The sequence below is a fragment of the Chlorocebus sabaeus genome, chromosome 17 (genome assembly GCF_047675955.1).
Source record: "Chlorocebus sabaeus isolate Y175 chromosome 17, mChlSab1.0.hap1, whole genome shotgun sequence".
Lineage (NCBI taxonomy): Eukaryota > Metazoa > Chordata > Mammalia > Primates > Cercopithecidae > Chlorocebus > Chlorocebus sabaeus.
The window spans coordinates 25888922-25960193 of record NC_132920.1 but is presented as its reverse complement, the minus strand read 5'-3'; the positions used below and the strand labels follow the sequence as shown (position 1 = coordinate 25960193).

Genomic DNA, 71272 nt, shown 5'->3' with positions numbered 1-71272 from the left:
CTAAAGGAACTTAACAGTGCAGCGCGAGTCCGATAATGAGTCGTTCAGCTTTTTAGTTTTAAAAACATTGCATTATTTGTACGGGAGTCTTAAGATGCCAGCCGGCTGCAGGTGATTAAGTGGATTAAAACAGATGTCAGGTGTTTCCCAGGCGTTTGACTTAAGCAACGTCAGCAAGTTCTATACATTTAGCCTCCCTGGTAACACCTGCCCTCAACCGCCCCCCTCCCCGTAGCGCCAGAAGCCCTTACTTCCATTTTTAGTTGAGCTTGGCGTCGTGCTGAGTGATGTCACCTACCCTCTCCCCCGAGCAAGACTGGCAGTTAAAGCTGCTTTGCTATTTTCAGTCCTCAGGCTGGAGGCTGTCCTAGGCAGGCTGCCTACGCAGTTTGTAAATTCCCACTTAGTAGACTAAGGGAGTCTGTTTTATAAATACTCACATTTCCTCTGACTCCGAGGTCCGTGGCAGTAGCTATAAAATGGAAGCCGCTTCTGATACAGGATTCTTCGATGACTCTTCCATATTCACTGTACCTGTCAACCCAACGGTCTTCTATTCCTGCCTTAAATTGGAAATTCCAAAACTGATTTTTTTAATTGTGCAAGTTTCAAACTGTACGACCTAGGAAGTGTTTCAAAGTTAGGTGACCAAATTTAGAAGTCAGCCAAATATTCAGCATCTTCGATTTAATAAATACATAGAGGGCTACTTCAGCAAAAAAACAACTTTGTTGTCTGGTTACTTTGCTAACAAGCCTCTCCCCACAGGAGGACATAGTGAATAGATAGTTGAGTAAGTGAGTTCGGGTGAGAGGTCTGAGCTGGAGATAAAAATGTGGCAGACATCAGCAGATAAATGCTGAGACCGGATGAGACGGCTAAAAACTGAAACAATGTAGTACAGCATTGTTTGCAGTAGTAAATGAGTGGGAACTGTAAAGTTTTCATCAGAAGGGACTAGAGTGTGATCTGTATATCCATAAAATAGAGTATCTCTACATAGCCCTACTAAAGAATGAGAAAACTGTACTCCACTACATACTCTGGTGTATTCTGGCTCAGTTCTTGGACTCCTTTTCTCGGCTAACTCAACTAGCCTCACCACTTACAAGCTCTGTGTTCTGTGAAATAGTTTATGTTCAACAGAACACCAAGGCCTAGCTGTAAGTGCCACGTTAACTTCTAGCAATGCCAAAGCCTGTGATAGTGGCAGCTTCCGGCTGTTTCTCATTCCCAGGTTGCCTAACCACCTCTCCAAATTCTGTTTGCTTCCACCCACTTCAAGTTTCAGAACGAAACATAGAGCTTAAGAAAAATAGGCCTGGCACGGTGGCTCACGCCTGTAATTCCAGTACTTTGCAAAGCTGAGGCTGAATGAGATCTCATCTCATTCAAGCCTCTCCTCAAATACCAACCTTAAGAAAGAGACCTCCCATAATCATCCTTTGTAAAATAATATGCTTTTCTGCTCATTTAGCATATGGTATATAACTGACTATCCTCAATAGCATATATATATATAAAATTTCCCCACCTATAACTATATATGTAACAATATATTTAACAGAACAGGGCTGACATTTAACAGGTAGTTTATAGAGGTTTGTTGAATGAATGAATGCTTGAATCTTCTATGTAAGTCTCCAAGCTCCCCACTAAGCCCACTAGAATGCTAACACAATCAATTCCCCATCTCTCATTCCTTGACCTGCCACTGCCTGAAGCAATCAGTGTGCAGTTTCTCTTTAGAAAATCTGGGGGTTAGTCTAGGGGCTGCGAATTAAGCAACATTATCTTCGTTCTGAACAAGGACTGCATGAGTGTTAGGATTGAAGAAGGCCCAAGGTGGTGGCGAGTATGCCTAAGATGAGTATGACCTATCAGCAATGCTATGAGCTAAAAAGGCCAGGCAAAACATAACAGGAGCTAGTCATGGCTATTGTTACAGTGGCTGTAGCTCCCACATGGGTAATCTATATCCACACACCCCTCTACATTGACTCTGGAATTCAGGAAAGGGAATTAAAATTTGCTAACTTATGTACCCCAATGTCTACAACAATATCTGGCATACGAGATCAATAAATATCTTTAAAATACCAGCTAAGAAAGGCATAAAATGATCCACACTCCATACTAGGCTCATTTTTGCTCCTCTGATTCCAGGATGCAGCTATGAATTCTCTCCATTGTCAGTTTTAAATTAAACCAAGCTGGGTACTCAAGAAATGCTGGATGAAAACTGTCAGGTGGAAAACAGGACCTCAAAATACAGAGGAATCCATCACTGAAGCTAACGTAGTGAGGCCGAAATCAGTCCTCTATAACAATGAGCACAATGAGAGGCATTTGTGAATATTTACTCAGATGAGAGTAAGATATTTCCCTATTAGCTAATCTCAAGTTCACATCTGTTTTCCAGCTGAGTTCTGAAGCTAGACGTACTACTGAACACATAATTGCATCAGGAACATCCTTTAAAACTGTGGCTACAATGACTTGACTGGACAAACCCCAGGCTTCCAGGTTTAGCACAGGTGGCCCTTCACAGACCAACATTGCCTATGCTACCAACCTCATGTCCTGCCACCCTGCCTGCATCATTTCTCTCTGCATATATAAAAATATGTAAGTGTATATATATAAAGAAATCAGCTTTATTGATATTTAATATACCATAAAATTTGCCCACTTTAGGTACAATTCAATGAATTTTACCATGTTTACTTAGTTGTACAACCATCATCACAATTTAATTTCAGAATATTTCTATCACCCAAATTTCAATTTCTACGTAAAGGGGGAAAAAAAAAGGCTAACTGCTGAAGGCCCGGTAACACTGAAAAAGGTGACTTTTCTCTATAAAACAGATTTTCATCGCCCCTGAATTTAGTGTCCTGGGTATTCCAGGAGTCTAAATGGGGTTTCAATTTTCAGGATCTTTTAAATCGAGGCAAATTGTATTGGTGGCAATAAATTGAGTATTGCTCTCAGTACTGATTGAGGGATACTTAAAAGTCTCTGTGATTTTATTTCCTAATCGCTAAAAAATAAAAATTAGTAAAAAAAAAAAATTTTTTTTTTTACTAAAACAGGGTTTTGTCCTTTCTCAATAAGCTTTTTAGCTTCTCCTCCGACTCTCCGGCTTGCCTCAGGAAACATTAGCTTATCAGTTCTGATTGGTTGACAGCTACGAATGGCGCTCACTGATTGGGCAGCGCTTCTCTTTGTCCCTTGGAAACTAACACAAATTTTAAACTCAATGTTTTTCCCACTCACTCTATTCAGAGTTGGAATGTCTTTGCTCCCCTACCCACATCTAGTGAGTGAAGGGCAAACTTGCATTTCCAGTAATCTTTCCTTTCTAGTATGTCAGCTCATTATCATTCACATTAACCATACATTGAGCTTCTTGGCTTAATGGATACAGCTCTTCTTTTGTTTAGTTGGGCGGCCCTGAAAAGGGCCTTTGGTTCAGAAATGCAAGCTGGGGAGAAAGCAGCAACCTTAGCCGCCAAAGCCATAAAGGGTGCGTCCCTGGCGCTTGAGCGCGTAGACCACGTCCATAGCAGTGACTGTCTTGCGCTTGGCGTGTTCCGTATAGGTGACAGCGTCACGGATCACGTTCTCCAAGAACACCTTGAGCACCCCGCGAGTCTCCTCGTAGATCAGACCAGAGATCCTCTTGACACCGCCACGCCGGGCCAGACGCCGGATGGCCGGCTTGGTGATGCCCTGGATGTTGTCGCGCAACACCTTGCGGTGGCGCTTGGCACCCCCCTTACCCAAACCCTTCCCGCCCTTACCACGTCCAGACATGATTTCCTAAGAAGTGAACCAAGAGCAAGTGAGAGAGAACAGGGGAACCGATCTTTATATAATCTACGTTACCCCTCCCCCACCCCCAGCGGACACAGAATGAAAAGCGCGCAGGCGGGAAATGTGACGCCTACAGTCCCCTCCCTCAACCCCTCCTCCAAGCCCCAGGAAGTGGCGGGAGCAGCGGTTGGGGGAGGGTGGGGAGAAGGGGGTGGGACCAAGCTGGCTTGACCAATGACTTTTATTTTCTTAACAGAACTACAGGCTTTGAGGAGCTGGGTTAAGAATTAACCAGAGAGAGAGAGAATAGGGGAACCGATCTTTACGTTTAGGGGTAACCGAACATTACCCCTTCCCCCACCCCCAGCGGACACAGAATGAAAAGCGCGCAGGCGGGAAATGTGACGCCTACAGTCCCCTCCCTTACTCCTCCTCCAAGCCCCAGGAAGTGGCGGGAGCGGCGGTTGGGGGAGGGTGGGGAGACGGGGGTGGGACCAAGCTGGCTTGACCAATGACTTTTATTTTCTTAACAGAACTACAGGCTTTGAGGAGCTGGGTTAAGAATTAACCAGAGAGAGAGAGAATAGGGGAACCGATCTTTACGTTTAGGGGTAACCGAACATTACCCCTTCCCCCACCCCCAGCGGACACAGAATGAAAAGCGCGCAGGCGGGAAATGTGACGCCTACAGTCCCCTCCCTTACTCCTCCTCCAAGCCCCAGGAAGTGGCGGGAGCGGCGGTTGGGGGAGGGTGGGGAGACGGGGGTGGGACCAAGCTGGCTTGACCAATGGCTTTTGTTTTCTTAACAGAGCTACAGGCTTTGAGGAACTGGGTTAAGAAATACAAACCCATTCAGACTCCAGAACTATTTTAAGTCGAATGTTTTTCTTTTGAGACTGAGTCTCGCTGTCGCCCAGGCTGGAGTACATTACCGCGATCTCGACTCCCTGAAACTTGTGCCTCCCAGGTTCAAGCGGTTCTCCTGCCTCAGCCTCCCGAGTGTAGTTGGGATTACAGGCGCTCGCCATCACGCCCATCGTGTTATTGTATTTTTCGTAGAGACTGGGTTCGGCCATATTGGCCAGGCTGATCCCAAACTCCTGACCTCTGGTGATCTGCCCGCCTCAGCCTCCCAAAGTGCTCGAATCACAGGCGCGTCACAGTGACCAGCCAAAATCGAATGGTTTTGAAGCCTTCAGTGGCAAACATTAAAATGAAAAGTGCTCCCAATGGATTCCCTTTCGTCTGTAGATTGGCTTCTTACAGCTACCTTACTTGAAAAGGTGGTGGCTCTGAAAAGAGCCTTTGATTGGACCGTCAGAGCTGCCGGAGTAATCATGCCCGCTCTCCGCGGATGCGGCGAGCGAGCTGGATGTCCTTGGGCATGATAGTGACACGCTTGGCGTGGATGGCGCACAGGTTAGTGTCCTCAAACAGCCCAACTAAGTAGGCCTCGCACGCCTCCTGCAAAGCCATCACAGCAGAGCTCTGGAAGCGCAGGTCTGTTTTAAAGTCCTGCGCAATCTCGCGCACTAGGCGCTGGAAAGGTAGTTTACGAATCAGCAGTTCGGTGGATTTCTGATAACGGCGGATCTCGCGCAGAGCCACAGTACCGGGCCGGTAGCGGTGGGGCTTTTTCACACCGCCGGTGGCCGGAGCACTCTTGCGGGCTGCCTTAGTGGCCAACTGTTTGCGTGGCGCCTTGCCACCAGTAGACTTCCGAGCAGTTTGCTTAGTACGAGCCATAATAGGAAAACAGCACAATGTAACACCCAACACCAGCGCAAATACGTTCGCCAGCTTCTCTGCTATTTATAGTGAGTAAAGTGCAGTGATTGGATGATAGAAGACGCTAAATATGACGTTACGAGTTCTGATTGGTCTATCTTTAAGCCTCAACAATCGTGCAGTTTCACTGGCTACTATATTCTATTCCAACTCTACAGATTATTATTTTTAAAGTGGTATTATTATTACTATTATTATTATTTTATTTCACTTTTGCTTTGTTCCCCAAGCTGGCTTTAACTTGGGCTCAAAGGATCTTCCCGCCTCAGCGTCCGGACTAGCTGGGATTACAGGGGAGCGCCACCGCGCCGGCTTGTACTTTAATTTTTTAATCTGTTGTCCTCTTATACATCTGGTTTTCATAACCTGAAGGCTGTGTTTATTTTCCATAAAACAAGGCATTGATTCCAAAGGTATTATAATTCTCCAATTCTGTATAGCCTTCAGCTCTTTAGGAGAAAAAAAAAAAAGAGGGAATCCTCCTCTCCGGAAATGTACCCTTAACGGGAATTTCTGAAACCTTTCACAATAATTGCATTCCTTTGTAATGCTTTAATTGACTTAGTAGCGCTATTGAAATCTACAAAGCCTCTCAAACATAGTAGGATTACACTATTCCTCATAGAAATATTTTCTATGAGACGTCTTTCTCTTGATTATGCTCTTTGAATCCTAAACTTGCAGTGTTCTGCAGCTCTTGTTTTCTAAGTCTAGGTGTACTCTGCCAGTCAATAAATGGCGTTTCTCCAGCACTGCCGCCAGGTACCACCAGCTGGGAATTGTTGCTCTTGCGGAGCAGGAGGTGGACTTGGCCCAAGAGAAACTGGATGGTAGTCCGCAAGGAACATAATTTAGCACTGCCAAGCGCTAATGTAATCCTTTTAAAAGTCTCAAAATGCTAAAAAGTGGATTGTGACCTTTTTAAATTCACAGGAGACAGGCCACTTTCTATCTTTTGATTGGTTTAGGCTATTTTCTTGAACAGCCATTTAGAAAGCAGATCTATCATCCTTTATTTGCATGGAGCGTTCCCATTTTATTTGAAGCCAGTTTAACCCAAAGGAAACAAGGGAGGCAGAACCCATTATTTAAAGTGGAAGCTCCTGAATCAGATAATTCGGAGTATTTCCTTTTTAAAAGTTGCGTTTTTTTCAGATACCTCGCTTATTACATTAAGAAAGGTTTATATCTTTCATAAAGGGTTTACTTACAAAAACCTTCCAATTTTGTATACCTGTGTTTCATAACTAACCGTCAAACCAAGATGTATAGTTTCCAAATGTTATTTTCCAAATTTTAAGAAATTACGTGAAATATTTGAATGCGTGGCTTCTCAATAAAATAGACGTAGGAAACACTGGTAAAGAAGATGGGTACAATAGTTATCTGGGACTACTACATTATTTGGTTGGCACGTTGTTTGAAGAAAAAGGGAAAAAGCTCAGGTTACTTAGCACAGTTCGGACTCATTTAAAAACTACAACAGTACGAACGGAAATAGACCGCATTCCCTCACTCTCCGCTGTGTTAGGGGGTTATCCAGAATAGGATTGTAGAAGTGGATGTCTATTTAATAGTTTTTTTGTTCTCCCGTTAGCTGAGTCTCTGATTGGCAATGTGAGATCGTTTTAGCTTATTGATAATTTGAAATGCTCTTAACAGCCACAAACAAGCTAAAGAGAGGTTACCATAAAATCTTATCCCCAGGGTGTGCTTACACTTACCGTTTGTTTTCACACTAAGGAGACTTAACTCCCAGCAGAATGCCTGTCGGGGAACCAGTTTCTTGGACCCAGCATTTTACGCCTTTCGCAGGTTTGTTAGGCCCATAAATCTTTGTTGAATAAAACAATGAGTTGACCATGTCATGGTGCGCTCATTGCATGTGCTGACATGGAACACAGGTTGTAAACCTTAACACCCATTTGGGGCATGTTGTATGGATGAAAAGGGCATTGGAAATTCCTGAAGTGCATCCCACATTGGACTGTGGAAGTAAGTTGCAAGTGCAGAAACGTTTCCACACTTGCAGTTTGAGTATTAATTGCGGCGTTAGTGAATTCCGGTGTTGTCTACGATTCATTCTTCTTTGACGTGAAAGGTATTCGCGAGACACATTGCTCTAAAACATTGCCAGAAAATGTAAGAGTTGATGACTACTAGCCCTAACACGGCCTAAAACCCGCACTTTCCTCTTTCTCCCCAACTATTCAAAACACTGTATTTTACATTTCTTGCAAATTAAAAACTAACATCTCTGGCAACGGACCTCTAAAAATTTCTAATAAAACTCCTTGGATGCTTGTGGGGCTGCATTTGCAAACCGCTCCCCATCAACCTACTCCCTAAAAAAGAGCTGCTTTTTGGGAGACAAGCGGCACCCTCTGATGTTACTGGGCGGCAGTCGGCCTACAATTTCCTTCACAATGAGGCAATCGGAGCGGCTTTTTCGGTGTGTTTGCTTGCGTTAAGGGGAGCAGGACCATAGGCCCTAGAGGCCCCCAGGTGCTCTCTGAGACTGGGGGAAACCCTCTGCAGCGCGCAGGGGGCGCTAGGGTGCGAGGGGCGGGCACTGACGGGCACCAATCACTGCGCAGTCCCACCCTATAAATAGGCTGAGTCGGGGCCTTTTTTTCCCGCATCCTGCTTGGTCAGGTTTATACCAGTTTACTTGGTGTGCTGTATTAGTCACCATGTCCGAAACGGCGCCTCCGGCTCCCGCCGCTTCTGCTGCTCCTGAGAAACCTTCTGCTAGCAGGAAGGGAAAGAGACCTGCTAAGGTTGCAGCGGCCACTAAGAAAAAGCCCGCTGGCCCTTCCGTGTCAGAGCTGATCGTGCAGGCTGCCTCCTCCTCCAAGGAGCGTGGTGGTGTGTCGTTGGCTGCTCTTAAAAAGGCGCTGGCGGCCGCGGGCTACGATGTGGAGAAGAACAACAGCCGCATTAAGCTGGGTATTAAGAGCCTGGTAAGCAAGGGAACGTTGGTGCAGACGAAGGGCACCGGCGCCTCGGGTTCCTTCAAACTCAACAAGAAGGCATCCTCCGTGGAAACCAAGCCCGGCGCTTCAAGGGTGGCTGCAAAAACCAAGGCAACGGGTGCATCTAAAAAGCCCAAAAAGGCCACGGGGGTTAGCAAAAAGAACGTCAAGACTCCGAAAAATGCTAAAAAGCCTGCGGCAACAAAGAAATCCTCTAAGAGTCCCAAAAAACCCAAAGCTGTAAAACCCAAGAAAGTAGCTAAAAGCCCTGCTAAAACTAAGGCCATAAAACCCAAGGCGGCCAAGGCTAAGGTGACGAAGCCAAAGACTGCCAAACCCAAGAAAGCGGCACCCAAGAAAAAGTAAATTCGGTTGGAAACTTCTACTAACCCAACGGCTCTTTTAAGAGCCACCTACACACTTCGGGAAAAGAGCTCTAATACACAGATGAAATTCCCCAAGCAAATGCAATACGCCCTCATTTATATTAGAATCACTTGGAGAGTCAATAGGAACTTTAACATAGGTTGAGTAGTAAATTCTTGCCAGATGAGGCTATCAAAGATAGCAAGGTGAATTCAAATGCACCGAGTTAAAGTCGAATTTTAGATCACCTGTTTGTTGCTTTTTTTTTTTTTTTTAAAGTAGCCCGAAGTCCCGCATCTCACGACCCCAAGCTAATTAGTCATAACTGTAACAAACCAAGGTTGAAGCCTAGTCCCAGGCTTGAGGCTTTTTTATTATGCAAGGTTAAAGTGCGGACATTGCGTTCTTGGGTCAATATTGCTAAAGTAGCCTTTTCCGAAATTGGGTGGTCCTAAGAAATGCTTCTGGGATAGTTGGCAAAATTCATGGCTTAATCACGCTCTCTCCGCAGGAGTGGCTAGAGAGGTGTCTGTCCTTGGGAATGACGGTGACCCTGCTGGCGTGACTGGCGCCCACGTTGGCGTCCTCTGAAATCCCCACCAGGTAGGCCTAGCTCGCTCGCTTTCTGCAGCGCCATCATGACAAAGCTTTGAAACGCAAAATGCTCTTGCTTTGCGCAGCGCTTTACCATGGGTGCACTTACAGGCTGTCGACTTGGTTTAGGCCCTCATCAGGACAAAGGAGCTTAGTTGCAATGGAGTTTTAGAGCTGCAACTCTAAAGCCCTCGCTCGGTTTCTCTGTTTTTAGAAACAGTAGCGACCTGATTGGATAATATTTGAAAATTACTGTGCTTAACTGGATCGTGTTTCATCAATCGTGCAGGATTTTCAACCCTGGTGGAGCCCACACATTCAATACTGAAGATCCTTTTCTCAGAACTGCCCCTTTAAGCTTTTGCAATTTTAATTCTGGGGTTCAGATTTTAATAACTGAACTTTTTTGTTTACATCTGACAAAAAGAGTATATGATGAGCCAAGTTTACTCACTTAGTGCAGCTCAATTCTAAAAGTTTATTTTTGCGTGTGTGCATATGAGTTAATAATTAGTTGTATTTTTCAAACGGTCGGTCTTTTTTCAATTGTTTTGCTTAGCTCCTTCCATCGTCTAAAGTCAGGGATACAGGCACATCACATCCCTGTTCCCCCTTCCTCAAACTAATATGTAGCTACCTGTTTTTCTTTAAAAAAAAAAATAAATTATCACCTATTTCTGTGAGAAATATACATGTTTTTCTTTGAACTAAGTATTTTACATACACCTATCTATATACATGCATAGTTTTTTGTTTTTTTTAAAAAAAAAAAAGTTATCTTTTGAGACTGGGTCTCAGTCTGTTGCCCAGGCTGGACTGCAGTGGCATAATCACAGCCCACTGTAACCTCCAACTCCTGGATTCAAGCTATCCTGCAGCCTCAGCATCCAGAGTAACTGGGATTGCATGGACACACCACCATGCTGGGCTAATTTTTTATTTTTATTTTTTGTGGAGATAGTCCCACCATACTGTCCAGGCTGGTCTAGAAATGGCCTCAAGCGATCATCGGCCTCCCAAAGTGTTGGGACTACAGTCACTGTGCCTGGCTCCGTATGCATAATTGTTTTGTCTTTTGATTAGGGTTATTAATTTAAAAAACAAAAAAAGGCTGGGCGCAGTGGCTCACGCCTGTAATCCCAGCACTTTGGGAAGCCGAGTAGGCAGATTGCTTGAGCTCAGGAGTTCAAGACCAGCCTGCGCAACATGGTGAAATCCCGTCTTGACAAAAAATACAAAAAATTAGGCCCGGTGGCACGCACCTGTAGTCCCAGCTACTTGGGAGGCTGGGGTGGGAGGATGACTGGAACCTGGGAGGTAGAGGCTGCAGTGAGCAGAGATCGTGCTGCCATGCACTCAAGCCTGGGTGACAGAATGAGACCCAGTCTCAAAACAAAAATAATAAAAATTTTGTACAATGATGTTATATACACTTCTGCATGTTGCTTTTCTCTTAACCAAACATTTCTAAAACCCTGTCATGAAAAAAGAGATCCTTCACATGGAGTAGCATAAGTTATTCATCCATTTCTTATTGATAAGCATTGATGTTTCCAGTTACCACTGCTGAACATGGTGCAATTGAATAGAATTCCAGGGCTGAGATTGTTAGGTTGTATTTTATTATTTTATTTATTTATTTATTTATTTAGACAGAGTCTCGCTCTGTCGCCCATGATGGAGTACAGTGGCATGACCTCAGCTGCAACCTTCGCTTCCTGAGTTCAAGCCATTCTCATGCCTCCGGTCTCCCGAGAAGCTGGGATTACAGGTGCCTGCCACCATGCCTGGCTAATTTTTATATTTTTAGTAGAGATGGGGTTTCACCATGTTGTCCAGACTGGTCTCAAACTCCTGACCTCAAGTGATCTGGCCACCTCGGCCTCCCAAAGTGCTGGGATTACAGGTGTGAGCCATGGCGCCAGACCTGAACTTTGTCTTCTGTTTCATCAGTCCTTCTGTCGGTTCAAGCACCAATATCACACTGAAGACTGATGATTCTATATAAATATGGTAAAGACTGTACACCCTTACTGTTCTTATTTTTTAATTTTAAGGCAATTTTAGATTCCAGCTTTCCAAAGAATTGTGGAATGCTTAGAGCTACAGAAGCCTCGGAAGTCATTTAGTTTTTGTTTTATCAGAGAAAATTCTGTAGAGACCACCTCTGTCCTACTCTCACTGAGTACCATCCATAGTACCCCCCATCAGCTTTAAAGGGCAATAATACCTTATGGACATGATGCTTTTCCTCAAATATATTCTAAGCCATGGTCAATGCAAAAAAGTGAGAAGGAAAGTGGAATAAGTTGTTATCTAAGAATCACTGGGTGCTATCTTTAAACTGATTTATCACTCCCTCTTCCAAACTCTCCTGAAGGTCACTCTGCTTCCCTTACTACATAAGAACTCCTAACTCCAAGGGAGGAGGATAAGTTATTCTTATTCTATGCTTAGAAAAAGAGAAAATGGGTTTGGTAAGCGTCCACTTTCTGCTACTATTCTCTATGTTTCTGTGTTTTTTATAGGATCATTCACTTATTGGTTGGCTCTTGAGAGGGAATGCAAGGTTCAAGGAGAGAAGCCTAGATCCTGCCTGTATAGAACCTCATGATGGTATGCTTCTCTAAAATGAGGCCTGAAGGAGACATGTTGAAAGTGACCCATAAATCTGCAGTATCTCATGTCTCTCAATGGGGAGAAGGAGTACTATGGGAAATAGCATTAGGTCAATGACAGTAACAACTCCCAGGTGAGTTGATTTATTCTTTTATTTATAAAGTTGTTAATATGCCACATAGTCCCTAATTTTGCCACAAATAGTCATTATTTTAATTTCATATTTCAATATTGATAAATGAAGGAAAAATGAGTAGCAGTTAAGCAGTCCATAAACCTACATATAGCAAATTGGAGATTTTAAAATTGATTCTGGGTGCTTAAAATCCTTCTTGTGGAAAAACATTTTTCTTATTACAAGATTTCAACATTCTTTAAACTGAGAAGCATAACATATAAACAGAAAATCATAGCAAAACAAAAATTCAAAGCTCAATGAGTGAACACCATAATAATTGCCACACAAGTAAAAAGAAACAGAGAATCAGCCAATCCTCCCAGAGCCGCTGATGCTTGCTTCCAGTCACATATCACTCCATCTGCCCTAAACATAACCCCTATTTTGATTTCTAATGCTGTAATTTAGTATGCCTGTTTTTGAAACATATAAAATGGAAATAAAACATATGTAATCCTATGTACCTGACATCTTTCACTCCAGAACATTAGGTTTGAACAGATTCATCTGTGTTGCTGTGTATAACTTCAATTCATTTTTATTGTTATATAATATTCCATTTTATGAGTGTGCAACAATTTAGGTGTCTACTGTTGATGCATATTTGCTTCCTTTTTTTCAGCTAACATAAACAATACTGTGAATATTCCTGTGTATGTGTCTTAGTATATATAGGAATACATACTTTGTATATCTAGGAGAGGAATTGTTGGGTCAAATGCTAAACTCTTTTTGAAAGTGGTGATTTAGGTTTACATGCGATGAAATGAAAATTAAAACCACAGTTATAAATAGACATGGATGAACCTCACAAACCTAATGTTGATGGAATCTAGCTGGGAATTCTTATTCTTCCATATACTTTCCAATATTTTTTTTCCAATTAAAATTTTTAGTCTTTTGAAGATGTTATCCATTGTGGCAGATAGATGTGCAGTAGTATCTCATTATGGTTTTATTTTACATCTTTTGCCCATTTTTCTTATTTGGATTGTGTATCAGTCTACTTGGGCTGCCATAACAAAAATACCAGACTAGGTAGCTTAAACAAAAGGAATTTATTATCTCACAGTTCTAGAGGCCAGGCCAGAAATCCTAAATCGAGGTGCCAAGAGATTCAGTTTCTAGTGAGGGCTCTCTTATTGACCTGATGATAGTTGCTGTCTTAGATTGTTTGGTGCTGAACAGAATACTGGAGACCAAGTAATTTATAAAGAATACAGATTTATTTCTTACAATTCTGGTGGCTATAAAGCCCGTGGTCAAGGGGCCCACCTCTGGCAAGGGCCTTCTTACTGTGTCATCTCATGGCAGATGTGAGATGTCATCTCATATTCAAACCACAGCAGTCACCTTTTGTGTCCTCATGTGGCCTCTTCATATGCCCATAAAATGATCTCATGTCTTGTCTTTTTCTTATAAGGACACCAGATCTATCAGACCACTGGTCCACACTTATGACCTCATTTAGCCTTAATTATCTCCATAAAGTCCCAAAATCCCTATCTCCAAATATAGTCACATTGGGTATTAGAGTTTCAACATCAATTTTGGGGGAACACAATTTAGTCCAAACAGATTGTGATTTTTCTTGCTGGTTTAAGATAGCCGTCTTTTTGTCTTTTTTTTTTTTTTTTTTTTTTTTGAGATGGAGTCTTGCTGTGTCACCCAGGCTGGAGTGCAGTGGCACTGTCTCAGCTCACTGCAACCTCCACCTCATGGGTTCAAGAAATTCTCCTCCTCCCAAGTAGCTGGGACTACAGGTGTATACCACCATGCCCTGCTAATTTTTGTATTTTTGGTAGAGACAGGGTTTCACCATGTTGGCCAGGCTGGTCTCTAACTCCTGACCTCAAGTGATCCACCCGCCTTGGCCTCCCAAAATGCTGAAATTACTGGTGTGAGCCACTGAACCTGGCCTGTCTTTCCTGTTTTAAGTTTTTAAATTTTGCTCACGAGCCCTTTGTCCATTTTATGTGTTGCAGGTGTTTCCTCTGTAACTTGTCTTCTCTCTGTCACTGAGGCTGGCGTGCAGTGGCACAATCACAGCTCACTGCAGCCTCCACCTCCCAGAATCAAGCGATCCTCCCACTTCATCCTCCCTAGTAGATGGGACTATATGTGCAGGCCACCATGCCCAGCTAATCTTTGTATTTTTTTTGTAGAGATGATGCTGTTGCCCAACCTGGTCTCAAACTCCTGGGCTCAAGCAATCCATCAACCTTGGCCTCCCAAAGTGCTAGGAGCCAGGAGCCACCACTGCATCCAACCAATGATATCTCATGATGCATCAGAGTCATTAATTTAATGTACTCGAATTAATCACAGTGCCCTTTTAAGCCCAAGCTTTTTTGTATCTTGTTTAAAAAATCATTTTCTATTTCAAGGTCATGAAGATCTTATTTTATAATACCTTCTTGTGAAATTAGTTCTCAAGACTACCCTCACTTCTAATACCAATTGTAAGTTGGGAGGTCTGTGGTTCCCATCAACCTTAGGTTACTAATTTGCTAAAAGGACTCACAGAACTTGCTGAAGCTGTTAGCCTCATGCTTACAATTTATTATAGGATATATAGCTTATTATATGTCATTCCAATGCATGTAAAATTATACAACTACCTTTAAAAAGATTTTAGCATTTGACCCAACAATTCCACTCTTAGGTATACAAACAGCCAAACAGCAGATATGTGTGCACCTATATACCAAGACACATACACAGCAAAATTCATTGTTTGTAATAGTTGAAAAGGGGAAACAAGGAATACAAATTAAAATCAGCTGAGGAAAGAAACACACAGGGCAGTATTATGGATCGAATTGTATGCAGACCTCCCTTGTCCCCAGAAGATATGTTTAAAGTCCCAACTCCCAGTACCTCAGAATTGTGGCCTTATTTGGAAATAGGATAGTTGCAGATATAATTAGTTAAGATGAGGTTATATTATAGTATGATGGGCTGGTGACTTATAAGAAGTAGTGTGTGTGTGTGTATATATATATATATTTAAATAGAACTAGTATTCTTCTAAGGTGGTCATGTGAAGACAGACACACACAGGCAGAGACTGCAGTTACGCAGCTGCAGGCCAAGGAATGTCAAAGGTTGCCAGCAAGTACGAGAAGCTAGGAAGAGTCAAGGAAGGATTTTCCTACAGACTTCAGAGGAAGCAGAGATCTAATGATACCTTCATGTCAGATTTCTAGCTTCCAGAACTGCAAGAGAATGTATTTGTTGTTTTAAGCCACCCTAGCTTCTGGCTCTTTGTTACAGCAGCCCTAGGAAACTAATATAGGCACAATCCAGGCAAGTTCCAAATATGAGCTTCCAGTTGTCCTCTCCCAGTAATATCATGAACAGTATTACTTTCCCAGCATTAATGTGTGACAATACACATGAAGGACAGAGCAGTCCCCACTTATGCACAAAAGATATGTTCCAGGATCCCCAGTGGATACCTGAAACCATGGATAGTACTGAACTCTATATAACTTTTTTTTTCCTACACATACATAGCTATGATAAAGCTTAATTTATAAATTAGGCACAGTAAGAGATTAATAACAATAAAATAGAATTGTTAATAATATACTTTATAAAAGTTAGGTGAATGTTTATTTCTGAAATTTACCATTTATTATTTTTGGACTGCAGTAGACCACAAGGAACTAAAACCATGTAGAGACTAGATACAGGATAACTGTATCTGCCAGTCAAGGAAGCTCACCCACCCGAGCCTCAGTGTGCAGTTTTAGTGGCCTGCCATGGTTGACTGCTCACATGGCTGATCTTTTAGTCTACCTCCACAGGTAGAGCTGATACTGTGTGGCTGAAAGTTCCTATTATAAATCACATTGTTGACTGTGTGGTAGTCAAAACCTCCAGGTAAACAAAGACACACTTATCAGGGAGGACATTTCAAGGGTCTAAAATTCATCTCCCAGTAGCTGAGGGCAAAGGCTAGACCTCTTTTTGGGTAAGATTAATTTTTTACCATATACTGTTATAAGCTTTATTTTGCTTTTCATGTTTAGTTCCCCTGGAATTTTTTTTTGTGTATAGTGTGAAGTAGGGGGTCAAGTTTCTTTGGTTTTTTCCTTTTTGTTCTTTTTCTGTTTAAAAGGATATACAATTGTCCCATGCCATTTATTTACAAGAGTCCTTTCACCACGGTTGTATGGTGCCACTTTAGATGTAAATCAGTGTCCATATTTGTTTAAGCCTGTTCCATTCATTTGTTTGTCTATTTTTGGACAACAAAATCCTGATTATTGTCATTTTATCGGTTTTGATATTTAATAGAGCAGCAGCTCTGTCTTGTTATTTTTAAAGAATGCACTGATTATTCTTGGGTCCTTGGATTTGTATATTAAATTTGAACCCTGTTTGTCAATTTCTATCATAAAGCTTATTGGGAATCTGATTAGGATTACAATGGATTTGTAGATCAGTTTGGGGACAATTAATACCTTTAAAATATTGACCACTTCAACTGTAAATATATTCCTCCATTAGTTTTCCTGTTTAATTTCTCTGAGTAATACATTATAGTTTTCTTCGTAGAAGTCATATATGTAGAAAATTCAAAGGCCAAGTGCGGTAGCTCACGTCTGTAATACCAGCACTTTGGGAGGCTGAGGTGGGTGGATAACCTGAGGTCAGGAGTTTGAGACCAGCCTCGCCAACATGGCGAAACCTCGTCTCTAGTAAAAATACAAAAATTAGCTGGGTGTGGTGGCGGGTGCCTGTAATCCCAGCTAATCAGGAGGCTGAGGCAGGAGAATGGCTTGAACCCAGGAGGCAGAGGTTGCAGTGAGCCAAGTTCCTGTTACTACACCCCACCCTGGGCAACAGAGCAAGACTTCGTCTCAAAAAAAAACAAACAAAAAAAAAGAACATTTAAATAATCGATGTAGATAATTCAAATAACTAAAAAATGAATAGTTATTAAAGTATCAGGACATAAAAGCAAAAAAATCAATAACCTTCATATATACAAAGTGGCCAGTTAGAGAAAAAAAAAAAGAATAGACAAGACTTAAAAAGGCTGGGAATCTCCCTGAAAATCTTTGAGAGCCTTGGCCCTGCCCTCAGGGATTTCTCTGGCTTCATGCCCAGATATAGGTACAGTTCCTTGTTTAAAAAATATTACCCCATCAATCAAGAAGGGGCTCCTTCCCCAGAGCATAAGGACCTCCTTAACACAGGACACTAGATATCTAAGGGACACCTCTCAAGGAAGTTAGACTTCCAAGGAATGGTGTTTCCTCTGTCCCCAAACCCTGGAACTCACAGCACAACTGCTCCTTGGAGTTCAGTTTCAAATCTACAAGGCCGTCATGAAGGTTGCAGACCAAGTCCATGGCCTCAGTGTCTGGATGTACAGTGGCTTTGGCACCTGAATGTGAGAACATGATCTCCCTGAAACCACCACAAATATTGTTTCATGTTATATATGTTTTTGCTTATCTGAAATTCCTTTTCTTTAAAAGTTCAATTTACATATTTTTCAAGCCCCTGAACAAGCTTCATGAGCATTTATTGAACCCACAACTTTTAAAACCTACTGAACACTTTGCTATATGTTGTCATTCACTATCCACCAATTATTTAATTATTGATCAATATTCTTTCCTTAGTGTTGGGATCATTTATACATGTATTTCTTTTATATTGCATATTTTATATTTCTGCATTACAGTTATTACATATTACTTTTGCTACAGTAATAGTTCAGAAGTGTACATCCAAAATTTAGCTGTGGAGTGAATGGACTGAGTGAGGCAGAACTGGAGGCAAGAAAATGTCACAGTAATTGTAAAAAAGATAATGTACAATTAGAGCAAGAAAGTAGCAGTGAAATTGAAGAAATATAGATGTGTTTGAGAGAAAATTGGGAGGTAGAATCAACAGCTTAGATGTAAGGATGAGAAGGGTCAAGGATGACACTAGGGTTTTTAACTGGACCAAGTAGGTAGATGGAACATTTCTTCCCGAAAGGGCAGATCAGATCATCTGTTGTCTCAAACGGCATGAAGAGTAGAAAGCCTGGGACAGATCCTGAGATGACCAATACCCATGGTGCAGGGAGAGGGAGAGAGATCTGCTAAAAAGACTGCAAATGTCAGGATAGTAGAAAATCATGAGTGTGTGATGTCCTGGAAGTTCATGTTTGAGAACATTTAAATGGTAAGTCTGACAAAAAGCTGGAGGCCAACTGTGGACTCCCATGAGAGTGAGGAGCTCCCACACTTTTGTGGGCATCGGAAAGCCCACCAGGTACTTACAGTGAAGATCTGAGAAGGATCCTCTTGTGGCTTTGGCAGGGAGAGAAGAATCATTATGAAATACACCCAGAACATTCTTCAAAACAAAGGCCTACTCTCAAGGGGAAAAACCCTTTGCCAGAGTCTTATCCCAGTTGGGAGAAGGTAATTCTTCCCACTGCAGCCTCCTCTAGGCTTTCTGTCTCAGTTAAGGGAGGAAAAATAGTCAACAGGGGTCAGAGCTTCATGAAAATAAATTGGAAATGGTGCAGCCAGGAAAGGAGCAAAGGTCTGAGGAGGAGGAGGAGGAAGAGGAGTTGTTGTACCATTATAAACACTTGTGAAGGTCCCAGCCCCAAGATACAGGTGTGCTAATAAACTGAGGCTTAACATTTTGAGTACAGAATGCTTCCTCTCCCTAACACCATCAAGACTCCAATTGAATAACAATGAATTATGAATGAAAGAGCTGTAAGGAGAGACAAAAATGAGAATGAGACAAGTGTTGATATCTAGAGATGCCAAAAAGGCAAGGAAGATAACTAAAAAGGCACTCTGGATTTAGAAATAGGAAGTCATTAGTGACCTTGTAAATAATGGAGCCAGAGGAATACCAGGGGCAGAAGCCTCACTATAGTGTGTTGCACCTGTCAGAACAGAGGCAGGAGGTGTAACTGACTCTCCCACAGTGTGGCTTTGGAAGAGAGAAGTCAGCAGCTGGATGGAGATTTGGGAGAGGGAAAGCTTTTTTTTTCCCATTGGAAAAGACTGAGCTATGTGTAAATAGAATAAGACGTTAATAGAGGGGAAGGGTGTAGTCACAGGAAAGAGGGCAGACAAAAACAAGTGCACAGTTATCTGAGGAGGGAAACAATGGGATCAAGCTGTAAGTATATAAATTTGTCTTGATAGAAGAATCCTTGATCTGGTTTATTCAGTGTTTGGTTCAAACCCAGATCCCTGTTCTGCCTGTCTCTGACTTGCTCTGTGCCCCAGAAGCCCAGCTTCTATAGATGGCATTAACTGGGCAGCCCTGCCCTCTGGCACCAGCTGGTTTTGGCCAGTGATCAGCCCAGCAGGAAAGTAGATGGCAAAGGAGAGAGAGGTCAGTGTACTTATTCCCTGCATCACCCCCCTGCTCGGTGCCCACCAAGCTCTTCCTCCACAGTCCCAGCTCTGGCCTGGCTCTGGTTACAGGATTCCCTCCCATTGCCTCTTCAGATTTAAAGGTGTGTCTGTCAGGGTGTAACTGGGAGCTAGAAATTGCACTGAAATTGAACAAATAATTTTATGGGAATGGTCGTTAATTGGTTATAAGAGGACTGAAAATGGAAAAGTGGAACTAAAGTATCAGAGACAGTAACGACAGAAAGCAACTACCACCTCCAGGGTTAGGAGAACAAGGAAAAGATTCTTTGAAGACATCCCCAGAACTAGGACCTCTGAGGAGTGGATGCTGGACCACTGATGTTGATGTGTCTGTAGACAGAGGCATGATGAAGCTGATTTTAGGAGCATGGAAGATCTCCAAACTGAAGCCAACTGCTGTTACTGGATTCAACTGCCACTGCCAGGTCGAAGAACCCATTCTGTGAGGATGTCAACAAACAAAGTGGGACATCTTTTCACATTCTTCCAGTCCTCTAGCCTTCCTCCAGTGCTTCCTATTGGTAGTTTGGGGAGGCGCCTAGCAAAGCGGGATTGGAAAAGATAGAAAGGACTAAATCTTCATAATCAGCACAGGGTGACATTGGATCACCACTGTTGCTGATCTTGGGCTGCCTCATACCCCTTGTTCTTCCCATTAGCCCTGTCACAACTCTGTAGATAACCCTTAATTATATGCCCTTCATATATTCTTTTGGTTTAACTTTTTCTGTTGGAATCCTAATATGGCACTCCTCCATTTTTCAGGACTGAAAGAGTATAAGATTATCTTTTACTAAAAAAAAAGAGACAAAACTGATCTAATTCCTGATCATTACATAATCTATACATGTATCAAAATATCACATAGTACCCCATAAATATGTACAACTGTGTCATTAAAAATTAAAATTAAAAGATGGTAAATATAGCTCTGTCAGGCAGTTGGCATTTTACCACGATGGCTTTTATTTCCCCCATTAAGTGGGGAGTGAGGAAGCAGCTGAAAATAGGTGCTTATAGGGGTTTAGAGGGGCTCAAAGCTTTGAGAGAGGAGAATGTCTGAAAGAGCTGCCAAATAGCATGCAGGTCCCATGAGGGCAGAGCCTCTACTCATTCACCAGTGCCTCCTCAATACCTACACTTAAGCCTCACACAAAGTGTGTGCTTAATAAGTATTTGCTGAGTATGTAAAGTGGAGACAGAACCAATCTGGCAAACTTTGTAGGACTGGTGGGCGATGATCAGTCAGGTAAAATCTGTGGATATAAATTTATATTGATCAAAAAATTCAAGGTTAGGTGTTTTTCTTCAGTCACGCTCAGCCATGCTTCAGCCATGCTTAACTCTTCCTGTAGCCACAGAAAAAGGTTTACCCATAATTGAGCTGTGGCTGTGTCTGTAAAGACCATGGTGCAAGGGAGTTGGAGACATAGAAACATTTTTGAAGTAATGGGTAATGGAAGCATGCTACCAGGGAAAGGAAAGAATTGGCAATAGGAAGGAACAGAGATCTGTGGTCCTATGTCCCCTGAGCATATTCCCATGTTAAAGCTAATTCAGTTTTCAATCATCATTAAAATTTTCTTCCTAAATGTATGGCCATTCTTTTCCACAACCACACTAAAACTTTATTACCTCTGGCAAGTGACTATGCAAGTAACTAAGAGCAAAAAATCCACAACTACCATTTGAGCTATAAATTTAGGGAAGTCATCTGGATATTATCTAAGTGACCCTCCACTGAATGTCAATATCTTTGCATATGTGATTTAAATCTGGGCCTTCACAACACCATAAACTGTTCTTGTCTTGAATATCCAGATTGAAGGGAATAAACTGAGTAGTTACGAGTCCTGAAGCTAGAAAGATGGAAATCCCATTTGCTCATCAGAAAGCCTTAGAGCTTGGGGGCTGGAGGGTCCTGTCTCACTGGGACAGAGGGGTTCTTTCCTCCCTGTCTGACACAGTCTGATAACTAGAGAAGCCGGCCAACTTATTCTCCAGGAAGGAGCCATCTTAGTTCCTCCTGAAATGTTCATATTTAGAAATTATTGTTTGTCAGTAATTTAACCCCTTATGGGCTTGCCTTGTGGTCCATATCACTGAATGCAGAGCTTGCCTGGAAGAATTGTGAGGGCCATTCCATCTTCCAAGCTGTAGAGTTTAGTACTTCTTTAAAATTGCTGCTGGACTCTATATTTGAACACAAAGAATCATTTGGGTGTGGTAGCTCATGCCTGTAATCCTATCGCTTTGGGAGACTGAGGTAGGAGGATCATTTGATGCCAGGAGGACCACTTGAGACCACCCTGGGCAACATAGCAAGACCCTGTCTTTAGAAAAAAAATACAATAAAAAAAATAAAAATAAAAGTGAAAAGAGTCTATCTTAGGGACAGACTGTAACTGCTCACTGGAGCTTACCTTTACATAGTTCAAGATCAATTATAATAAAACACTTTTGTGCAGATTCAATAGGATTATTTTAATCCCCATCTTCTCTCTGAGTTTCCAGTCAGTTTCTCTCCGTGTAGACCCCTTCTCCAGCCCACCACTGTCTCTCCTCCTATAGCTCCACCAACTAATCAGAGCTTTTTCTAACGGCACCTAGTGCACCTAGAGTCTATCCAGAATGCTCAGGGAGAAAGTTTCTGAAAGGTAAACTCAGAATGATATTTGTAGCTAAAGTGAGACTTGCTAGAGACAATAAGCTGATAGTTGTAGACTTCAGTGGAAGAGGGATGACACTGCAATGTCAGGGTGCAAGACTTCAAGACGGCAGAGTATGGAAACCCAGTGGGAAGAACGCTCACCAGGAACATGAAGAGAAGGAATTACATGTAAGGATGTCTCAATGTGTTCCCAAATTTGCCCAGCAGAGGGAGGCCTCGGGTTGATGGCAGGCTGACCACACAATTGGAGAAGGCTGAACCTGGGGGCTTTTAACAACCATCGTGGGCTCTATATTGTAAGCATTTATAAAAAGAAGGTTATCCATTCAAAAATATATATTTTTTAAATTTCAGAACAAAATTATGATGAGCTATATTTACTTTTCTACATTCTAATTTTTATACATGAGTATATTTTCCATATATTGTTATAGTACATATTCAATTTTACATTTTGCTTTTTTCACGCAACCATTTTTACTAGATTACTATGTGTTCATAATAATCACTTTTTTAAAACTTTTATTTTTATTTATTTATTTATTTTTTTGAGACATAGTCACATTCTATCGCCCCGGCTGGAGTGCACTGGTGCAATCCTGGCTCACCGCAACCTCCACCTCCTGGATTCAAGCAGTTCTCCTGCCTCTACCTCCTGAGCGGCTGGGATTACAGGCATGCACCACCACGCCCGGCTATTTTTGTATTTTTAGTAGAGATGGGGTTTCAACATGTTGGTCAGGCTGCTCTCCAACTCCTGTCCTCATGATCCGCCCACCTCGGCCTCCCAAAGTGCTGGGATAATCACTTTTTATGCTGCATAATTCTTCAAGTTTGTTGGTATGACTGTATTTACAAAGTCACTCGTTTGTTTTATTAGAAGGAATTCTAGAATATTTTGGCTGCCCTAATTAATTTTACAGTTAATATGATTTTGAAATTGGGTATTGGCTCCTTCAGAATTGTTTTATTAAAATATATTCTATTGTAATTTATGACATTTTCATCATATTAGCATATTTATTGTTAGAATTTCCTAATTTATAAAGCTACAAACTATATATAATATAGATTAGCTCATAACTTTATGCAGTTACAAGTAGAAATAAAATGTTCCCCTCAAGATTGTTTAAAATTTTGTTTGTTATGAACAAGTGTAAAAAACAAAATAACTAAAACACTCCCTCTTTTTTCCTCCAAAATGCATGTTTCCATTTTAATAGAACTCATATTTAATCAGCAGATTTCTATAGTGGCTAGATTTGTAGACTAAATATTAAAAGTCCCAAAGCAAATGCATTTTTCTTTTATATTTTACTGACTTTTATCCAAAGAAAATATAAGAGCTCTTCATCATAACATATGTTTCTTGCTCGTTATTAAATATGACACATTTAGGCTTAAACTGATTTGAAGGTTTATGACATTGTTTAAGTTATTACATAATTAATTCATAAAGATAATGACTAGTTTGAACTACTGACAGCTCACACATCATCAGGTGAACAGCTGAAAGCTTATTAAGCTACTTTCTTATGTTTGTGTCTCCCAGCTACTAAAAGAAACGAAACCCTTCCAAGTGTTAAGGCAAAACTTTCCTCCCCTTTTCTTCCATAAATCTGATTCCATGTTAGTGAAATTTCTACTGATGGCTTTGGTTTCCTCTGTAGTAGGATAGAGATCCTGTGGCAAAAGTCATGTCTGACATGGTGGCAAATAGAAATGGGGAAAAGGAAGGTCTGCAAGAGCCACTATGGGAAACAGGGAGAGGACTGACTACAGAAACCCAGCAGGAATTCCAGAAGAAAACTCAGGCTGGGCACTTTGGCTCACGCCTGTAATCTCAGCACTTTGGGAGGCCGAGGTAGGCAGATTACTTGATTCCTGGAGTTCGAGACCAGCCTTGTCAACATGGCGAAACCTCGTCTCTACAAAAAATAAAAAAATTTGCCAGGCATGGTGGCACGCATCTGTAGTCCCAGCTACTCAGGAGACGTAAGCGGGAGAATCACTTGAGCCTGGGAAGTGGATGTTGGTGAGCCGAGATCACGCCACTGCATTCCAGCCTGGGCGACAAAGCGAGACCCCGTCTCAGTCAATCAATCAATCAATCAATCTCCTGGAAAAGCAACACTATGGAGAGACAGGATTCCGTCAAGGCCTGGGGCACGCAGGAAAATATTAAGGCAGAAGAGGGTTTCCTTCCCATACCACACTGTATCCCACAGGCACTGTGGATGTGCATATGCAAGAGGGGTTGATCATAAGAATTTAGAGTCACAGAGGAGGAGGCACCAAGCAGACTGTGGAGAAGATCATGACCAGAAAGTGACAGAAAGTAAAGCTTCACCTGATTATCTGGCCTCAGGGATTCCAGAGGAACTAGTCCCAGTGGTCTCCTGGTGATGTAGATTCTTAGGTTTCTTTTATGGGGGTTTTCTGGGAGAACTTTGACCCAGTTAGCATTCAAGCAGCTTCCACCCTGCACTTTCATTCTTTCCCCTTCACCTGCTTAGGTTTTATCTGTGCAGGCAATAATAATAAAATTATTGAGCCCTGGACATGTACCTGTAAAGCTCCTTAAAGATGATGCCTTCTAACTCCTCATTCAACAGATACAAAAACATTACAATAAAATGACTCATGAAAGATGCCCACGTAGTTTATAGCAGCTAATAAAAACAGAGTAACTATAAAATATGATAAGTTTATAAAAGTTACATTGAGTATACTTTATAAGAACTGCTTATTGAGTTTGTCTAATAACCACATAGCACAATAATAATATGTATATATTTTTAAATATGTGTAAATATGTGTAATACAAACTTGTAGAAGGTATATCTGAGTACAACCCTGTTCTCTTTGGTTAGCTTTTCTAGTTCATTATGTAAGTGGCATAGCTACCTAAGGACTTATGCTTATAAATGTTTAAAAACCCAAAAAAATACAGAGGACATATGTGGATAATGGAAGAGATAAGATAGGTAGGTGATGGCCGGAAGGACATGGCAGAGGGCGAAACAAAACAGCGTTGGGAACAAGCTCTGTTTAAAAGGTGACTTGTGAACAGCAAAGAGTAGAAAGGGTTCTCTTATAAGTGAAGCCCACAGGAGACTGATGGAAGACAAATGTGTACTGCGTGAGTTTTAAGGCAATAGGAATAGTGGGACCTAGGGCACACCAGAGAGCATATTAACTTTCAAACTTTTAAAAACATCATATCTGCTGGACACAGTGGCTCACACCTGTAATCCTACAACTTTGGGAGGCCAAGGTGGGTGGATAGCTTGAGCCCAGGACTTCGAGACCAACCTGGGCAACATGGCAAAATCCCATCCCTACAAAACAAACAAACAAAACAAAACAAAATTAGCCAGGCACAGTGATGCGCACCTGTGGCCCCAGCTATTCAGAGGCTGAGGTGGGAGGATCGCTTGAGCCCGGGAGGTTGAGGCTGCCTTGAGCCATGATAATGCCACTGCATCTCAGCCTGGGCAACAGAAGGAGAACCTGTCTCAAAACAAAAACAAAAACACACCATACCCAACCACAATGCATCTATCTTAAGTACCAGTACCACACCCCTCTACTCACTACTAAATAGGTGAGTTCCCAATCCCTGGTAGCAGGTTTAAGCATGTTATATTAAAGGTCTTAGGCTAGTGACTCATTGACTCATTAAATGAATATTTACTGTGAATCTACTATGAACTAAGTACTGTGCTAGGTACAAAAGCAAATAATCTAAGCTCTATAAACTTTCTTCATCAACAAAAGGAGATGTTTTAGGCATCTACTCATCGTTCTGAGCTCCATCTTTTGTGACTGTAGTTGGCAGAGCTTTTTATCAGTTTCTCTAAATAGCTCTACCAATCCCTGGTGGATGCTGGCATGCCCCAAGGATCCATCCTGACGGCCCTGTCCGCTTACCTTTGCTGCCTGCCAGCACTGCTCTGCTCTTCTGCAGGACTTTCCTTACCCTTTGGGGTCTTGTGCTGTTAGGCTGCCCTGCTTGTTTTGTTCTGCTTTGCATCACATGTATGTAAAGTCCCTTTCCTGATTTACCCATGACCAAGATATTATGAGATTCTGGAATTTCCCCCAAACCACACTGATTGCTGGGAGAGTAAAAGAAGTGGATTACAAGTGGAACTTAGAAGGGGAGTATTTGAGAAGACTTCTCTGCAAATCCATTTAGAGAGAACTTTCTCCAGTGCTGACTCAAAGATACAGCTCCTTTCATCCTGTGGCTTGGCCAACTTCAGCACATGACTCCCAAGGATGTCCTCAGGATGGTCTCTAATCCAAGGAGCCTGAAGAGAAAAAAAGGCATGGAGTATTGTGAGTGGTAGGTGGTTATGGACCAGTTATGGAAGAATACACATCACTTTTGCCCACCTTCTACTAACCAGAACTCACACAGCCATAGACACCGACAAGTAGGACTTAACAAGTATCTAATTTTGAGTCTAGGAATAAGATTGTAGCAAATATTTAACAGCTTCAAACACAGGTGCATTGCTATCACTATGCCTAGCCCAGGCCTGTCTCCCTTTCCTGCCAAGTCCTAGGGGCCAGCATTTATGTCTAGACTGGGTTTGTTGGGATATTAAGATAATAATGAACCAATGCAACATCTTGACATAAAACCAACTGATACAATGATGTACAAGTCAGATGATTCTGATGGTTATGAATCATGTCAATAAAAGAAATGTGATAAGTAAGGTAATTTTTGTTTTTGCAAATTTTTGTTTGTTCATGACAGGATGAAATCCTGTCACTTGTAGCAACATGGATGGATACTACATTAAGTGATACTACATTACTGCAGGATACTACATTAAGTGAAATAAGCCAGAAACAGAAAGTTAAACACCACATGTTCTTACTTATATGCAGAAGCTAGCTAACTAAATAAGTAAGTTTATCTCATTGAAGTAAAAAGTACAACAGAGATTACTAGAGGCTGGGAATGGTAGGGGAAAGAGATGATAAAGAGAGATTTGTTAAAGAAAATAAGTTACAGCTAGATAAGAGGAATCAGTTCTAGTGTTCTGTTTGTACTACAGAATGGCAATAGTTAACAGTAATATATATTTTCAAAGAGCTAGAAAAGAGGACATTGAATGTTTCCAACACAAAGAAATGAGAAATGCTTGAAATAATGGATATTCTAATTAATTACCCTGATCTGATCACTATACACTGTATGTGTGAAAAATACCACTATGGGCTGGGCGCCGTGGCTCACGCCTGTAATCCCAGCACTTTGGGAGACCAAGGTAGGCAGATCACTTGAGGTCAGGAGTTAGAGACCAGTCTGGCCAACATGGTGAAACCTCATCTCTACTAAAAATCAGTCAGGTATGGTGGCATGTGCCTGTAATCCCAGCTACTCAGGAGGCTGAGGCAAGAGAATTGCTTGAACCCAGGAGGTGGAGGTTGCAGTGAGCCGAGATAGTGCCACTGCACTCCAGCCTGGGTAACAGAGCAAGGCTCCGTCTCAAAAATAAACAAAGAAATACATAAATAAATATTTTTTTTAAAAAAAGAACATCACTATGCACCCCATATATACATATAATTATTATGTCAATTTGAAACATGATTTTGAAAAATGAAAAAATGAAACACAAACAAATATGAATCAATCTTCTCCAAGTTGATATATTTAAAAGGAAAAAAGTCCAAGGGCTTAAACTATTCAATTTCAAAATTTTATTAAAATGCTATAGTAATCTGGAAAGTATTTCAGAATGAATTGGTATAAGGTTAGATACAAAGATCAGTGAAACAAAATAGAGAACCCAGAAATAGATTCACACATCTATGGACAACTGGTTTTGACAAAGGTGTCAAGGCTATTCAGTAAGTAAAAAAATTGTCTTTTCAATAAATGTTTCTTGAACAAGTAGATATCCTGGTGTGGGGGAGAGGACCAGGAGCCTTACCTCAAACTTTACATAGACTTAAATGTAAAAGCTAAAATTATAAAACTTCGTTAAAAAATAGGAGGAAATCGTCAATACCCTAGGGTTAGCAAAGATTTCTTTAAAACAAAACAACAGGTTTATAGTTAATGAAACAAAAACAACAAAATGATAAATTAAATTTCATCAAAAGTGAAAATCTGCTTTTCAAAAAACATTATAAAATGAAAAGCAAGAGGCTGAGGCATGAGAATCACTTGAACCCGGGAGGTACAGGTTGCAGTGAGCTGAGATGGCGCCGCTGCACTCCAGCCTGCATGACAAAGTGAGGATCTTTCTAAAAAATAAAATAAATTGAAAAGAAAAAGAAAAATCACAGGTTGAGAGAAAATATTTATAATAGATGGATCTGACAAAGGACTCGCACCTAGAAAATATAAGGAACCTTATAACTTAGTAAGATGACGAGCCAAAACAAAGAGTAAAAGTTTTCAACAGACATTTCGCAAAAGAAAACAAACAAATGGCCAGTATTCACGTGAAAAGATTTTAAACATCATTAGTTACTAGGGAAATACAAGTCAAAACCACAATGAGATACTTCACACTCAACAGAATAGCTAATGTTGAAAGGACTGACAATCCCCAGGGTGAGCAAGGGTGTGGAGGAAACTACTCTCATATATTGTGGATGTAAGAGGACAATGTTACAACTACTTTGAAAAAAGTTTGGCTGTTTCTAACATAAAATTAAACACTTATACAGCCCAGCAGTATTTCTGGGTCATTTTTCCCAGATAAATGAACACATGTCCACACTATGACTTTTATACAAATGTTCATACTGGTTTTGTTTCACAATGATATAAACTGGAAACAATCCACGTGTTCATCAACAGGTGAATGGGTAAATAAACTGTAATATATCGGGCGGACGCGGTGGTTCAAGCCTGTAATCCCAGAACTTTGGGAGGCCAAGATGGGCGGATCACCTGAGATCAGGATTTCGAGACCAGCCTGGCCAACATGGTAAAACCCCGTTTCTACTAAAAATGCAAAAATTAGCCGGGCATGGTCACAGGTGCCTGTAATCCCAGCTACTTGGAAGGCTGAGCAAGAGAATCGCTTGAACCCAGGAAGCGGAGGTTGCAGTAAGCCCAGACCATGCCATTGCACTTCAGCCTGGGCAATAAGACGGAAACTCTGTCTCCAAAAAAAAAAAAAAAAATTGCAATATATCTATATCTTGGAATATTATAAAGCACTAAAAGGGAATAAACTACTGACACATACAGCAAAATGGATGAATCTCAAAAATGTGAAGGAAAATAAAAAATACATATGATATAAATTCCATTCACATGAAATTTTAGGAATGGGAAAACTAAGCTGTAATTATGGAAAGCACATCAGTGGCTGCCTGGGGCCAAGAGTATGGAAGAGGAGGCACAGGTGATACTACAAATGGAAACTATCTAGGTTGACGGAAGTGTAACTTGATTACAGTAGTAACTGTTTGGGTATATAAAACTCATCAAATTGTATAATTAATACAAGTGTATTTTACTGTGTATAAATTATTCCTTAACAAAGTTGATTTTTCATTAAATATATTATTTGCTAAAATGAGGAGAGACAACTATTATCTTAAAATAGTTAAGCACAATAAAAATTAATACTACAATCAACTCATAATAATGGAAATTAAAGGAGAAAAATAGTGGTATGATTAATTAAAATAAAAAGAAAACCTTCTAAATTTTATCTTAGCTCATAGTTTTAAAAGCTGCCATCCCTAACCAAGGCCACCCTTGACCCTTTCTCATGTCCCATCATTCTGTTTGTTTCATAGTTTATGTGTCACCAAAATCTATCAGATAAACTTATTCATATGAAGATTTAAAGATATTACATGTTAAGCCTTAGTGAATACTTCAATATCTAAAGAAGGTACAAACAAAACAAAATCAACACTTAATGATAAAAGATTACATACTCTCCAGGGAAGACCTGAAGACTAGCCCCTTTCTGGATCCTCCCCGCATCCCACTCCCAGCCCTCCCCTCCAATCCCATGTGCACTGGGCATTCATACAAATAAGACCACCAGCTCTGGATATCTGTACTAATTGATGCTCCTGCTAACTAGCTGAATGACTGCAATGTAAGGACAGCAGCCTTCCATGCTGATAGTGTGTTTGAGGATCCAGAGGGGTCTTTGGTTGGCAGGATTGTTTTACTTCCCCAAGAAGAGAGCTTTGATGCAAAAATAGGTGAAGAAATCAGTACAACAAAACAGTCTAGAAACTACCATGCACACAATAGAGTAGAAGTAGCCTTAAAAGTTGGTGGAGAAAGGATGGTCTATTCAATTACTGGGGCTGAGAAACTGGCTTTCATATGGAATAAAAATAAAATTATAGCTATACCCCATATCATACACAAAAGTTTCTACGTCTAACAAAGACACAGATAGAAAATCTTTTAAAATTTTAGAAGAAAATAGGGCAGAATTTTAGTGCAGAATTTCTTAGACTTGATGCAAAAACAAAGATGATTAAGGTGGCCAGACACGGTGGCTTACGCCTGTAATCCCAGCAGTCTGGGAGGCCGAGGTAGGCGGATTAGTGGAGGTCGTGATTTTGAGACCAGCCTGGACAACATAGTGAAACCCCATCTCTACTAAAATACAAAAATTGGCAGGGGTGGTGGCTCACGCTTTTAATCCCAGCTACTTGGGAGTCTGAGGCAGGAGAATCACTTGCACCCGGGAGGCAGAGGTTGCAGTGAGGGGAGATGGCGCCACTGCACTCCAGCCTGAGCAACAGAGCGAGACTCTGTCTCAAAAAAATCTAAAAATAAAAAAAAAAGATTATTTTTAAAAGGATAGACTAATTTACACGAAAAAAATCGTTTAAATGATCCATACACACCACCTATATTTGGAAAAGTACTTCCTAATACTTTAATAAAAACAGGCGCTAAGAGCATACAACTTATCCTCAGAAGTGTGTTTGCCTCTAGGAGGGACGCAATTGAGTTCTTCCTTCATTTTAACTTGTCATTTTCATTTATTTCAGGAACATATGAAGTAAATACAGTCACACGTTAACCTTTAAAAATCTAGGAAGTGCGTACGCATAGTTCCATTACTTCACTTTTTTTGTACTTTTGCATTTCAAAATATCACAGGGAAGCTCGGTACAGCTTCAAGGTTAGGAGGGGTGGCTCTCTCTTAAGCCCTGTCCCCGCCAGCCCCAGACCTCTCGCCCCGCCACCATTGCCCAGTCCCCACCCCCACTTCCCCACTCCCGCGGTCTCTTAATGCACCTCGTTTTTCGTCCCGTGGACTCAGATCTGTAGTCTACCACCAGGATCGGCTCCTTTCCCGGAGCTCTCCCCCTCAGAGGAAACTGAGACAAGCATCAGCAGGAGACCCATCTGTGGCTCTCCTGAGGGCGCGGCATTCAGACCTTAGACCCAGCTGTGAGAAGGAACCTCAGGCTCACAACAGGCCTGCGCTAGAAAACAATCCTCGCGAGGAGGCGCGCAGGGCGACTGCAGGCTGTAGGGGGCGCTGGCGCCCGCACAGATTCAGGCAGGGCCGGCGCTGCGGGCCGGGCTCCTGCGGCGTGAGGGGCGGCCCCCCAGCAGCGGGGCCCTGGCTGGGAGCCGCGGAGGGAGCATTTGCTTCTCTGCCGGATCCCGAGTCCGGCGGCTGGGTGCCTAGTCCGCGTTCCCCGCCCCCCATCCCCCAACTCCCGATCTCTCTGCTGCGTCTGGCCTTGGGCTGAGACCCAACGAATCATCCCCCGCATCGGAACCCTTTATGATATAACTGAATTAAGTTTCATGTATAACTGAATTACGGATGTGAGAATCGGAAATGAGGACGAATGGTTTTTACGCACAAAACATGACACAAATCTGTAAGAAATATAAAGTCGTGACCACGTCCTTTCAGAACTTTAACCTGTTTTCTGAAGTACGTCAGTGACAATGGCGGGGAAAGGGTATCTTAAATTTCACCACAGCCTCAAAGAGGCCAGTTCGTGAATCCGCTGAGGCTTGGAGTCGGCCTTCTGACCGCGAGTCCTGCGGCTATTAAGGAGGAAGCCGCGGTTCAGGGCGTCCTCGCGAGTCGCGCAGCCCGCCCTGCTCCAGCTGGGGACCCCCGTGGTCACGGCGCTTTCCAGCCTCAGATCCAGGCGGTAGCCCAAGGTTTGGTCCTGCCGCCAAGGGTGGCTCTCGGAACTGACGGGCTTTGAACGCTCCCAGGACCCACATCTGGAGACGGAGGTGGGGGTGGGGTGCTGAAGTCATTCTTGGGGCCCCTGGGGGCGGGCATGGACCTGGGTAAGGCCAGAGAAATTGACACGTCGTGACATGCCGGGAAGAGAAATAGGTTCAGTGTCACTCCAGAGCTGAAAGACACTGCCTTCTGGCTGGTACCTCCTCACCTACGTACTTTTCTAATTTGTCTGGAGCAGGTCGGGCATCTGTATTATCTGATTATTTAAATATCTGGTTATTTAAAAGCTCTCCATTAAATTCACATACACAAAAATAAAAATTAAAAAAATTTAAAAAAGAAAAAAAAAGAAAAAAAAGCTCCCTAATTACCAAGTCCTGCACAATAGTGAATACATTTTTTTGTGTGGTCCCGAAAATTGAATTCATGCCTTTTCTGAAGTAATAGACGCCCAGAGAAGGGATTGACTTACCCATCATGCCAGAGATTAACTGGCCCCAGAATTCTTTAGCAGACTGTGTATATAAACGTCCTTTGCAATCATATAAATTAACGGTAAAAATCTCGTTTAGTATGTTACATGCCTCGCGTTTTGTGCCTGAATACCTTACAAGAACCAGCGACTATTGCCTCAAAATTATATTTCAGGAAAGGAAGGCCCAGACAGATGGTGTCACTGGTCCACTTTCACCCAGTTGGTAAATGAAACCAGAAATTATAGCTGTACCACAGAAAGGTGAAAACGTTTCTTTTATAATTTCAGATACAATCTTTAATGGACCCAGTGTCCAACACATTAAAGCAAGTGCTCAGGAGTGGCATCAAGATGTAAAAAATAGTCCTGTCCTGAGGGAGTTTAGGTCTTGGAGAAAAGAGACGCAAGGGGACACAAGACAGAGGGGAAAGAGAAGGAGCGCTGAAGACTGAGGACCCTGCCTGTGGACTAGAGTGAGGATGGGGACACCCGATGCTCGGAATATGACAGTTTGGAGGGGCCTGAAGGACTCTTCCATTCTTTATCAAAAAAACAGAATTACTCTTCTAACTAGAAAGGGTATTGCAATTTATATTTTCCATTACAGCACTTTTCTGGTGATAACGTGTTTTGAAAAATGTATTACAGTGATGACCTGGTGTGAAATACATAAATAATAAAATTTTAAAAATTAAAAAATATAAACATCTTTTATACAGACATTAGGAGTTACAAGGATAACTATGTGCATTATAATTAGTAATTAAATTGAAATACTGATTATTTTCAGTTTTATTTATTTAATAAAAACCTATTTAGCATTTAATATTTATCAGTAATTAAATCTAATTGTTAATATTTATTATAAATTATTTTAGAATTAAAAATAAGGACAGAAGCGAGTCATGGTGGCTCCAGCCTGTAATCCTAGCACTTTGGGAGGCTAAGGTGGGAGGATTGCTTGAGCCCAGCAGTTCAAGACCAGCCTGGGCAACATGGAGAAACCCTGTCTCAATACAAAAAAATGAACCATGTGTGGTGGTGCGTGCCTGTAGTCCCAGCCATTCTGGAGGCTGAGGTGGGAGGATCACTTAAGCCTAGGCACAAGGCTGCAATGAACCCTGAGCTTGGCACTGCACTCGAGCCTGGGCAACAGAGCAAGACCCTGTCTCAATATACATACAGACAAACTTAAAATTTAAAATAAAAGCATACTACTGATGTAGAAATGAGTGGAGATGCAAAGCTAGTCCTATAACTGGAACAATAAAGACAAAAAAGAGAGTGGAAGAAGGTATCTCATGAATTTCATGATAAATGGCAATTGCAAATATCCTGAACATATTTCGGCAATTGCAGAACAAAACAACAAAGTTGTAGATAAAACATATCCAACACTTTGGAAGGCCAAGGAGGGAGGATTGCTTGAGCACAGAAGTTGGAGACCAGCCTGGGCAACATGTGAGACCCTGTATCTAAAAAGGAAGAAAGAAAGAAAGAAAAAGGATGATAAAGTAGACAATATTAAAAGCCATTTTCTGCAAATACATAGTGAATTTGATCAGTAATTTTCTTCCAACAGTGCAAATGAATAGGTATTAAATGAATAGATATTATTTAATATCTATTAATATCTATTTAACATAGATATTAAAAATGAATAGATATTAGTTGCCTGAAATACAAAAAAAAAAAAATCCAACAAAAAATATTGACTAATAGTATCTAAACTAGTAAGTTTGGCCAGTTCTAAAATGTCTTAGATTTTTATATAAAAAAAAGAAAACCATATTTATAAGAAGAGGTGATAAAGTATTTCAGTTATGAAGGTTTTGTAAGAAAACTATGAGAAAAAACTATTTTTTTTTTTCAAAAAGTGAAAGATTAAGTTACCAAACAGTTGCTAAAGAATACCGGATGGCTGAGCATGGCGGCTCATGCCTGTAATCCCAGTACTTTGGAAGGCCGAGGCAGGAGGATCATTTTAGGCCAGGAGTTTGAGACCAGCCTGAGCAATGTAGCAAGACCCCTGTCTCTATTTTTTTTTTTTTTTTTTTTTTTTTTTTTTTTTTTTGAGACGGAGTCTCGCTCTGCCGCCCATGCTGGAGTGCAGTGGCCGGATCTCGGCTCACTGCAAGCTCCACCTCCTGGGTTCACGCCATTCTCCTGCCTCAGCCTCCCGAGTAGCTGGGACTACAGGCGCCCGCCACCTCGCCCGGCTAGTTTTTTGTATTTTTTAGTAGAGACGGGGTTTCACCGTGTTAGCCAGGATGGTCTCGATCTCCTGACCTCATGATCCGCCCGTCTCGGCCTCCCAAAGTGCTGGGATTACAGGCTTGAGCCACCGCGCCCGGCCCCCTGTCTCTATTAAAAAAGAAAAAGAAAGAAAAAAAAAAAAATACAAGACCTTGCTGACCTTGCTAACAATAGTAAAGATCAATAAATTCAAAATTTGAAAAACTGTAATTTATTTAGCTTTAGAGTACTCTTGTGATATGAGACTGCCAAATTAATACTTTGGATACATTTCTTTTCTCAAAAGACTTGCAAATTTACAAAGAAGTGTTGAAGAAAAGCCACACAATGGCAGATGTTTGCAAAAGACAGATCTGATGAAGAACAATATTTTTAGAATATACAAAAAATACTTAAAACTCAAGAGTAAGAAAATAACCTGATTTAAAGCAGGCCAATGACATGAACATCTGTTCACCAAAGAAGATACACAGATGCAAATATGCATATTAAAAGATGCTTGACATCATGTCATTAGGGAATTGCAAATTAAAACAACAAGTAGCTACCACTACATACCTAGTAGAATGACTACAATTTAGAACACTGTCAGCACCAAAGGTTGCAAAGACATGGAGCAATAGTAACTTGTTCACTACTGGTGAGAATACAAAATGTGCAATCACTTTGGAAGACAGTTTGGTGGTTTCTTACAAAAGTAACCATACTTTTACCATAGGATCCACCAGTCACACTCCTTAGTATTTATCCAGAGGAAGTGAAAATTTATCTCCACACAAAAACCTTCACACAGGTGTTTATAGCAGCTTTATTCATAATTTATCCAAAACTTGGAAACAAGATGTCTTTCAGTAGGTAAGTGGATAACTGTGTTACATCTGAATAATGGAATATTATTTAGAGTTAAAAAGAAATGCATTGACTTTGGGAGGCCGAAGGAGGTAGACTGCTTGAGGTCAGGAGTTTGAGACCAGCCTGGTCAACATGGGGAAACCCCAATTAGCTGGGCGTAGTGGCGTGCGCCTGTAATCCCAGTTACTCGGGAGGCTGAGATATGAGAATTGATTGAACCTGGGAGACGGAGGTTGCAGTGAGCCAGTGCCACTGCACTTCAGCCTGGGCAACAGAGCAAGACTCATCTGTCTCAAAAAATAAGAAAAAGAAAAAAAAGAAAAGAGAAAAGAAAAGAAATGATCAAGCCATGAAAAGACATGAAGGAAACTTAAATGTATGTTACTAAAAAGCCAACCTGAAAATAATACATACTGTATGATTCCAACTGATGCAGGGCAAACAAGCCAAAAATTAGGGCTTAGCCCAGGAAAGAATTCAAGTGTGAAATGGTGGTGTTAGCAACTTTTATTGAAGCGGCAGTGTACAGCAGCAGCACGGGTAACTGCTCCTTGCTGAGCAAGGCTAACCCATAAGTAATGTGCCCAGAGTAACAGCTCAGGGGCAGTTCAGCAGTCATATACCTGCTTTTAGTTAAGTGCAAATTAAGGGGAATTATGCAGAAATTTCTAGAAAATGATTGGTAACTTCGGAGTAGGTGCAGAGGAAAGAGGTCGATAATGTCCCGTCGTTGCCATGGCAACGAAAAAACTGACATGGCGCTGGTGGGCGTGTCTTGTGGAGAGGTGCTTTAACCTCCTGCCTGTTTCTGCTAGTCTTCAATCTGGTCCGGAGTAAAGTCCCTGCTTCCGGAGATCACTCTGGCCCCCTGCCTCACAACTAACTATATGACACTCTAGAAAAGGCAGTAACTATGGACACAGTCAAAAGATTAGCAGTTGATAGAAATTGGGTGGCAGGGAGGGTTGAAAAGGCAGAGCACAGAGGATTTTTAGGGCAGTGAATTTCTGTGATACTATAATGGTGAATACATGACATTATACATTTGTCAAAACCCATAGAATGCACACCACCAAGAATAAACCCTAATGTAAATTATAGACTTTCGTTGATAATGACGTGTCAATGTAAGTTCAATTGTAATAAATATACTACTGTGGTGCTGGATGTCTATGGTAGGGGGACATTTTTGCTTCAATAGTTACAGTTGAAGTAAATGTTTGGGTTTCCCACATTTCATATGTAGAAGCTCTCATTCTCAATGTGATAATCTTTGGAGGTGGCCTCTTTGGGTGATAATTAGGTTTAGTTGAGATCCTGGCAGATGGAGTCTTCATGGTGGGCATGATGGAACTGGTCCCTTATAAGAAAAGACCAGAGAACTAGCTCTCTCTTTGCCATGTTAGGACACAGCAGGAAGGTAGCCATCTGCAAGGGCCTTCACAAAGAATCAACTCAGACCTCAGAACAGTGAGAGATAAATTGTTGTTGTTTAAGTCACTCAGGCTGTGGTATTTTGTTTCAGCAGCCCAAGCTAAGACTGTTAATTAGATTAGAAATTTCCTTTTGGGAATGGTGTGTGTGGGGGAGTACCTTTGTTAAGTTTTTATATCAATGAGTTTGTAGGCTTTTCTTTTTTGCTCATTGACTAGGACAGTTTAAATAGTATGAGTGTGAAGGAGATTGTTGGTCATCTATTCAATGTCCATTTTCTGTTTTTTAATAAGAGAACTCCTGATTTTCAGCCAACTACCCTGGAAAAAAAGCTAATATTTCTGACTTCTTAGGTCTAAATGGACTAAATTCTGGCTAATGCAAGGCAAGCCAAAGGTTTTATGATAGGTTTTAGGACACTAGAGTAAAAGAGAGCTGTTGTACACATGCTCTTTACCCTACTTTGGTGTCCTTTTTTTTCCATCCTACACCTTGGGTTGTGAGTATGATAGCTGAAACTTTAGTGGCTCTCTTGGATCCCAGGGGTAATTGAGGGGTGGCTGGAAGAAATCTGTGATTTTCTGGAGTTTCCATACACAAACAAGACCTGGATTTTCTGTGCTTCCCAGACTTCCACATCTTGAATTGCTTTAAATGGGAGAGAAATAAACTTGTTTCAGCCACTGTCATTTTGGGCTATTGTATAGAACGTAATCTAATCTTCAAGGGCACATGAATTGCTTTTCCTTAAAAAAAAAAAAAAAAAAATCAGCCATAAAATAATCTTCTTTCTTTTTTCTTTTTTTTCCCCCCATTATTTAGTTGGAGCTCTGTAACTTTCTTTTTTTTTTTTTTTCCCGAGAAAAGGTCTTGCTCTGTCACTTAGGCTGAAATTCAGTGGCGTGACCGTGACTCACTGTACCCTTGCCCTCCTAGGCTCAAGCAATCCTCCTGTCTCAGTCTCCTGAGTAGCTGAGACTAAGGCACCTGCCACCATGCCCAGCTAATTTATTTTCTTTTAGAGATGGGGGCCTTACCCAGGCTAGTCTCAAACTCCTAGCCTCAAGTGATCCTCCCATCTCAGCCTCCCAAAGTGACAGGATTACAGGTGTGAGCCACCATGCCTGGACGCTCTGTAAGTGTCTGAATTTCATTTTGTATTTATTAGTCTGTTTATATTTTCTTTCCTTTCTTGGGTCAGTTAGGCCATTTGTTTCTTTTTAAAAAGTATTTTAATCAAAAGTTTTCAAATTTATTTGCATCTGATTCTTCAAATTACTCTCAAAATTATTCCAGTACATATTCTTTTGTTCCTATTTTTTTTCTGTATTCTTTATTAGAATAGCTAATGATTTATCTAGCAGGACTTATATTCTTTCCATAGCTTTCCTGCACCCCAATTAATGTCCAATTTGTCCAATTTTATCTTTATTCTGGCCTTCTTTATGGTTTCCACAGGTTTTTTAAAACATTTATTTAATTAAATGTTTATTTTGTTATCATCCTTTCTTATTCAGTAATCTACATGCTTAGTGATATAGAATTTCCTCTGAGCAGCATATGCTAGACTTTGACAATGTTAGGGAGGCCTCCCCTTTCTGGGGAAGACCACACTTAGATAACACAGGACTGTGGGATGCCAAAAGGTAGAGAAGAGTTTATGAATATCCAGATTACATCTTCACTGATCCTGCACAAAGTTGGGGTTCCTTGGTTACCCACTGGGTCCTATTCCCCAAGTCTGGGTCAGCATACTCAGACTACAGGGATAGAGAACAAGTAAGACTGGGGTATAATCCTTCTATTGGGGAGAAAAATCTTTTTTTCTATTCATCTTAGGTTATCCATCTGTGGCCCTATAAAGTAGTCTAACAAAAGACAGATTGACAAGACAGAAACAAAGAGAAGTTTATTAACATGTGCATTGCACAAACACAGGGGAGTACTGAGATGAATACTCAAAAGAGGATTTAGAACGTGGGCCTATATAGCATTTTAACAAAACAATACATTTTTTAAGTGATAAGGAAGAGAAAAAGGACTTTGAGTTACTAGCGCAGTAAATTGTGGGAAGGCAACTTTTTCTTTCCTTTTTTTTTTTTTAAATAAGACTTCTCTGGTACTATGTCCAGGCTGATAAGAGTCTAAAGTCTCTGGTGACTAACCTTTGTTCTTCCTGGAGTAGGAGGATGCCTTCACAATTTCATATCCTGCTTTTAAGCAAACAGGGAGAGCGCAGAGGTGTTTGTTTGTTTGTTTTTAATCTATTTTTTTCTCAATCGTCTTCAGCTCAAAATACTTATGCCAAAGATGGCATATTCTGCTACCCTTCACTTGCGAGTTACAACCTAGCCTCTATCATCATCATTAGAACTTCCGACCCTGGGGAACATGGGCAATAGTCTGAACTCTTTTATGTCTTCCCTTAGGCAGAGATGGAGGCCCAGCCATGCCTCTGACATCTAGACACAACTGTTGCTTCATTTCTCCTATTCTCAGAGGTGATGTCATAGGACCTCAACAAATATCAATAAACATCAATTTTTTTTTTTTTCCTTGAGGCACAGCACGATCTTGGCTTACTGCAACCGCTGCCTCCCAGGCTCAAGCAATTCTCCTCCGTCAGCCTCCCGAGTAGCTGGGATTACAGGCGCCTGCCACCATGCCTGGCTAATTTTTGTATTTTTAGTAAAGACGGGGGTTTCACCATGTTGGCCAGGCTGGTCTTGAACTCCTGACCTCAAGTGATCCCGGGGCCTCAGCCTGCTGTAGTGCTGGGATTACAAGCGTGAGCCACCACGCCTGGCCATCAGTTTTTATATCAACTCTAAATTATAACATTTAGCAATTTTGTGACTTTTTGTGGTCATCATTAATGTTGTTTATGTTTTAGTTGTAGTCCTGTCATTACCCACTCAGGTATGGTAATTTGGTCTTTTTCAAAATGAAGTTAAGGTCTATTTGATCTTCTCTGAATCATAATGAGAACTACCAACAGTCATTTCAGCAATAACTATTTACTGAGATTTTAAAATATCTCAAGGTAACTGGTCCTAGCAGACTGGAGAATATCAACTTCTTTTCCAGAACTGAATCCCCCTTCCAAGTTCAGTTTTACTCATAATTCCCTTTTCATTTGAAGCATCTCATTGTAAGTCATTCTTAAACCTTCTCTCACACTTTGCTTGGCTATTTCTCAGGTAGAACTTGGGAAGTCTGGTAGCCTCCAGGACTGCTGCTTAGATTATTAAACAACACGTCAGTGGTTGGAAGAGTCAACGTTATTTTGATTTTCCTCTTTGTTTTGTTTGGTTTTAAATGCAGTTGGCAGATAATTGCAGCTTTCTTTCATTCCCCACATGAGTTCAAATGGCAGCAAACAAATTAGGAGAACGCAGACCTTCTGACCTGTGGGTACCACTACTCATCACCTGAAGACCCTTGGAAATCAAAGCCCTGACCCATTAAAGATGGATGGAGACAGCAATGTATGATCATCGCTATTATCTTGCTTTGCCCCAGTCCAGGTTAACCATTTTATTTTTAGTTTCTAGTTTTTAGTATTTAGTTTTTAGTATTTTTAGTTTCTAATCCATATATTCAACATAAATCAATTATATATCCACTAAAATCCCAGCACTATTCTAAGTACTAAGGAAGTGACAGCGAAAAAAACAGACCAAACGTCTGCCCTTATGGGATTTATATAATTTTCTCTGTGCTGGTTAAACCAAGGAGCTTCTGCTCTTTTCCTTAGTCATCTGGGAGAGGCAGAAACAAAGGAGAATATTGATAAACCTGGAAATAGGGCCGGAGAGTATCAGAGAAGGAAGCCTTTGGGAAGGTAAAGATGTGGCAGCCAGTAGTGCCATTGTAAAAGGATACAACTCCGGCCTCATAGTCCAGAAAAACTCCCACAAGCAGGGGATGCTCATGCAAATGAAGGGAAGTTGGGGGAGAAGTAAGTGCTACATAGCCTTTCTTTCTGCACAGCCTGAGGGTCCAGAATCCAGACTGAGGCTCTTGCTTCATGCCAGTGCCCCTCTGCACATTTTCCATACAAACTCCTAAATCCCACCCAGTTCCTTCGCCAACATCCACTTCAAAGTAGCGTCTCCCTGAGGTGAAGCCTTCAGAACCCAAGACACAGGGGAAGGCAGTAAATCTCCTGGAAGATATGTTCTGATTCTCCTGGGTGTATCCACGAGTCACTTGTCTACGATCCTCAGAGAGAATTAGTTCATGATGAGCTGTATCTGGATCCAGAGTCACATTAACTGCAAAACAAAACAAAACAAACAAACAAAAGTACTTTTGTTGGTGTGAAGAACACAAGTTATTTTAGTTTATTTTTTATTTTTTTGAGACGGAGTGTTGCTCTGTCACCCAAGCTGGAGTACACTGGCACTATCTCAACTCACTGTAACCTCCACCTCCCAGACTCAGGCGATTCTCCTGCCTCAGCCATCTGAGTAGCTGGGACTACAGGTGCGCACCACCACAACTGGCTAATTTTTTAAAATTTTCTGTAGAAATGGGGTTTTGCCATGTTGACCAGGCTGGTCTCAAACTCCTGACCTCAAGTGATCCACCTGCCTCAGCCTCCCAAAGTGCTGGGATTACACAGGTGTGAGCCACCATGCCCAGCCACAAGTTATTTTCAATAAAACCAGCCTGTGTTCAAACCCAAGTATTGTTTCTTATAAACTGTGTGAGCTTAGGCAAATCATTTAACTCTCTGAGCCTCAGTTTGTTAACTATAAAGTGGAAATTACCATAGTTGTTGCAGAGAATGGTGGGTAGGATTGAACAAGCTTATGTTTGCTTAATGCTTGGTAAAATTCCTGGTACATGGTAAGCACCTAATAAGTGGTAGTTGTTGGGGTGATTGGAGCCGACACCAGGCCGTGGGGGCTACAAAGTCCGGCAAGGTCAAAGGAATGAGAAAAGACAAGCTAAGAGTGCATACAGTGGGTCCAGCAGGCCAGTGCTAGATTGGAGGCTGTGAAGGCCCCGAGCTCTGGGAGTCCACACTATTTATTGGTGATCAAACAAAGAAGCAGGTGGTGAGGATGTGAGGGTAAACAGGTGAGGGCGTGAGGACATGGGGGTAGAAAGGTAGTGGTACATTAAGCGTAGCTGTGATGGTTTAGCATTTTCTTTGACACGTATAGAATATGGTCTGCTGCTTGAGATAATGGAGGACATGTTTATGAGTAAGAAGCAAGGAACCAACAAGTCTGTGCACATTCCAGATGCTATGAGGGGTTTTATGCCCTGAGCCCTGGGTTCCATCAAAGCCACAAGGGGTTTTAGGCCCTGGGCTTAGATTTGTGGTGCGGCAGGGCAGCCTTCGACCCTTTGGCACAGAGTTTGGTGTTCCAAAGGCCACGAGGGGTTCTGGACCCTGGATCCCAGACATCTTCCAAGACTCTTTTACATTATGACAGAGAACGAGTCCTGCCTCAGCTCTTCTAGCAACATGCAGTGATAATGATATCATCGACATCATCTTCGTCTTAGTTATTCAGGGATGCCAAGGTACAGAACTAACCAGTTAATATGGTTACCATCCTGTCCAAAGTTCTTCTCCCATGCAGGACTTCCAGGAATCATGAAACAGTTGAGCAGAAAGATACCTTTTCCTTTCTCTACCGAATAACCACCAACATTGGGAATCAGAGAAGGAAAATGACTCAGCTAATGTCTTAGCTTGTTATTGGAAGACCCAGGTCTCATGACACATGCCTAGTCCCATGACTTTTAATTGTAAGCTCTTCTCTTTCCCCTCAGATAATGTTCCATAAGCATTAGTATGAGATAATAATACACTAAGGACCAACATACATGAAAAATATCAGACTAGAATCAAACAAGACAGAAAAAAACTCTGATAACCTAAAGTGAGATACTGGACAGTATGCAGTTTTAAAAATAAAAAATGGTAATAGGATGTTCTAACAAGAGAGTTAAGAAACCACTGTGCTACTGAGTTAAATATTGCTCAGTTGGTCTGTGACAATTAAGGAATTCAAGTATTCAGAAACATCTCCTGTGCTGGATGCTCTGTTTGTTCTTCCAAATCATTCCCTCATTTTTCCCTGTCATGCTCTGTGCCCGGGAAGGCTGACGTGGACACATTAACCAGGCTTTCTGCCCTCTGGCTTCTGCTTGGTTCAGCCAATAGGAAGCACCAGAGGAGACTATAGGGCACAAAGCAGCAGCCTTGGGAGTGAGTATTCAGTACCCCAGTCCCATGCCACTGGCTGTGATTTGGAGGGTCTGCATTCCTCTGCCTCTGGGCACGCTCTTGTGTAAGTTACAGCTCCCTACACCTGCCACTTGAGGCCCAGAGGAGGTGATGGTTCTCTAACTGTTCCTAGCTTGATGGCTCTCTAACTGTTCCTAGCTCTGGGCGCTTCCTGTTCCTTGTGGATTTCCCAACTCCTCACCTTTGTAAATACCGTCTTTTTCAAACTCTATTCAGTCAGCTCTTAATCAGCCTGACTCACAGAAGTTTGGGGTTTCAATTCATATTACCTGAATGACCCAGGCAAACCCATGTTGAGAAATTTAAATGTTTACAGGGTGGTGATACCACTTAAGAGAAAAAATATCAATTGGATTTTTAAAATTCCACCTATCTATTGGTGTGACACATAAACAAAAACATACAGAAAGATTGGAAGTTAAAAGATAGATAATATAGTCATATACTGTTGTAGTTATGTAAGTATATCAAAAGATATTAAGTCAGAGCATTATTAAGAATGGAAGGAGGGCCGGGTGTGGTGGCTCATGCCTGTAATCCCAGCACTTTGGGAGGCCAAAGCAGGAGGATCACTTGAAGTCAGGAGTTCAAGACCAGCCTGCCCAACATGGTGAAACTCTGGCTCTACTAAAAATACAACAATTAGCTGCGCGTTGTGGCACATGCCTGTAATCCCAGCTACTTGGAAGGCTGAAGCACAAGAATCACCTGAACCGGGGAGGCAGAGGTTGCAGTGAGCTGAGATTTCGCCACTACACTACAGCCTGGGTGACAGGGCGAGATTCTGTCTCAAAAAAAAAAAAAAGGGAAGAATGAAAGGAGTCACCTAAAAAAGATAACACAATTCTAAACGTGAATGCACTAGTAATATAGTGCATTCATGCTTAAAATTGTGTTAATATACAAAGCAAAAACTGTAGAATTATAGGAGAAATTGACAAATCTACAATCATCATCGGATATTTTAACATTCTTCTTTCCATAATTGATAGATCAGGCAGATCAAAAGAAAAAATTAAGGGAAGATATGGAAGGTCTGAACAATCTAAGAAGCCCAATCTCATAGTCAATACATAAAGCTCAGTAATTGTTTAATAATAGTAAGCAGAGAATATGCAGTTTTTTCAGGTACAGATGGAACATGTGCTAACTGAGTAAATAATAGTCAAAAAACAGTCTGAACAAATTTCAATAAATCTGTATTACACAGATCATTTTCTCTAGTCTCAATATAAGATTATAAACCAATAATAAAAAGACAACTAAAAAGATTCTAAATATTAGGAAATGTAAACTACTAATAAATCATTAGAAGACATATAGAATGGAACAATAATAAAATGTTATTTATAAAAATATACAATGGAGCTAAAGCAGAATTTTAAGGAAAATTTGTAGGCTTTAAATGCTTATCTTAGAAAAACTGAAAAACTGAACATTAATGAGCTAAGCATCTAATTTAAATGTTCAAAAGAACATAGAAAACCCAAATATAATTTTTTTAAAAAGAAAAAATAGATACTAAACAATGTAACAGTGAAGTTAAAACCAGAATGCAATAAAGAGGAAAAAAAAGAAAAAAGTAGCATCTTTAAAAAAAAATAAATAAAATAGACATACCTCTAATGAGATTTATCAAAGTAAGAAGGCACAAACGGAATGAATACAGAAAATTTTTAAATACTACAGAACTTGATAATAAATCTTATGCTACTAATAAAATTGAAAGCATTGACAAAATTAATACTTCCTAGAAAAAATATTTCTGAGTAAAACTCGTTCAAGAAACAAACAAAACATGGGCAGACCTAACATTAAAGAAATGAAATCACTACGTTAAATTTTACCAACAGATAATAAAACATGCATCTTTATCAAGCAAAAATGGATTTTGTCAGTTTTATAGGAAATTTAGAAGTCAAGGCATGAGTAATGACAATCTCATACCAAATCCTCCAAAGAATAAAAAATTATGGCACCAGCTTATAGACAGATATAGAACTCCTGCACAAAATAATATAAATAATAACAAATCAAATTTTATATATGCATCTATACATATATGTATATGTATTATATATGTTAACATATACATATATATGTATAGCATATGTTCTACATATTATATATGTATAGTATATGTATTTTACAATATATAAATGAAAACCAAATGTTTAATATATTCATTTATATTGTCATATATGACATATATAATACGTTACATCAAAAACATGTACAATAATCAGGCCAGGCACAGTGGCTTATGCCTGTAATCCCAGCATATTGGGAGGTTGAGGCGGGTGAATCACTTGAGTCCAAGAGTTTGAGACCAGCCTAGTCAATATGGCCAAACTCCATCTCTACAAAAAATATGAAAAATTATCCTGGCATTGTGGTGCACACCTATAGTCCCAGCTACTCAGGAGGCTGAGGTGGGAGGATCACTTGAGCCCGGGAGGTGGAGGTTGCAGTGAGTCAAGATTGCACCACTACACTCCATCCTGGGTGGCAAAGGGAGACCCTGTCTCAAAAAAAAATTAAAAATTAGCCAGGTTTTGTGGCCTGTGCCTGTAGTCCCAGCAACTGGGGAGGCTGAGGTGGGAAGATCACTTTAGCCCAGGTGGTCAAGCCATGATCGCACCACTGTACCACTTGGCTTGGACAACACAGTGACAGCCTGTCTTGAAAAAAAAAAAAGGAATATATATATATATATATACACACACACACACACATACACACAGTAATCTATATATAATATGTACAAATCAATGCTTGACTTTTTATATATAATATGTATTACATATTATTAGATATATAGTATTCATTCTCTATAGAAAGATAGATAGATACAGATATAGACATAGTATCCTCTCTCTATATTAGAGAGATACTATATATATATCTATATATATATCTCTCTATATTAGAGGATACTATATATATATCTATAGTATATAGAGACTTGCTGTCTCAAAAAAATTTAAAAATCAGCCAGATATGGTGGCCCATGCCTATAGTCCCAGCTACTGGGGAGGCTGAAATGAGAGGATCGCCATCGATCCTCTCATTGGTTGAGCCATAATCGCACTGCTGCACCACTCAGGCTGGGAGATGGAGCGAGAGCTGAGGTGGGAGGATATAGATATAAACATACAAATAAATATATATAGAGAGAATACTATATGTGTGTGTGTATATATATATTATGAAGACACTGGTGGGATGATTTCATTACCAATTGGAGCAAAAATCCAGGTGTGGAGTCAACATGTGATGTTGTTGTTGACTGAGCTGGCAGAGCACTGGTCATAGTTACGGGAAAAGAAAGTCTCCAATGAAACATACTTAACAAAATATATGAACTTGCTTTCCACGTAGAGAGTTCTGGTGTGTATGTAGCCTCCTCTCACTAACCTAGCAATTGTCTTCATCATCATTATGATGCTATCAAAGCATAGATGACAGCTAAATTTTTTTGTCTTTTTCTTCTTCTTCCTCTTCCTCCCCCTCCCCCACCTCCTTCTCTTCCTCCTCCTCCTTCATCTCCTTTTTTTTTTTGAGATGGAGTCTCACTCTGTCACTCAAGCTGGAGTCCAGTGGCACAATCTCAGCTCACTGCAACCTCTGCCTTCTGGGTTCAAGCAATTCTGCCTAAGCCTCCTGAGTAGCTGGGACTACAGGTACACACCACCATGTCTGGCTAATTTTTGTGTTTTTAGTAGAGATGGGGTTTCACTATGTTGACCAGGCTGGTCTCGAACCCCTGCCCTCAAGTGATCCTCCCGCCTCGGCCTCCCAATGTGCTGGGATTACAGGCGTGAGCAACTATACCTGGCCTCCTCCTTTAAGAGACAGGGTCTAGCTCTGTTGCCCAGTCTGGGTACAGTGGTGTGATCATAGCTTACCGCAGCCTTGAACTCCTGGGCTCAGGAGATCCTCCTGCCCTAGTCTCCCCAGTAGATGGAACTACAGGCATAACACATGGGGCTAATAAAATTAATTACGTGATAAAATTCACTGCCCACTGATGACTAAGCTCTTTGGAAACAGAAGACACAGACTTTGAAGGAAAATGTGTCTACTTAATTTTGAAACCCTATTTATCATAAAACAGGATGAAAATGCAAAATGCCATCCACATGCCAGAAGACATCAGCCATAATAAGTTCCCATAAATCAATAAGGAAAATAACCCAATAAAAATTATTAAACCACAGTAAATCATGGGTAAATCACAGAAGCCTGAAGGGCTAATGGACATACAAAAAGAATCTCAATCTCACTACTGAAATCAGAAAAGCACAAATTAAGTACACAATTAGGTACCCTTTTAAATCCGTAAGACTATCAAAATCATAAATTATATAAGTAAAGACTCAGGGAGTTTTGGAGGAGTGAGAGCTCTTATATTGCTGGTGGGGTAGAATTGGAACAATTTCAAGATCTGTAGTATCTGGTAAAATTATGATGTGCATCCCCCACACCAGCATGTCACTCCAAGGTATCTCCCTGGAGGAAACATTCACAGGACACAAAGAAGCATGGATAAGAATGTTCACAGTAGTATTGTTTGCAACAGCAACAACAAAAAAACCCAACTCTACACACAGCCTCAATGCCCAGTCCACAAGGCAGTGGATTAAATACACTTCAGGCTGGAGATGGTGGTTTGTGCCTGTAATCCCAACACTTCGGGAGGCCGAGGTGAGAGGATTGCTTGAGCTTGGGAGTTCAAGACCAGCCTGGACAAAATAAAGAGATATTGTTTCTACAAGAAGAAAAAAAAAAAATTAAAATTAGCCAGATGTGGTGGTGCTTGCCTGTGGTCCCTGCCTGTGGTCCCAGCTACTGGGGAAGCTGACGTGGGAGGATTGCTTAAGTCTAGGAATTTAAGGCTGCAGGGAGCCATGATGGGGCCATTGCACTCCAGCCTGGGTGACAGAGTAAGAACCTGTCTAAAAGAGATAAGTAAATAACACTTTGTATTTTCTGCCACATTGCAGAATGGTAAGAGAGTGCTTTCTAGACTCTAGACTCTTTCTACGCCTACCTTCTAGTTATGAGATCCTACAACACTCATTTAACCTCTCTCTGTCATATTTCCTTATCTATAAAGCAAAAATGCCCCATATAGAGAGGACTGTGATATAATAAAACAAAAACCAAGAAAAGTAAAGCTTTTCTAATCTGTCACAGACTAAAAAGTGTTCAGTATATGTGGGTCATTATTCCTGGTGCTGGTAGGAGTTATGTTACAACTTTGAGTCAAGTAATATGGTACCATATATTAAGATTAACAACAACCTCAGCAATCCCAGTTTGGGGTATGTTCCCAAAAGAAATGAAAGTACCAGGATAAAAGGGTGCATGGACTAGAAAGTTATTGTAGCAACGTTGTAATAACTAAGTTCTAGAAACAGCCTGAAGCTCCATCAGTAGGGATATGGTTACATATATTTATTATATACTTATGGAATATTAGACATAAAAAAGTAACGAGTAACATAGAAGAGACAGATTATATATATTACGTGTTTGTACAAACTTAGGGAAAGATATAGGTTACCCTACCTAGAGAAGTCAGATTGGAGAGGGGTGGGAGAAACCTTGAACTTTCTGTTTATATTCTTTATATTGTTTGACTGATTAAAATTTATCTGTTGCATCTGCTTGAAGGCAATGTAAAATAAAATAAACATACATTTAAAAATAAAAATAAAATTTATTCATATCACTTTTGTAATAAGAGAAATTTTAGGCCAGGTGCAGTGGCTCACACTTGTAATCCTAGCACTTTGGGAGGCTGAGGTGGGCAGATCACGTGAGGTCAGGAGTTCAAGACCAGCCTAGCCAACATTGTGAAACCTCATCTCTACTAAAAATACAAAAATCAGCCAGGGGTGGTGGTACGTACCTGTAATCCCAGCTACCCTGGAGGCTGAGGCACTGGAACCCGGGAGGCAGAGGCTGCAGTGAGCTGAGATTGTGCCACTGCAAGCCAGCCTGGGCAACAGAGTGAGACTCCATCTCAAAAAAAAATTTAAAAAAAGAAAAATTTTAATAAACAGTGTTTAAGAGGGGAGAAATATTTAGTTAAAAGATAAGCCCATTTAAGAAATAGTTTCACTTGACCCGGAAGGTGGAGCTTGCAGTGAGCCGAGATCACGCCTCTGCACTCCAGTCTGGGTGACAGAGTGAGACTCCGTCTCCAAAAAAAAAAAAAAAGTTTCACTTGAACCGTATTATGATTCCTTCTGTAAAAGATGAGAGTAGGCAAATTAACTCAGTGAAATCCCAGCAAAACTTACACAAAGTCTTGTTCTTCCTTCCTGTCATCTGTATAGGATGAAATACAGAGTGCTTTTGGGTTTTGTTGTTGTTTGTTGTGTATTTGAGGGGAACACAGGTCTATAATTCCTTATCTGAAATCCCTGGAACAAAATGGGCTTTGCAATTCAAATTAGTTTAGAAGTTATAAAGGCAAAAAAAAAATGCATATACTCTAAATTTCAACCCCATCAGGGCCTAAGGCAGAGCCTTGTAATCAAATTCATCAATATATCTGCAGCAAAACATTTATTCAAATTAAGTGGGATAAATAAAGACTTTTAAATAGTCTCATCTCAGTGCAGTTCAGGGTTGGCCACTGTGGAAGACAGACTCAAGGGTGGCCTTCTATGATTTCTGCCTCTTAGTGTTCACACTCTCATAAAATTCCTTGTCTTTGAGTGTGAGAAGGGCTTATGAATTGCTTCTGACCAATAGGATATGGCAAAGATGATGGAATATAATTTCTAAGTTTACATTTCATTATGTAAGACTCCATCTTGCTATCAGATTTTCTCTAAAGAGTCTGTCTCCTGAGCTCTCTCTGAAGAAATAACTGGCCATGTTAGAAGCCCGTGTGCAAAGAGCTGAGGGGTGGCCTGTAGAAGCTGAGGGCAACCTCCAGCCAATAGCCAGAAATAACCAGGGTCCAAAGTCCTGCAACCATCAGGAAAGAAATTCTGCCTGCTACCTCAGTGAGCTTCGAAGTGGATTCTTCCTCAGCCTAGCCTCCAGGTAAGAACACAGCCTGACCAGTATCTTAATTGCAGCCTTGTCAGACCCTAAGCAGTGGGCCCAACTAAGCTGTGCCCAGATTCCTGAACCACAAAAATTGAGATAATATATGGGTGTTGTATTAAGGTTCTAAATTATGGTAATTTGTTTGTACTAATAGATAACTAATATAACCACCAAATCATTTCAGGTTAGGCCACATTTTTGCAGCCCAATGAATCATGATAAAACTTTCCATTTTCAGGGATTTTTTGATTTTGTACTTATGAATACAAATTTGTGAAAGTATGGTCAGTACTGATTTTAAAAAATCAAGGGAGCAGGAAACTCAGTAAATGGTTCTAACATTTCGGAATCTGTAAATTGGTTGTAACATTTATCATCTGTGTTATCTAAGTCAAGTTCCTAAAATATGTGAATGATAGGCTGTCATACTCACCTACCTTTCTTGCATTGCTCTAAGAGTTGACTGATCTATTAATAAGAAACACTATGATCAGATCTAATACCAGGATGTGGTATTATGATCATCTATCAGTTACGGTGCTAAGCACTTTGTACATGTTGATGCATTTAATTTTGATGACAACTCAATGAAGTGGGAGCTGTTAATATTTTCATTTTTCAGAGGGGAAAACCAAGTCACTTGGAGTAACATGGGTAGTAAGTGAAAGAATAAGAATTTGAAAGGTTTGTGCAGATAACCAGAATGCAATGCTCACTCACATCTAAGCAGTGAATCATACTAACTAGAGAAAGTATGAAGGCGCTACTGAAATTAACTAAACAACCTCTCTGGCTGTGAGCCTGCTGAGGGACAGGTGGTAAACTTGGTTACTGCATAAGGCCCCTTCCATCCACAGTATTTAGGAATTCTTTAGTGCACATACCTCGATGACTGCTTAACATTTTCTTCACATCAAAGTAAAGCTCAGAAACATTGCACATAGTATGAAGTTCCAAGGAGACGGCCTCTGATGTTTCCAGTTTCACAGCCCAACTCCTAGAACAACCAGAGGCCAGAGATTTCTTCAGTGGTGCATTCCATCCAGTTCTATATACACACGCCCCTCCCGTCCTGCATTCATACAGGACTTACCTGCTCAAAGTGTCATTCACATTCTATAAAGAAACAAAAAGAAAAGGTGAGCATGGGGACATCAGTATTTCATGGGGCTTGTCATGCAGGGCTATTCTTCTTTGCTTTTTCCAAAGAAGTAAAGAGAGTTACCTTGGTCTTAGATATTGATGGATACCCAAATAGAGTAATTCCCACAAGTCTTAGATGTTGATGGATACCCAGATGGAATAATTCCTACAGCTTCTGGGAGATTCAGCATGGCAGGATGTTTATCAACATTTGCATCTATTCTCATCCTTGCTGAAGCGTGAGGGCCAGGAGCTTTGTCCATGCTCCCTCTGTCAAGACTAGCTTTTGGTGATCAGACTTCCTTCACAGTGAGCCCAGATTAGAGAACACATATCATAAAGGTCCTTAGCGATGAATCCATGCACAGCCCTGAGACTGGGCCACTAAGATGGTGGCAACAGGTATCACACAGTGGTAAAGCAATCATGCTATACACTCAACCTTACAGTATAGTCACCAATCCTGTTTGTTAAAACCAGAATTAATGGCTCCAGATGTTTATCTTCATACAGATAGAGCTGTAGATTGTACCATAACAGCTCTGGAGCAAGGGTTCTACAAGCAAATCAGGGAACAGGTTATCACTCATTTTGGCTGCCCCACTTCATCACCCATCAGTCACCTAGCAGAGTATTTCAGGAGAGAGTTGACAGCCAGGTTCTGTGCACATGGGCCAAGGAGACAAACAGTGGTGGATGTTATCCCATGGTTCCATTTGGCCAAGCTATGTTCCCTCAGAAGTTTATTTTTCTAATTGACATAACGGTACCCCATAGATTAGTGAAGGCTAGCCTGATGGCACTGATGTATATCTAAAAGAAACATTACTCTATCTTCCCATGCTTCATTATCATTCTCCTTTAATAGCACAATAACATACCTTTTTTCCCTACTCCAAATAAACAGCCTCACCTGCAGCAATTTCTGGGCTGAGCCCTGACATTTTTCCTCCAGTTCCTGAATATGGCTCTTGAGTTCATTGCTCTTCAGCCCCAGACCAACCTCATAGTCCCTCAGTCTACTCAGAGTCTGTTGTTCTTCTTTCTCCAGTCTCCAGAGATAAGACTTCTCTTCCTCATGTAGGAAACACTGGAGATTCTTAAAGTCAGACTGGATTTTTTGTCTCTGAATCTGTACCTTCTCCTAGAGTCAAGAAAGTATGGTCAAAAGGTGGAAATAAACCAAATGTCCATCTATGGATGAATGGATAAACAAGAATGAAAGTCTGACACACGCTACTACATGATAAGCTTTGAAGACGTTCAAGCAAAATAAGCCAGAAACAAAAGGGCAAATATTGTAAGACTTTGCTTATACAAGGTATCTAGAATAGTTAAGTTCATAAAGACAGGAAGTAAAATAGTGGTTACAAGGTGTTGACAAGATGGGAAAACGGAGTTATTGTTTAATGGGTAGTGAGTTTCAGTTTAGAAGATGAAAGATGAAACTGAGCTGCAGTTTGGAAATGGGAATGGTGATGGTTGCACAACAATGTAACAATGTAAAAGCACTTAATTCTACTGAACTGTATACTTAAAAGTGGTTAAATGCTTAAGTGCTATATATATTTTCACACACACACACACACACAATCAGCCACTGGGACATTATTTTCTCATGAGTCACTGAAGCTGGAAGAATGTCCCCAGTTTCGTGCTGCAGGGTCATGTGTGGGAGGCAGGCACTCAGACGTGGAAGAGGTTGTCTCAGATTCCTTATAGTCACCCAATTAATTTCCTTATTCCTCAGCCAAGACACAGGAAAAGCTGGGTTAGGAGTGCTAGATAACTTAATTATGAAACTAGGGCCAAGTTCAAACACTTTATCAGTTACAAGGATAAAAATAAATTTTTACTTATGATTTAAGAAGTTAGATTTCTGAGTCTGAGTGATTTTCTTGAAGTAAAAGCTTATAATGAACATTACCAAGACTGGATTTTAAGACAACCAGGCTGGTAAGAGGGTCCATAATTCTTGGCAGGGGGAGCTCTGAGTTTGGCAGGTATTTATTATGGTTAACTGAGAAATATTTTTCTACTACCCTAGGGTCATCTTAAGCATTCCTATGTGTAAGACTGACAGAAATCAAGTGAAAGTCTCATCTGAGGAGATGTAAAGTTGCAATTTCCATTAATGCTGTCTAAATTAATGCAGTGGGAGTGTGTATTCAGGGCAACTTGAATCTATGTTCTCGGACTGCAGTCTTCAAACATGGCCCAAATAAACTCTCTACTTACCTTAAAAATATAAAAATTAAAAAATAAAAATAAATTCACACAGTGTTTCGATGACTACGATGTAGAAGAAGGGTCTTTGACTTAGGATGAGGTGGAATTTTTGTGTAGGAGACAGGTACAGCTTTAACTCTTGTATAGACGGGTTTTCATATATGTTAGTTACAATCAAGGTCTTCCCCATTGCCCAAGATCCTAGAAATGAGGGAACTAAGAGTATACTCAGGAGCGCAAGAGCAACATCCACAAAAAAAGATCAGGGTAGAAGTTAGAAAGGACCCCTGAAAGAGGGAAAATCGGTAATCAGCTTTGTGGGATTTTACTGCAAGCTAGTGAATTATATAAATATAATGGTTGGTGCAAAAGTAATTGTGGTTTTTGCCTTTACTTTAATGGCAAAAACTGCAATTACTTTTGCATGAACCTAAATATTTTCATGAAAGAATGTGGCTCTGATAATGTGGAGGTTGGTCAGCCATGAAATAGTCTGAGAGACGCTGCAGTTTGTAGTTGCAAGTGTGTAGGTTGCTGCATTACTTATGATGTACTTATAAATCAAGTATAGGCCGGGTGCAATGGCTCACACCTGTAATCCCAGCACTTTGGGAGGCTGAGGTGGGTGAATCACGAGGTCAGGAGATCGAGACTATCCTGGCCAACATGGTGAAACCCTGTCTCTACTAAAATACAAAAAATTAGCCAGGCGTGGTAGCGCATGCCTGTAATCCCAGCTACTCAGGAGGCTGAGGCAGGGGAGTTGCTTGAACCTGGGAGGTGGAGGTTGCAGTGAGCTGAGATTGCACCACTGCACTCCAGCAAGACTCCATCTCAAAAAATAATAATAATTAAAAAAGAAAGAAATAAAGTATATTTCCTTCATCAGCCTCATGAGCTTGAGTAGTATGAATTTCAATCTGGAGTGATCCTGTTTTGTAAGTGTCCACAAAGGTTGGTTTCTGTACCTGTAAAGTTGAGAGCCAGATGCTCTGCTGTGGTAGAAGTGCCAGGGTAATGAGTTGAGGCCTGCAAACCAGGTTTATTTTGAGGTATTTAAAGTTTGAAACCCAGTCAATGCTTTTTCTAGGTAAATAGGCATACCAATTCTGCTTCTTCTGACTGAAGTATCAGGAATCCCAGCCAACTACGGTTTAAAGATGGAAGGGGTTGGCGCTAAATTCTCATGGATGTAAACCTGGAGCCAGGGGCATAAATACAAATAATGGTTTCTCCCTTGGGTTTCATTTTTTTGATCTGGTTTCGTGAGAATAAATCATCATTGTGATTTTCCTCAATCATCCCCTACGCCTAAGCTCTAGAATGGAAAATAGCTTGAGATCAATGAAGTCAGATTCTTACTTTCCATTTAGTTATTCGTATTGCTGTGGACAGCCTCTGCTCTGTACATCTGTCTTCAAGTTGCCTCAATTTTGTCACAGCTTTCTGGAGCTTTTCCTGAAGGAAAAATTTGATCAGTGAAGGCTCTTCAATTTGACTCTTCATTAGGGACCTAGGGGAAATCCCAGTTTTCTAAGATATATTTGAATAATAGTGAATATTTATTGAGTCCTCCTTGTTTTTTGCTAGAGAGCATGCTAAAGGCTATATGTGCGGGAACATACTGATCCCTTTGGCAACCCTGAATAGTTGGTAGGATTTTAAATATCATTTCTGTGCTGTAGAAAATGAGACTAAGAAAGGGGTAAAATAACTTGCCCAAAGGGCTATGGCTGCCAGCTGGTGGAGCATTGCACCCTCATCTGCTGACCCAGAGCCTGAGCTACACCCTCCACTAGAGTCCTGCCAGGAAAAAGTTATATATAGAACAAGGTAATCATCATCTAAAAGATTTTGTAAAATAACATGCTGAACCAAGCAAAACCAATACCAGTGTTTGGCACACATGAAATTTTGTGTCTTACGTGTCACGAAAAATCAGGATGCCAAGTGATTTGAAGCTGACCCAAATTGCTAATTGTAATCAATGCTAAAAGAATTGTCTCCTGTCCTCTCTAAACCCAACAAGTATACTCATTAATTCTCGAGCATTCTCAGGAAAGGGCTCTATGTAACTGTTTTAGCAAAAGATGGCATTGTCCTTACTATATGTCAAGTGCTATTCTATGCATTCTATATTTTAATGTCCTCAAAGCTTATAACCGCCTCCTGTGTGTGTGTTTTAGGGAGGGAGGACACTGCTATTATCCCCATTTACAGATGGGGAAACCAAGGTGTCAAGACATTAAATAACGTGCCCAAAATTGCCCATCTAGTAAGTGACCAAACTCAATTTCAACATAAGCAGCCTCCTTTTCCTACTACTTGGTGGAAAAGTAATTCAAATTGGAATGTCATCATTGCAGTTATTAGCTGTTCCATGGAGTTTAAGGAAGAGCTGCCATGAGCTGAGTGGGGGTCAGGATTGACATGTCCTTAGAAGGACTCAGAGCCTTCATACAAGACCACCTGTCTCATGGAGGACAGAATAAGGAGCCTGACACAGGGGGCAACATTTTCCTCAAATCTAGGCAGGACAGAAAAGGAAAAAGGACATCAGGACTATGCCCATTCCTCCATGCTGCCAATAGCAAAGTCCCTCCTTCCTTAATATGCTTTCTGGCAAGAAGCCTGGATGGTACACAAAACCTCTCCCTCTGCTTCACCTTCCACAACCAAGCATTTCCAAATCTTTTACTCTTCTTCCTGAATCTTGCTTAAAATCTGCCCTCTCCTCCCTTTCTTATATGGATAGTTTGAATTTTACTCCTTGATATTCCTTTTATTATAGACATGCCAGAGTAGCTGGGCACAGTGGTTCATGCCTCTAATCCCAGCATTTTGGGAGGCCGAGATGGGAGGGAGACCAGGGGTTTCAGGCCAGTATAAGCAAGAAAGCCAGACCATGTCTGTACAAAAAATAAAAAAATTATCCGGGTATAGTGGCGCATTCCTGTAGTCCTAGCTACTTGGGAGGCTGAGGTGGGAGGATTGCTTGAGCCCCAGGAGGTTGAGGCTGCAGTGAGCCGAGACTGCACCATTGCACTCCAACCTGGGACACAGAGCAAGACCCTATCTCAAAAAAAAAAAAAAAAAAGTATAGGTACCAGAGTGATATTTTCAATGTCACTGACCCTTCATTCCCCAAATGAAAATCCCCCAATAGGTGTTCAATTTTTATGTGTCCTTCAGGAGTTACTTCTGAGATGAACCACTCCCTACCCTAAATGTCCCTCCCCACCACCAAAACCAGGGACCTCCAGGCAGACATTTTTGATGGTTTATCTTCTTTACTAGACTGTAGATACCTAAAAGGTAATGGGTCTTTCTTCCCTGTTTGCAGGCCCTACTGCATGGTTTTACATATTGTGGTTTTTCAAATGATATTCATGGTGTGAAGCAAGAAAAAATGCGGGTGTTTGGTTTGAGAACAACCTGTTCTAAAGCAAGGAGAAATTCATCATAACACAAATGGATAGAGATGAGTCCAACCATCCCATTGAAGGTCAGAACGGACAGTCTAGATAATTTAGCAAGAAATCATCATAAACTATTTTTCAGAAGAATGACATGATGAAAGCTGTATTTCCAAACAATAATATTAGGTTTCAGGCTAAATCATCTCAGCTCCTGGGAGCAGGATAAGATTTGGTACTTACCAAGGCCCCCTGACCCACACACTCACCTTGTAGCCCTGACATACATCTTCAACAAGAGCTGTGGTGTGCCCTTTGTGCTGTGGTGCCCGCTCACAGCGCCAGCAGATGAGCTGCCCCTCGTCTTCGCAGAACAGGTGGAGCTGCTCTCCGTGTTCTTCACATGACATCTCTTGATCCATCTCTTTGAGGGCTTCAATGAGGCTTCCCAGCTGCTTGTTCGGTCGGAGGCTATCCATGTGAAATGGAGCCCGACACTGGGGACAGCAGAACGTCTCCTGCCTCAGTCGCTTTTGGCTTGGGTTTTTAAAGAAGTCCGTTATACACAAGCGGCAGTAGCTGTGTCCACAGTTGATGCTTACTGGGTTCGTCATCAGGCTCAGGCAGATGGAGCAGGTGGCTTCCTCCATCATCTTCTTGGTGCTGGTGGTTGAGGCCATAGCTTTTATTGAAAAGCTCCAATATTGGCTCTAGAGATGGAGATGAAGCAGCCAGAATTTTTACCATGATGAAAATACACCTCACCTGCACCTCTATGTGATGAGCTGGCTGCTACTGACTTCCATAGATCTTGAAGGTTTTCCTTCCAACCCCATTATCTCATTTTGTATTGAAGAAAAGAGGACTTAAAAGGAAGAAGCTGAGGCTGAGTTTGTTTGGGCCTCGTTTGAGAACTGCAACCCAGATGCAGAGTTTCAAGTTGTCCTCGTTAGCAAGCAGTTGCAAATGGTGATTTAAAGGGAAAAAAAAAGCAGTTTTAAAGCCATTTTAAAATTGTTTACCAAGAATTTACATTAAAATAGCATAAGCTTTTGATTGGCTATACATTGTTCTTTTTATTACAAATCTCAGGAACATGTAGGTAATAGATGAGGCAGCCAGTCAGTAACAAAATGCTTTTAAACATGGGGTCTTAACTGAAGACCCATACTCCTGTCTCACTGGTCCTGATAAATTTTGCATACCTCACATAGCTCAGACTGCTTTAAACTATTTTTCTTTTCTCAGTCTTCTAATTCTTTTTTTTTTCTAATGAGACAGAGTCTCACTCTGTCGCTCAGACTGGAGTGCAGTGGTGCATTCTCGGCTCACTGTAACCTCCGCCCCCTGGGTTGAAGTGATTCTCCTGCCTCAGCCTCCCGAGCAGCTGGGTCTACAGTGGTGTGTCAACACCCCCAGCTAATTTTTGTATTTTTTAGTAGAGACGGGGTTTCACCATGTTGGTTGGCCAGGATGGTCTCGATCTGTTGACCTCGTGATCCACCTGCCTCAGCTTCCCAAAGTGCTGGGATTACAGGAATGAGCCACTGCACCCAGGCTCTTTTTCTTTGCTTATGAGACAAGTTCTCGCTCTCTTGCCCAAGCTGTAGTGGAGTGCAGTGGCATGACCATCGCTCACTGCAGCCTCGACCTCCTGGGTTCAAGCAATCCTCCTGCCTCACCCTGGCAGAGTGGCTGGGACTACAGGCATGTGCCACCATGTCCAGCTAAAGTCTTCTCTCCAGAAAGAAGAAATGCATTAGAATTTAGAGGACACATAAACGTCTAGCTGTGTAGCTAATACAGTAGCCACTATCATGAATGGGAATTTAAATTTAACTTAATAAAAATTAAAATGAAAACATTTAGTTTTTCTGTTCCACTTGCCACATTTCAATTGCTTAATAGTTGCATGTGACTAGTGGCTACATAACAGCCTCAATATACAACATTCCGTTATCACAGAAAGTTACCTTGGACCAAGTGCTGGGAGAAACAATGCAGGCTTCCTCACAAAAGCTATAAAAGAGAGAACTCAGGGAGTGTGAAACTCTTTCCTATTCTAGTCAACTTCAAGAATAATTGGTACCAGGCTGGCACGGTGGCTCACGCCTGTAATCCCAGCACTTTGGGAAGCCAAGGCAGGCGGATCACCTGAGATCAGGAGTTTGAGACCAGCCTGACCAACATGGCAAAACCTCATCTCTACTAAAAATACAAAAAGTTAGCTGGGCATGGTGGTGCACACCTGTAATCCCAGTTGCTCAGGAGGCTGAGGAAGGAGAATCACTTGAGCTCTGGAGTGGGAGGTTGCAGTGAGCCCAGATTACACCACTGCACTCCAGCCTGGGTGAAAGGGCGAGAATCTGTCTTAAAAAAAAAAAAAAAAGAATAATTGGTACCAGAATTACTCTTTGTAATTGGTAGTAACACTCATGCAATTGGGTGATCTGTGACAGATTCCACTGAAGGAGTACGGGGAGCTTCACCCCAATATATGACTCCCTGGTGTAATGAGTATTTTGAATTAAAGGCCCTTAGAGATCAGCAGATGCTGGAAGAGACTTTTCCCCTATCTACACAAAGACCAGTCAGACTAGACAAAAAGAACAATTGTTTTTCCTTCCAACTCCTATTATCACATTTTGTACTGAAGAAAAGAGGACTAAGAATGTAACCAGACCTAATCAGACACTTTCTCAAAATAATGTCTGTCTCTCAGGCTCATTCATTTTCCAAAGAGAACCATTTACAAGTTAAACTCTGTTCCTCCATTCATGCATCCTCCTGAATATTCATTTATTATCCCTAGTAATCATTTACTGCCCCTCAACAGAATTACCTATACTCTCCTGATATCACCCTTCCCCTCTGAAATAAGGCTATATAAGTATTTGTATTTATAGATATATAAATATTTAAGGCTGTATACTTATATAAGGCTATATTAGTATTTGTATTTATACATATATAAATATGTATACATATAAAAATATGTATACATATATACATACATACAAATATTATTTATACATATAAATATATTTATACATATTTTATACTTATATATTTATACATATATAAAAATAACATTTTTATATTATATACATACATATTTATACTTATGTATTTATACATAAGTATTATAAATATTTATACATAAGTATTTATAATACATAAGTATTTATAAATAATTTATAATACATAAGTATAATACATAAGTATTTATGATACATAAGTATTTATAAATAAGACTATATAAGTATCTACCCCCATTGGAAGAGGGGGTAATCACTCTGTGATTCTAGCCCATGTACATGTTAATAAATTTGTATGCCTTTTCTCCAATTAGCCTGCCTTTTGTGAGTTGATTTTTCAGTGAACTTTCAGAAGGCAAAGAGGAAGTGTTCCCTTGGCTTCTACACAATCATGACGATCAAATTTGACTCCACCTCGATCCCCCCCATCCCCCACAAAGAACAACAACCAACACTGGTTAATAAGGTCGGTTGTTTTTTGTTTTTTGGTTTTTTTGCTTTTTTTTTTTTTTTTTTTTGCTTTTAGGAGCAGAGGTATAATAGGCAAAAGAAAGAGAAAGGAGAATAGTGAATACCTCTCTCTCCTGCAGAGAGAGAGGGGTGCCTAAGTGGGACTTCCCTGGTTAATAAGGTCTTTCTAGAGACCCAACCAGGAGGGTAATAGAAGCAATCAAGGCAACCAGAACAACCAGAAGAACTAGTTTATCCTTTTTGTGCCCTCTCCCTAAACTGAGGGAATGAGAATTGGAAAGAAGGCTGCAGAGCAGAGGGTTTAGTCCTAAGGAGCAGTTATTTCTATGGGATCAGAGCTCCCCCAGTTTACTACTAATATCTCTTCTCCAGGACAGGACCTATCTCAAGAGACATGTTCAGAGTGATTGCAACACAAAGAGTTTGCAGACCCAAGGAGGTAGGGAAGGCAGAAAGAAGATGGGGGAGGCCAGGGATAGGCAACAGAGGGGTGGCCAGGAGCAAAAAAGCCTGCCTCTTCTGAGAACCTAGCTGGGCTCTCCCTGTACCCCCCATCTCTCCCCCTGCCCGTCCCCACACCCCTACTCCTGAGAGCTGCTCTAGGACAGGGCAGAGTCAGGAGGAAGTTTGAAGAGTAATTCTTCTTTTAAATGGCAGTGCCTAGAATAAAAACCAGTAATTTAATTACAGTTATCGGGTAGGCTGATTTCCTGTCACAACCAGATCAGTCTCTTGAAGCCACACAGAATTTCTTCTGATGACGTGTATTCCTTGGCGGGCTACTTCCTCCAGTGATACACCGGGCCCCTCTCTGCTAGGGTCACTGCGCTCCTGGGGAGAAGGGGCTCCCCTGCTTCCAAGGCTCCAGGGTTACTGTCCTGGGCCCCACTCACCTAAGTTCTGAATCTTCTGAGATTTGGTGTAAAGTCTGGTGAAAGAAGGAGCAGGAAAGAAGCGAGAGCTGTGAAACAAAGAAAGTCCTGACCATTTTCAGAGTTGGAGTGGCCCTGCTGTCAGGAAATATATTCCCCACCCCACCTGCCACCAGTACACACTCACATATCCACTGAGAAAACCTTAGCCTGGACCTTTTCCATAACCTTCACTGCTCAGACACTTACATATTCGCTGCTGGTCCCCTCTGTAGCTGCCACTTCCTGGGTCAGGAAGTTAACTCAGACTGGATTAAACTGAGAAGTGAAACTACTGTGGGAGGCGGGGCTAATAAGATTTAGGAGAAAACTAGGGACGTTGCTCATATCATTCGCACTCAGCCTCTCCGGTAAAGGAGGGGAAACGTAGGGAAAAAAAATCCTTCTTTTACAGCAATAAAAAGAAGGAACCAATTAATAACCCAGTAAACTATCATGTGACCCCAACACGGAGTATCTAAAAACAGGAAGCATGCAGAGGATCAGTTCACAGACTCTGATTTGAGATCTTTCTACTTTTGCCACCAACTCCCTTGGGAGTCCTTAAGCCTTCCTAGCTGATGTTACTTTTTTGCTATTTCTGGGTTGCTTGTGGTTCTATAACTGCTCTGAAGGGTGTGGTGGAAAAAGGGCTGGTAACAGCAGTAGGACTCACTGGCATCACAAAATTCATCTGAGTCAGCTTTCTATTCTTCTCTGTCCCGTTCTATGTCTTGTTTTTCTCCTTACTGTCCTTCTGCAGGACTCAGATCTTCTTCAATAGCCGGGGTCAGCCAGGACAGAAAATGGGAGTCACTAATGGCCCAGCAGTGAGTGCCCCCAGCTTAGAGCTGTGTGGGATCCCTGGGACCATCACTCTGCTTTGTGCTCTGGGGAGAAAAGGCTGTGGGGTCCAGGGCCAAGTCCTTAATGACTCAGCTCCAGCTTCTCCACTTCAAAATGAAAGGAAAAGTACTATCACTACCCAAGTTAGAATTATTATTTCATGGGGAAAAAAGATGGATTACTATCTCACAATAAGAGCTTGTCACATTTATAAGTCTCAGGTGTAAGAGGCATTTATGATAAGAACATAGTAAATGCTGGCGTAAGTAGATGCAGTGGTCCAAGGGAACCAATAAGAGGAGCTCAGGACACAGGTGGGAGGAGACATTAAACTTGAATTCTGGGCGCCACTGGTCTGTCTGGGCCCCTGGCCTGTCTGCTGACCCTGATAGCCAAGGGAACATGGAGTTTGGCCCACCTGCAATCCCTCTGGTCCAACTACTCAAAATAAAGGCAAGATTGGAAAACATGTTCCTTTCTTCCTATACCAAGCAGAAGACGCTTCAGCACTGCACCCTTCTGGATGCTCACAGAGCCATCTGTCATTTTGCCACCTACAATTCATCATGTCCTGGCATGATAGTAGCAGACCCTATGCATAGCATGGGACATTCTACTCCTGAGGCAACCAGCACACACAGAGAGGAGAAAGAATGAGCCCCTGAATCCTTGGTCCCACAATGAGTCCTTGCAGATATTTATGACTTTCATTGCTGTGGATGTGACTCTGTACCCAGGCATGGCTCATTCCAGATCTGTCCTATTGTCAGAGATGTTCGAACCAGAATGACTCCATTTTGAGTGGGGGCTAGGTAAAATAAGGCTGAGACCTACTGGGCTACATTCCCAGGAGGTTAGGCATTGTAAGTCACAGGATGAAATAGGCAGTTGGTACAAGACGCAGGTCATAAAGACCTTGCTGATAAAACAGGTTGCAGTAAAGAAGCTGGTCAAAACCCACCAAAACCAAGATGGCAACGAGAGTGGCCTCTAGTTGTTCTTATTGCTCATTATACGCTAATTATAATGTGTTAGCATGCAAAAAGGCACTCCCACCAGCTCCATGGTGGTTTATAAACACCATGGCAATGTCAGGAAGTTACCCTATATGGTCTAAAAAGAGGAAGAACCCTCGGTTCTAGCAACTGCCCACATCTTTCCTGGAAAACATGAATAATCCACCCCTTATTTAGTAAACAATCAAGAAATAATTGTAAGTATCTGTATTAGTCCATTTTCACACTGCTGAGCAAGATATACCTGAGACTGAGTAATTTATACCAGGAGAAAATGTTTCATGCTCTTACAGTCCCAGGTGGCTGGGGAGACCTCACAACCATGGTAGAAGGCAAAGAGGAGCAAGTCAGGTCTTACATAGATGGCAGCAGGCAAAGAAAGAGCTTGTGCAGGGAAACTCCTTCCTATAAAACCATCAGGTCTCATGAAACTTATTGACTATCATGAGAACAGCAGTATAAATTACTCAGGGAAAGACCTGCCCCCATGATTCAGTTACCTCCCACCAGGTCCCTCCCACAATATGTGGGAATTTAAGATGAGAGTTAGGTGGGGACACAGTCAAACCATGTCAGTATCCTTGGTCCAGCAGCTCAAGCTGCTGTTCTGCCTATAGAGTAGACATTCTTTTATTCCTTTACTTTCCGAATAAACTTGCTTTCACTTTACTGTGTAGACTTGCCCCAAATTCTTTCTCATACGAGTTCTAAGAACCTTCTCTTAGGGTCTGGGCAGGGAGCCCCTTTCTGGTAACACTATCAAAGGATCAGGAAAAGGAAGCTAGTGAATGCTAAAAAGGAAACAAACTACCATTACCAATAATAACAACAGCAAAACAAAAGCAAAACGGATTGTGACAGCTGTCCCCTCTCACACCTGTTTCCCATTGCAGGAAGGAGGGCTGGTTCATGCAGAGAGTGGCAAATATTAGAAGCAGAGAGGGGGTGCAGATGAAACTTCAGGAATATGCTGCCAAAGGCAGGCCTAGGGAGAATTCAACATGATTTCTATGGAGGAATGATTCCTATGGAGGAATGCATTATCTCCAATATGTAAAGCTAGGCCTGATCCTGTGATTATGGGATACAGGAGTCCAAAGACTCACAATGGGAAGTAGGTCACTAGAGTCTCCTTCAGAAGCTCTGGACTGTGTGTTCCTACTGTGGGGAAGAGTCAGCACTCAGCTATCCCTAGAATGCCTTTCCTCAACTCCTTCAGATTTTGCCTCTCAACCAACCTTATCCTGACCACTTGTTAGCAAGTGCACCCCTCTCTCCCTCCCAAACCTTCTCAAATCTATTTTGTTCCCATGACACTTATCACTGAATATTTTACTAATTTATTTTGTTTATTATTTGCCTCCCCCATGAGAATGCAAATTCCATAAGGGATGGATTTTTTTCAATATTGTTCACTGATGAATCCCAGTGACTAGAATATTTCTAAGCATAGTGATGTGCATTAAATGAAAGAGTAACTTTCTGAGTTGCACTATACACACATCATAGGAGGTATATGCACACTTGTGCATGATGTATATGGTATGGTGTAGGTGATGCGTGGGGTATGTGGTACTGTGTGTGCTGTGTGTGGTATGTGATACATAGTGTGTGTTAGTGCGATGTATGTGATGTGGTGTGTGTGTGTCCATGCATATTAGGGGTGGCAGGGATGTTAATATGTCAAATGGTACTAGAAAGTATCAGAACCCATGGTGCTTACTGGTTTCCCAGAGAGCTGCTTCTCTACCTCCTGTAGGATATACTGATGGTTTGGACAGGGAAGAAATAAAAAGAAGGCTGTGAAATAAAAAGAAGGCTGTGAAGAAATAAAGAGGAAAGTAAAAGAAGAGCTGGGAAAAGACAGTGCAGGGGCCAAGGGAAATTTCCCCTTCGGCTTCTGGGGAAACTTTGCTGAAAAATCAGCTCACAAATTTGTTAACACGTACACAGGGAGAACCATAGAATGATTATCCACTTCCCAAGAGGGCTTAAAAGCTTATATATCATCCTGGCAAAACAGATTATGGGAGGAGAAGAGGATAAATTCTGTTGATGGGATTACTGTTGTGGATTTTTGCTCCTTAGCTCAGCTAGGTCCGGGTTCTCATCTCACAACCAGGAAGAATTAGGCACGCGGCCATCAAAGAATGAGTGAAGTAGAATTTATTAAGTCAAAGGAAAGCTCTCAGCAAAGAGAAGGGTCCTGAAAGCAGATTTCTGGTTTGCCCTTCACAGTTGAATACCAGGGCTTAAGGCTCAAATTCCTGGCAACTCCACCCCATCCTCCCAGTGCATGCAGGCCTTTAGACTGAGCTGCTCCATGTTGATTAATTTCCTGAATTGCCCATGTGTTAAGGAAAGGAATCTTCCACTGTGGGCATGTTTAGGCAAGCCCCCTGTGCAAGTTCCCTTATCTTCACAAAACATTCGGTGTAAGCACTTGTGGGGCAGGTCAGGGGTTCTCTGGGGACCATTCCCTTACTGTCTGCCTAAAGCAAGCTGGCCAACTCCTTTCATTACTAAGGAGAGTAAGTAGATCAGGGAACAAAGATTAACTTGAACATTATCTTGTGAAAGTCTGTTCAGGCATAGTTACATTCTTGGTCTTACAGGAAGGGGAAATAAAAATAATTGTTCTTTTTGGTGGATCTGGATCTTAGGTAGATAAAGAAACTTTAATTCCATGATGTGTTTTGGGAGAGATAGTTGGTGGCAGGGATGTCAGAGAGACTTTTAGGCTTCTTCAGTTCAATATGACCAAGTGCCATATTTTAGGGTATCAATTTCTGAGCCCCAACAAAAGCTTAGAAGAGATGTGATAGCATCACAGTGTGAAAGCAATTTTTTGTTTGTTTGTTTTTAGAAACAGGCTCTTGCACTGTCATCCTGGCTGAAGTACAATGGTATGATCACAGCTCACTGTAATCTTGAACTGGGCTCAAATGATCCTCCCATCTAAGCATTTCAAAGTGTTGGGATTACAGGCATGAGCTGCGGTACCCAGCCTGAAACTACACCCTTGTGCCGATAAACTTTTCAAATGACTAAAGGGGAGAGAGTAAGCACTACTCAGAGGTAGGAAGAAAGGGCACAGAATTATAGGATTAAAACAACCACCACCACCACCAAAAAAACCAGGCGGGGTGTGCTGGCTCACACCTGTAATCACAGCACTTGGGGAGACTGAGGTGGGGAGAATCACTGCAAGCTAGGAGTTTGCTAACAGCCTGGCCAATATAGCAAGACCCTGTCACTATTAAAAAAACAAAAAACAAAAAAAACACCTGCCTTGAGCTAATCAGAATGATGGGCCTGACAAAGGACGTCCCAAAGTAAGTCTTAGCATTCTTTTTTTTTGAGACAGTCTCGCTCGGCTCACTGCAACCACTTCCTCCCAGGTTCAAGCAATTCTCCCTGCCTTCAGTCTCCCGAGTAGCTGGGATTACAGACGCCCACCACCACACCTGACTAATTTTTGTATTTTTTAACAGGGATAGGGTTTTGCCATGTTAACCAGGCTGGTCTTGAACTCCTGACCTCAAGTGATCTGCCCGCCTCAGCCCCTCCAAAGTGCTGGGATTACAGGTGTGAGTCACTGCACCCGGCAAAGTCTTATCATTCTTTACCAAGAGTTTGTACCCATATCTCTGAAAGAGAGTAGTGAATTTCACCCCAAAATATGGCTTCCTGATATAATGAGTATTTTGAATGAAAGACTCTCAGAGATCAACAGACACTAAGGAGAATTTTCCTTATGTACATAAAAATAGTATGGCCCCACCAGTGAGAACAATTGTTCTTTTCTCCCTCCCTGTTATCTCATTATGCATTATAGGAAAGGCCAAGAATGTAACCACACCTGAACAGACCCTTTTATAAGATAATCAGTCTCCAAGCATCATTCAAATTCCAAGGAGAACTATTTACAAATTTATCTCTGTTCTTTGATCCAATTAGTCTCTCCTGGTAGTTATGTATTGCCCTCAACAGAATTCTCTTCTTCTACTTCCCATAACCTATTTTGCAAAGATCAAGGCCCTGTTCTTTCTGCAACTTCAAGTTGGCACATAAGCTTCTAAATCCCACTGGGATATTGGTACATAAGCTTCTAAATCCCACTGGGATATTGGTACTATGTGCATGAGGAGAACCACAGAGTGATTAAATTATAAAGTCTTTTCTCTCATGAATCTGCCTTTTTATGTGTTCATTTTTCAGCAAAACTTCCAAGGGCAAAGGTGTAGAACAAAAACAAAACTCTAAAGCCCCCCAACCATCTGAATAGACTTTCTCTTCAGCCAGGCTTCTTAAAATGTAACCTGAAAGACTGGCTCAGGCCATTAAGGGAAGTGGGGGTTGAACATGCCTCATTATTCCTCTCCAGCATTAACATCAACACAGCTTTTAAGTCTGATAAGAAACATTTTACAACCTATTCTCTCTGAAGCCTGCTAGCTAAAAATTTCATCCCATAGTACGACTTTGGTCTTCACAACCTGTTACCACAACCTAGTGCTCCTGTCTATTAATCCCAAATCTTTATAAAAACTCAACCAATTATCATCACCTCCACCTCCCTCCTCCGCTGCTTCCAGTTGTCCCGCCTTTCTGGACCAAACCAATGTACATTTCTTAAATATATTTGATTGATGTCCCATGCCTCCTTAAAATGTATAAAGCCAAGGTGCATCCCAACCACCTTGAGCACATGTTCTCAGGACCTCCTGAGGGATGTGTCATGGCCCATGGTCACTCAAATTTGGCTCGGAAAATGTCTTCAAATGTTTTACAGAGTTTGACTCTTCTTGTCATGACACAGAAGACTGCTTCACTGAAGCCTGCTCTGGAAGTGAGTGGGGGTTTTGCAAGGATGACTTTCCCTGGATAGCCCCAGACGCAGCTAGTAATAATACACTTAAAGGTAGCTAAAATGCATTGAACACTTGTTTTGTGCCAGACCTATGTCAATATTTGCTTTGTGCCAGGCTTATGCCAGTACTTCCCATTTCTTAATACAGTCTTTGTAAATAAAAATTCTGGAGTTTAAAATATAATAACTGAAAAACAGAAATTAAATAAAAATATATAATAACTGAAATAAAAATTTACTAAGGCTAGGGACGGTGGCTCACTCACACCCGTAATCCTGTTACCGGAAAGGGGTCCAGATCCAGACCCCAAGAGAGGGTTCTTGCATCTCACATAAGAAAGAATTCAGGAGAGTCTGTAAAGAGAAGGCAAGTTTATTAAGAAAGTAGAGGAATAAAAGAACGGCTACACCATAGGTAGAGCAGCTCTCAGGGCTACTGGTTGCCCATTTTTATGGTTATTTCTTAATTATGTGCTAAACAAGGGGTGGATAATTCACTATTTTTTGGACCATATAGAGTAACTTCCTGACATTGCCATGGCATTCATAAACTGTTATGGTGCTGGTATGAGTATAGCAGTGAGGATGACCAGAGGTCACTCTCATTGCCCTCTTGGATTTGGTGGGGTTTAGCCAGCTTCTTTACCTTTTTTTTTTTTGCCCAGGCTGGAGTGCAGTGGCACAATGTCGGCTCACTGCAACCTCCACTTTCCAAGTTCAAGTGATTCTCGTGCCTCAGCCTCCCAAGTAGCTGGGATTACAGGCATTTGCCACCACACCCAGCTAATTTTTTGTATTTTTAGTAGAGACTGGGTTTCGCCATGTTGCCTATGCTGATCTCCAACTCCTGGGCTCAAGCCATCCAGCCACTTCAGCCTCCCAAAGTGCTGGGCTTATAGGCGTGAGCCACCCCACCTGGTCTAGCTGGCTTCTTCACTGCAACCTGTTTTATCAGCAAGGTCTTTTTTGTTTGTTTGTTTATTTTATAAGTCAATGAAAACTTTTTTTTTAATTATTATACTTTAAGTTCTAGGGTACATGTGCACAATGTGCAGGTTTGTTACGTATGTATACATGTACCATGTTGGTGTGCTGCATCCATTAACTCGTCATTTACATTAGGTATATCTCCTAATGCTATCCCTGCCCCCTCCCCCCACCCCACAACAGGCTCTGGTGTGTGATGTTCCCCTTCCTGTGTCCAAGTGATCTCATTGTTCAATTCCCACCTATGAGTGAGAACATGTGGCGTTTGGTTTTTTGTCCTTACGATAGTCTGCTGAGAATGATGGTTTCCAGCTTCATCCATGTCCCTACCAAGGACATGAACTCATCCTTTTTTATGGCTGCATAGTATTCCATGGTGTATATATGCCACACTTTCTTAATCTAGTCTATCATTGATAGACATTTGGGTTGGTTCCAAGTCTTTGCTATTGTGAATAGTGCCACAATAAACATACATGTGCATGTGTCTTTATAGCAGCATGATTTATAATCCTTTGGGTATATACCAAAGTAATGAGATGGCTGGGTCAAATGGTATTTCTAGTTCTAGATCCTTGAGGATTCCCCACACTGTCTTCCACAATGGTTGAACTAGTTTACAGTCCCACCAACAGTGTAAAAGTGTTCCTATTTCTCTACATTCTCTCTAGCACCTGCTGTTTCCAGACTTTTTAATGATCGCCATTCTAACTGGTGTGAGATGGTATCTCATTGTGGTTTTGATTTGCATTTCTCTGATGGCCAGTGATGATGAGCATTTTTATCATGTGTCTATTGGCTACATAAATGTCTTCTTTTGAGAAGTGTCTGTTCATATCCTTCGCCCACTTTTTGATAGGGTTGTTTGTTTTTTTCTTGTAAATTTGTTTGAGTTCTACGTAGATTCTGGATATTAGCCTTTTGTCAGATGAGTATACTGTAAAAATTTTCTCCCATTCTGTAGGTTGCCTGTTCACTCTGATGGTAGTTTCTTTTGCTGTGCGGAAGCTCTTTAGTTTAATTAGGTCCCATTTGTCAATTTTGTCTTTTGTTGTCATTGCTTTTGGTGTTTTAGACATGAAGTCCTTGACCATGCCTATGTCCTGAATGGTATTACCTAGGTTTTCTTCTAGGGTTTTTATGGTTTTAGGTCTAACATTTAAGTCTTTAATCCATCTTGAATTAATTTTTGTATCAGGTGCAAGGAAGGGATCCAGTTTCAGCTTTCTACGTATAGCTAGCCAATTTTCCCAGCACCATTTCTTAAATCGAGAATCCTTTTCCCATTCTTGTTTTTGTCAGGTTTGTTAAAGATCAGATGGTTGTAGATGTGTGGTATCATTTCTGAGGGCTCTGTTCTCTTCCTT

At 41.2% G+C, this 71272-nt stretch overlaps 4 protein-coding genes and 1 long non-coding RNA gene across 8 annotated transcripts; 1 reads left to right on the top strand and 4 right to left on the bottom strand.

The window, feature by feature from the left end:
• Positions 1 to 2686: 2686 nt before the first annotated feature.
• H4C1 (H4 clustered histone 1) lies at positions 2687 to 3850 on the bottom strand. Its single transcript, XM_073005703.1, has one exon. It carries the CDS (start codon positions 3817 to 3819, stop codon positions 3508 to 3510), a length of 312 nt encoding a protein of 103 aa, XP_072861804.1. The 5' UTR covers positions 3820 to 3850; the 3' UTR covers positions 2687 to 3507.
• Positions 3851 to 4625: 775 nt separating this feature from the next.
• Positions 4626 to 5623, bottom strand: LOC103222017 (histone H3.1). The gene has a single exon (XM_007973487.3). It carries the CDS (start codon positions 5564 to 5566, stop codon positions 5156 to 5158), a length of 411 nt encoding a protein of 136 aa, XP_007971678.1. The 5' UTR covers positions 5567 to 5623; the 3' UTR covers positions 4626 to 5155.
• A 2623-nt stretch (positions 5624 to 8246) lies between these two features.
• Positions 8247 to 9049, top strand: H1-1 (H1.1 linker histone, cluster member). The gene has a single exon (XM_038005789.2). The coding sequence runs from the start codon at positions 8302 to 8304 to the stop codon at positions 8947 to 8949; it is 648 nt and encodes a 215-aa protein (XP_037861717.2). The 5' UTR covers positions 8247 to 8301; the 3' UTR covers positions 8950 to 9049.
• Positions 9050 to 13953: 4904 nt separating this feature from the next.
• LOC140708831 (uncharacterized) lies at positions 13954 to 32124 on the bottom strand. Its single transcript, XR_012089067.1, has 2 exons — positions 31695 to 32124; positions 13954 to 26745 (listed from the first exon to the last, which is right to left on the bottom strand). It is a non-coding gene; the product is annotated as an uncharacterized lncRNA (long non-coding RNA).
• A 7392-nt stretch (positions 32125 to 39516) lies between these two features.
• Positions 39517 to 62546, bottom strand: TRIM38 (tripartite motif containing 38). 4 transcript variants are annotated; one of them, XM_038005786.2, is made up of 8 exons: positions 62394 to 62544; positions 58564 to 58708; positions 58033 to 58473; positions 55710 to 55805; positions 53032 to 53262; positions 52069 to 52091; positions 51860 to 51972; positions 39517 to 41910 (listed from the first exon to the last, which is right to left on the bottom strand). In XM_038005786.2, the coding sequence occupies exons 2-8, from the start codon at positions 58597 to 58599 to the stop codon at positions 41387 to 41389; spliced, it is 1464 nt and encodes a 487-aa protein (XP_037861714.1). In that variant the 5' UTR covers positions 58600 to 58708; positions 62394 to 62544; the 3' UTR covers positions 39517 to 41386. The 4 variants fall into 4 exon arrangements, with proteins under 4 accessions (XP_037861714.1, XP_037861715.1, XP_007971690.2 ...); XM_038005787.2 differs by lacking the exon at positions 55710 to 55805 and having other exon boundaries at positions 62394 to 62546; XM_007973499.3 differs by lacking the exon at positions 58564 to 58708 and having other exon boundaries at positions 62394 to 62543.
• Between the last annotated feature and the right edge of the window lie 8726 nt (positions 62547 to 71272).

Bases quoted from the DNA above. Each gene is read 5' to 3' on its own strand.
- H4C1 (XM_073005703.1), bottom strand. From the start codon at position 3,819: ATGTCTGGACGTGGTAAGGGCGGGAAGGGTTTGGGTAAGGGGGGTGCC.
- LOC103222017 (XM_007973487.3), bottom strand. From the start codon at position 5,566: ATGGCTCGTACTAAGCAAACTGCTCGGAAGTCTACTGGTGGCAAGGCG.
- H1-1 (XM_038005789.2), top strand. From the start codon at position 8,302: ATGTCCGAAACGGCGCCTCCGGCTCCCGCCGCTTCTGCTGCTCCTGAG.
- TRIM38 (XM_038005786.2), bottom strand. From the start codon at position 58,599: ATGGGGTTGGAAGGAAAACCTTCAAGATCTATGGAA. The intron at 58,474-58,563 runs GTCAGTAGCAGC...CTCCATCTCTAG, and splicing joins AACCTTCAAGATCTATGGAA to AGCCAATATTGGAGCTTTTC. The intron at 55,806-58,032 runs GTGAGTGTGTGG...TTTTTCCTTCAG, and splicing joins ATGTATGTCAGGGCTACAAG to GAAAAGCTCCAGAAAGCTGT.